Below are 68011 nucleotides of genomic sequence, written 5' to 3' on the forward strand. Positions count from 1 at the left end.
GTAGAAGAGGAAAGATTACGTCTCGAGGAGGAACTTGAATTAGGATTTTCTGCTTCACCTCCAAGCCGCAGCCCTCCACGTTTTGAACTGTCAGCACTTCAGCAAAAATTTCAAAAGACACAGTTTGCTACAGCAGAAGAGGAGGAAAAATATAGAAAATACCAAAGATATCATATCCCTTCCAAATATGAAGCTGGCCCAAGTTATATAGATCTCCGGCAACGCCACGAGAAAGCTATTTATAGACCACCAAAACAAAAGCAACGAATGATAGAAGACAGAGAAGATGAAGAGCTACTTCGACCAATTGCTACAGTCCAGAAATTGTCCAGCTACCAAACAGAGCTAGAGCGTATGGAATATGAAGAAAAATTAAGAATGCAAAGTCATCGAGAAAGAGCAATTTTAGTGAGAAAATCAGAAGAAGAAGAAGAACAAGCCATCGAAGTTAAGCAGTACACTCGCAGAGAATCTCCACCTGTCTCGAAGCTTCTCAGAAGAAGAAGATCGCTTTCCCCATCTTATATGGAATTGATGCGACCAGTATCTGAACTAATCAGAACCCGACCACGCCCTGCAGAATTCGAAAGCGAAGCCCCAGAAAGACGATCTCCTACCCCAGAGAGAACACGTCCACGTTCACCAAGTCCAGTGTCTCGAGAGAGCTCACTTTCACGCTTTGAAAGGAGTGCTAGATTTGACATCTTTTCACGCTATGAATCAATGAAAACTGCTTTAAAGACAAAGAAGACTTCAGAAGGGAAGTACGAAGTTCTTACTCAACAGCCTTTCAGCCTTGACCATTGTCCACGGATAACTTTGAGAATGCGTTCTCATCGCATCCCTTGTGGTCAAACTACCAGATTTACTCTAAATGTTCTGTCCAAGCCAAGAGCTGAAATTAGCTGGTACCACAATGGTAGAGAAATTCAAGAGAGCGACAAGTATCATTTTACTGATATGAATGGGGTACTAACACTGGAAATTCGGGATTGCCAACCTGAAGATAGTGGAACCTATCGCGTTGTTAGTTCTAATTACAAAGGAGAGGCTTCTGACTATGCAACACTAGATATTACAGGAGGTGACTATGTTACCTATCTATCTCGCCGTAAAGATGAAGAGCAACCAAAATTAATTGTGCCGGAACTAACAAAAACTGATTTTTACCAATTCTCTGCGTTCAGAAAATCAACCGAAATGGAGGAGGTCAGTGAGATGAGGGAAACTAAAATAAAAGAGTCAGAAATAAGAGAGTCAATCGGTTCTGAAATTTCTGCTGCAAAAGAAACATCGCTTTACGCATCCAAGCGAACTCACGCCGCCAGAATAATAACAAAACCACAGTCAGTCACAGTAACAGAGGGAGAGTCTGTTAGATTTTCTTGTGGCTTTGATGGTGAGCCAACACCCACTGTGACATGGATGCATGCCGGGAGAACAATTACATCCTCTCGACACTTATTTATCATGACAACACAGGATAAATCTACCTTTACAATTTCATCAGTTCAATCTTCTGATGAAGGAAGTTACAAAATAGTGGTGGAAAATTCTGAAGGAAGAGAAGAAGCACAGTTTACTCTGACTATCCGAAGAGCTGGAGCAAAAGAAGTAGGTAAAGTAAAGACCCCTGAACCTCGTACAAAGTCGGCAGAGGCAATGAAGGCTCCCAAGAGGGTCAAATCACCGGAACTAGTCACCTCTCTGCCAAGAGTTAAGTCACCTCCCACTCTCAGAACACCTTCCGCAGACCGAGTAGAGATCCCTGCAAGCACTCCACCTAAGATTTCTCGAGATTTGAAAGCTGAAGTTGCTGAAGATGGTACTGTAAAACTCACATGTGCTGTTGAAAGCACAGTTCTGAATGTGAAAGAATTAACTTGGTTCAAAGATGGGCGTAAAGTAAGGGAGAATAGTCACTACAAATTGGAATATGCTGCTAATGGAGTCTATAATCTCAGTATCCATGGAATTAATGCAAGTGACGAAGGTGAATACACTTGTGAAATCGCTGGTGAAGGTGGTGTATCCAAAACCACTTTTTCCTTCACTGGTCAAGTATTCAAAAACACAGTTGCCAAAGTGGCCAAGATAACTGAATCAAAAGCAGCTGCTCAGAAAAAAGCTGCTAAATCATACGGAAAAACAGAGGTAGTTCAGGAACAAATTGTGAAAAAGGAACTGAAGACAGCATACACAGAAATTACAGCTACGCGGGTACAAATGACAGCAGTTGAAGGCCAGAAGGCCGTACTTAAGGCCAACATACCAAATGTTTCTGATGTGAAATGGGTTTCAAATGGTATTGAGCTTTTCAATTCAGAAGATTATCGATATGGTGTATCTGGAAATGACCACACATTAACCATCAAAAAGATCAGTTTCAGAGATGAAGGCACAATCACCTGTGAAGCGAAAACGGAGCATGGAATAGTTAAATGTCAATTTGATTTAACAGTTAAGCATAAACAATCAAATGCTCCAGCATTCATTGCACAGCCCAAGTCCCAAAATGTTAATGAAGGTCAAAATGTGTCATTTACTTGTGAAATATCAGGAGATCCTTCTCCAGAGGTTGAATGGATGAAAGACAACCATCCTGTAAGTACCCAGGGTTTCTTCTCGTTTATCTGGTTATCTAATTCAAATTACTTTAGCATGTTCTTTGATATATAATGAGCTTGTTTCATATTTCAGATTGCAATTTCAAGAAATTTAAGAGTGAGCCGTTTGAAAAACAAGTACACCCTTGAAATTCTGAGTGCTGCAATTTCTGACAGTGGAAAATACACAGTAACAGCGAAGAACTTTCATGGGCAATGTTCTGCAACAGCATCTTTAGTTGTACTGGGTATGCTATTGCCTGAAATTTATTATTGCTCTTGTTATTAGCCTTTCTCCATTTCCTCACAGCTGAGTTATAGTGACATTTTATTGAATCTGAATTTAACTTGCTTCAATACAATGTATAAAAACAGTCTGGTGACTGAGTGAATTGTGTCCAGATAAATGTGTACTTTTGCAGCACAAGACAGATGCTTTAATGCCTTATTTGTCCAATTTGCAAATAATGTATGAAATGCTGAAGAGGATTGACATTTTGATCTTTGTTTGAGAATTTTACTATTCCAGTTATATCAAAAGTGAGACTATTTATACATCATATCGGTTTGCTCTGTTCCACAGCTCTAATTGAAGAACCGTCTAAAATGGTACTTCTGGGGACTGGTGCTTCTGCTAGCATGCAGGGACATTTTTCTTCCAAGACAATGCAAATGAGCAAAGAAGAGGCCAGCAGCAGCATGAGTGAACTTAAATTTGCCAGCATGTCCTCGAGTAGCATGTCATCTTTCAAAGAATCAAAGCTATCAATGAGCTCTAGCTCTAGCTCTTTCATGGAGCATTCCAGTATGGCTCAAATGGAAACAAGCTCTGGCAAAATGCTAACTGGTTTTATTAAAGGTGATATTAAGTCAATATTAAACATTTAAAAATATCTGTTTCTATTCTGACAGCATGCTAGAAAATAAATACTAACTTGTTTGTTGTTTTTCTTCTTACAGGAACTTCTCCTAAAATTGAAGCTTTACCATCGGATATCACCATTGAGAAAGGAAAGGTTCTAACAGTGGCCTGTGCTTTCTCTGGTGATCCTATGCCTGAAGTAAAATGGTCACGTGGGGGGAAACCTCTTTCTGATGATGAGGATGGTGGCAGATTTCACATTGAAACAACAGATGATCTAACAACACTCATTATTACAGATGTCAAAGAAAATGATGCAGGACGCTACACTCTAAGACTCACAAATGAATTTGGATCAGATTCTGCCACTGTAAATATTAAAATTAGATCAGTTTAAGGATTTGAATTCACTGACATGTCATTGATTAAACTTCAAAATAGATACCTTAACTGTTATGAACTTGAATTTCTGACTTGTATATATTATTTTAAATATTTTTTTACCTGACTTGACATTGTGCATTTATACCAAACTAGACAATATCTAAACAAATGGTAGATTGTGCATTATGGAATTATTGCACTTGGATTTAGGAATTTTTAACCATTTTCTGTGACATGTACATACTGTATATAGCCGAACTAAACGGTTATGCAAGTTTTGTACCTTGTGTTTTATGAGATTTTTAATGGAACTTTTGAAACAGATTGTTGGCAGGGGAAAGTTTGAATAGGACGACTACCTTGTTCAACTTGGAACTAAAATTTGTGCCTCAACAAAATGTTGATGTCTAAGAATACCTCAGCAGGTAGAGAGGCTCCCTGCTGAAGACAACCTGAACCCAAAAGATGATACTATGCACAGTACCTGGATACGTGCAATACAAATTTATGGAATTAGAAGGTTACGTCTGTGGTGCTATTTACATATACCCTCCTGCAAATAACATCACAAGACTTTAGCCAATGAACCGACTATGTCATATTACTGTTTATTAAAGACAAAGATGGTTAACTATGAATACAAAGTACTAGCGGCCATTAATTTGTATTACCATCTTTAATGTGCACTGTTTCCAACATAGTAACTATTTGGACAGTTTGAATGAAAAATAACATCAACCTGGCCATACCCTCACTTCACCAAACTGTTCCAATTACTCCTATGTGGAAATAGTGCTAACTCAAGGAGGTTCAGATTATCCATGGAGTGCACTGACTTTGTGTGATAATTGTAGAATTTTATTTCATGTTATCTGTGTTAAGGGCATAAGTAACAGAAAGTAACTACGATGACAAAAATGTCTTTGTGCTCCAACATTTTATTGCCCAATGCAGTAACTTTATTTAGAGAAATAAGTAGTGTTTATTCAATTTTATTGAGCCTCCTTGAGAATTAGTAAAGTAAAATTTAATTCTGATGTGAAATAAAGCATGCTTTCTGCACCTACAAATGTTTTCTTTCTTTTTGTGTGTGACTTCAATCAATTGAAGGTATAACAGACACAAAGCATACAAAATAGTTAATAAATTTAGTAACTTCACAAATTTATAGCAGATTAGAAAGAGAATTCACAGAATAATGTAGTTCACATGAACTTAACTTAAAAAAAGCATGGAAAAAAAAAAGCAAAATTTTTCAGTCCCCTACGAGCAGATTTGCAGGTGGGGGAAGGGAGTTTAAATTTTCCTGAACAATCTCCTACTGCTTACTTGCCTGTATCTGATTTTTCTATAGTTTGACAATGAGCAGATGTAGCCCAGGATGGTCTGCACATCCTTGCCCCAACTGAGCTTTTTGAGTCTCAATTTAGATGCTTTTCCTGTCTAACCTCAATGTTGCTCAACCTAGGTCTCCCTGCTCAGGCCTCAGGGGGAAAAAATAAATCAAAGATGACCATTCTTCATTGTCAATTGTTGGAAAAAACATCAGGTTCATTAATGTCCTTTAGGGAAGGTAGGACCATCCTTATCTGGTCTGGCCTACATGTGATGCCAGACCTATTACAATGTAGTTGATTCTTAACTGCCCTCTGGGCAATTAAGGATGAGTAATAAATGTTGGTCTAGGTAGCAACAGACACATCCCATAAATAATTTTTTTTCAAAAGGTGGGGACATCTTCTTCAAGGGCCCCATTCCACCTTGGGACCTCCGTCATCCAAGTGTTTGGTATCTCACAGTTGCTCCCTCCCCTCTGGTCTCTCTAGCAAACCCATCCCCTGCTGGGCTTGGCAATGGCTTCCAGAATGCATTTAATGGGTTCCAACAATCGACTCTCAACAAAAATGGAAACACATGGAATTGAAGGCAACCTGCTGATAAGAATAGAAATAATCCACTTGGCAGTATATGACTAAAGGATTCTCCAGAGATCCACAATGGGGCTTCACCATTTATGTAAAATTATTTTACTAACAATGCCTCCAACTCTGCTGTTGGCATTAAGTTAGGTGGCACAGTGAGTAACATAAATGGGAGCAAGGGGCTAGTGACATGTTACGGAGTGGATAAAACTGGCAGGTGGAATTTGACATGCAGAAGTGGGAAGTCACCCAGTTTGCATATAAAGAAAAAGACAAGATAGAGCATTGTCTGCCTGGTAAGAAGTGTGGAACAGCACAGAAATTTGGGGATAGGTATTCCGATATCCCTTAAAGGTTTTTGAAAATATAATTTATCAAGCGGATGGAATGATAGCCTTTACCACAGGGGTCTAAAATATAAAGACTTGTATGTTATGACACATGCCTAATTAGAACACAGGTTAGGAACAGCATAATGGTTTGGAGTGAATACATGTTCACTGAAATGATACACAGACCAAAGCAGTCAATTGAGGATAGATTTCATAGGATCCTTTTAATATATATGTTCACTAACAGGTTAAAAGGTAAAAGGTGATCTAATTGTCTAATTAAGGGGTTTCAGATAATTAAATGATTTGACAAGTTGGATAAAATTTCCCTCTGAGGTTGGTATGAGGGAGTACTATATCATTAAAGAAAGGTTGTAGAGATTTAAACCTCTCCCTCAAAAAGCTTTTGCAGGTCTTGCAGAGTCCCCATGGTAGCACATTCCTAAGGAATTGTCTGAGAAATTGGAAATTCCGTTGGCCAATCCCTCTACCCCTGGAACACTTCGAAACTGTCCATTTATATCAGAGAATTCAGAGGGATTCAAATGAAATTAAGTGAGACAGTTTCTCAGAGAATGTTTAGTCTATTAAATACAGGGTCTAACTCCTGAGTAACTATTCAACAGATCCTATTCTTAACACACCCTCAACTACACCACCACCCCAATACCCGTTAAACCCCTCAGCCCGATTTGAACTTCACTCCCCCCACCCCAAAATCATTCTGCTCTCAATCCTACCCCTTACCCTACCACCTGACACACACACCCCACTCACAACGACCAGACCCGACTACCCTAGCAACTCTTCCTATAGCAGGGAGATTCTCAGCAGTTCTGGAAGTGTTTGTAAAGAGAAAAAGTTACAAGTCCAACATGACTGTTCAGGACTTTTATACATCCCTTTGCTTCCCTACCCCATTCAGACAATTACTTTTTGAGATTATATGACCTCTTCCCACTAAAGTGTACCATCTCCAACCTATCTATATTGAAGTTAATTTGTCAATTACATAATAAACCAAAAGAACTGTGTATGCTTGAAATCAAACATTAACAGAAATTGCTGGAAAAGCTCAGCAGGTCTAGCACCATCTGTGGAGAGAAATCAGAGTTAACATTTCAGGTCCAGTGACCCTTCTTCAGAACCCAATTTGTCAATTACATACCCATTCTACAAGTTCATTAATATCTTCATATATTCTGTTAGAGCATACAGAAGTATTAATTATTTCCTTAGCTTGCTGCCAATAAAGGTATTAAGGGAATATGTAACTATTATTGCAATTGATTTTTTTTATCATCTTAAACAGCAATGATCTTATTGAGTAGCAAAACAAACTTATGGGGATGAATTGCCTGCAGCTGTTCCAGTGTTTTTATAAGTCACTACACTGCAATTTACTAGTTACTACAAAATAATCTCAGTGAACATAAATTACATGCAAGTTGAACATTTGCATCAGTATTTATGATTATCTCAAATTTAAAGCTACAGATGTATTGTGATGCTTTCAGGGACTTCCTACTTTGAGAAGTTACAGAAAGAATTGTGCTGCATATAATTTCATAGAAAACAATGAGCAGAATCACTGTTATTACCGATGGCTAAATATTCAACATTATCACAAACATTGTGTGGTTACTTTAGGCATTTCACCACCATCCCATTCAGAGATGTTCATAATTCACACTTTCCTGTATTGTGCAGAAGATGCTAGTCAATGTTCTTAAGTAAACTGTCTAATCCATATTCAGAACAAAACACAACTTGCATTGGTCTTACAGAGTTTACAGGACATTGACATAGGCAAGTAGATTCTTGCTCTCACTAGCGGTACCTCAAAATCATGTACTTTCATGAGAAAGCTGTGGACAGGTACAAATTAACTAATCCATTAAGCCTACACCACATTCCACCATCTGTAGGATTCCCTCCAAGTTATACACCATCTTGATTTGGAACCGAATTACCAGTCCTCCACTGTTACTGTGTCAAAATCCTGGTACTCTCTCTTCGACTATATTACAAATCAACCCATGGCCTGCAGCAGTTCAAGAAGATGGTTCAAAAATAAATTCCCAAGGGTATTTTGGGGGTAGGCAATAAATGGCGACTTTGTTAGTGATGCCTATTCTATTGGAAAATCTGGATACATCCAAGTTGTTACGAACATAGTGAATAGTTGTGGCTTCGACACGTCCTTGTAATATATCAAAGTGACATCCTACCATTATCCTTACTCATGGAATCCTGGTGCTTAGCTAATTTAATAACCAGGATAGTTATTTACCTTCAATTTCACAAGGTTCATTTTTTAAGCAATCTGTGAGGGACTTTACCAAAATTCTTTAAGTCTTTTAAACTTCAAAGAAATAATATGCATATGCAATCCTCAGGCCATTACATGAGGAACCTTCACTTTTCTCAATCTACATAAAAGTCAAAATCCCCATCTTCTTAAAAATTATTCTGCCATTGTTAAACGCTTGTCAAAGCTCAGCATTTATAGAGGCTCCTGTTTGCTAGATCATTTTTTGCATAGAGAAGATTGGTAGTTTTTCCTTGGATTTTAAAGTACTTTGCAGATTGAATCAGTACTTCTTTAGCTAAATAGACTTGGCTCTCTCCAAAATACTAACCAGTACACCAGCCTTCAGGAGAATTAGTCGTTTCAGTCTGTGTTACCACTGCCTTAAGTCTCTTTGCACCTTGATGTTGCTGGCTGAAATTGGATGATCTGTGACAGGTTAGCCAGTCAGCTCATGCGGTTAATTTTCTTCCAATAAAAAGTCATGCAGATACAGATCTATTGAAATCCATTATAACCAACAAATAATTGGCCAAAGCCAAAAGTTACTGCTTGCTCAGAGGAATCTGGTAGCGAGCTGCTGACTTTAACTACTGCAGTCTGTATAATGAAAAAAAAAATGTAATGTAATGGCTGTTCCAGGGTTTTGACCTAACAACAATTAAGGTATGTGACTTGAAAGACAATTTGCAGGCAGTGGCTTTCCCATATACCTGTTATCCTTGTCCTTCAAAACAGCTGAATCACTTAAATATCAACATACAGAAAGAACTTGTATTCCACTGAAGTACAACTACAGAATATCCACAGCACGTCACTGGGAAACAGTGACTCCATTCAATGTGATTATCAACCATTACAGCCCACATTACTTAAGGTTTTGCATCATATTAGTGAAGTGACTACCATGGCTGTCTCCTTCATTCAGATATTACACAAAAGGAGAAGTGAAACAGATATAATTAAGGCCCATGCAACCACAAGATCTGCACATTTTAGGCATCCTGATGCTTTGTTTAGGAACATTGATAATGCACTATGGTGACTCTGGCTGAACCTATGTTATTGTGAATAATTCATGAAATGTATTACAACGAAAGGCTTGCTGCTTCCTCAACTTGAAAGTGCCTGGAAAAAAAAGAGACTACACAAAGTGGAACAGGAGGCAGCTGCCAACAAAAGGACACCACAGCTGATAGTTCAGTGCTTTTATATCAACATTTGTATTTATTTGCACCTCCAACATTCTGAAATGACCCAAGGAGAGTTATTTAGCTTGATGTCAAATACTGTCATTTAAGACTGTTTGAGAGCAGAATGCCAAAAGCTTGGTCAAAGAGGTTGTGCTTTTTAAGACTTTTGTTAAAAGACTAAACAGTAGACAGGCAATGAGGTTTAAGGGAAGAATTCTTGTTCCAAGTGTCGAAGTAGTTGCAAGTATGACATCCATTAGTGGGGTAATTAAAATCATGGATCTCATAAGACCAGAATTAAAGCTTGTTAAGGTGGAGGAATTTACAGAAATAGAGAATTGCACAGGCAAGGAGGAATTAAAAGGCCAAGGAGAAAAATGTTACAATCAAATCATTGCTGAACTGATGATGTGTATGTGATCAGGCCTTGTTGTGAATAAGGCCATAGGCAGTAGAGCAACATTATAGAGAACAGTGTAGGCAGTTGCCCTGTACTGCATTGTAATAAGTGAGTGTAACGACAACAAAGGCATGCATAACAGGTTGAATAGCAGATGAGCTGAAGCAGAGTTGAAATCAGAAACTGTCAATGAACGACAAAGAGACAATCATACTCACTGTATAGACACTCACTTTTGTCAAATGTGATACCAAGGTTTTGAAAAATCTGGTTTGGGCTCAAAACAGTTACCAGGGAGAACTGCAGAATTAATAGCTACAGAACAGAGTTTGTAATGGAAACTTAGATCCAACAAACGGGCTCATGAATTAGTGACAGTGTAGTCACAGAAAGTTGCTGAAGAGGAACTGGAAGTCTTTCGGATTGATGTGAAAACTGATGCTATGTTTTCAGACAATATCACCATTACACAGCATGCAGATGAAGTAGAGGGGCAAAGGATAGATCCTTGGAAATGCACCAACGGTAATGATGCAGAAACCGAGAAGCATAACAAGTGTTACAACCATATGGGCTAGGAATTGAAGCAGTCTCTCCCAGCCAGATGAGATTTCTTTAGTAAAAAGAGGAAGAAAAATCAGCACACAAATAATTGCCCTGTTCACTTTCTCTCCCCTCACTATTGTACTTAGATTTCTACCAAAGCTCTACCTAAAAGTTTTTCCTTTTATACAGATATGCTTTCACAAGTATCTGCTAATTTGGCAAGCACCAGATCATAGTATCAGAATGTATTGAATAATAATTATTTCTTCATTACATGTTTGTTTTAGAATATTCTGGACGTACCTAAGTGATTGCCTTCAATTGGAGAACAACATAATACTATGATTTTAAATTAATCCTGAATTAGCCAATATTTTCTCAGTTCAAGAAAGGAGAATATAGTGGTAACACAAACAGGTACTTAGAACAAAAAAGCTTTGAGATGAACATATCACCAACTTCTTTCTGTTGTTCACAATATCAAGGCAGTAAAAAAGGATGCTGCACATGGATTCTGAATTGCCTTTGCCATACTATTCAACCTAGAGTTAACAAATTATCAGGCCACTAGTTATTAAATTCATATGCTTCAACTTTGAGAATAGCAATATGTTTGAAATTCATACACTGACACTTCCTTCCTCAGAAAATTAGGCATATCACTGCTTTGTTTCCATTATGCACAAGAATGTAAGAACTGGAATCCGAGCAATGTTGCCCTTTTATTTGATCAATTAGAATTCACATCGGGAACAAGGTAAGAAATCATAGACAAATGGCAAGAGCAAGTTTTTATTCTTACAATACAGATCATCTTTTCAGTACTGTGGACAATTAAACCTTCAATAAAAGTATACAAAGATACTTCAGTTAAGTATTCCCTCAGTGTATATATATACACACATATACACACCAAAAATATTTTCTTTCATTATTAAAAATTGTTAATACATTTGAATGTACTTTTTGGTCCACTTGGTTGAAACAACAGAACTTGCGGGAATTTTGTTTAGAAAGAAATAAATTCGAGCTACAAAAAAGTCTAAATTAGAATTTAACAATGCATCATACATCTAGACTTTAAAAAATAACTATTCTACCATAGATGCTTTATCTTTAACAACTACATTTGGTAGTATTCCAGTACTTGTGAAGTTAAAAATCATTGGCTAGTTGGCACAGATCTCAGTGGTCACTGAATTGAGCTGCAGCACTTAAAAGATATCCATCCAATATGATAATTTTTCAATTTGAAAGGTACTTTTAAGCCATGTTGCAATCTGTTGTAGGATATTTTGATGCCTTATAACAGAAGATGAATAGTCTATTATGTTGTAACATTGATTAATGTCCTGGTGTCAAAACAGGAATGCATTAAAGGGTAATACTTACATTTTATGGCAAGCTTAAACATTATTTTCTCAGAATTCAGAAGATATTTTAGAGAAAATCAAAAATTTTCTGCATTTTAAGCTTTCATTTTCTAGACATTATTGCTATCGTTGAAAATACTGAGTTCCTAAATTACAAAGTTCTAGTGTTGTGTTGAAGAACAGGATCATCTTACCTCGCGCAATATGTCCTCAGAATTCCAAATTTTACATTGGCATGGGAACTAAAGGAAATTAGATGCACTTAAGATGTGTTTCCTAAGGTAGTTAAATACCAGGCATGGTTTCATCATTTCATATATAATGTGAGTACAAACAGGCTGGAATCATATGCTGCAAAGAAAAAATGTAGAATCAAATCTGGCTTTGCAGAGTACCGAAACAAGTGGGATTTGGCACTGGTAAGAATTTGCTCAGGAGTTAATGGAAAATTTCAAAACTGTTCAAAAATAATTACGAGTCATATGTAGATGCAAAAGGCTGCAGATAAAATGTATGGCGTGAATGGAATTTATTCTATGTACAATCAACAGGTGTTAAGTTGTTTTGAAAAGTGTCCATTGATGGCTTGGACAGAAAATATATCAACACAAGTATTCTCATTATTAGATGCTCTTGGCTATACTGGAGAAATGCTTTCATTAAAGAATAACCAGCTATTTATATTTAATTTTTTAAAAAGTGCCACTGACAAAAAATATATTTTGAAGATTTTCATTTTGCATTCATCAAGCCAATTCACAAGAATATCAATGTAAAGGAGAACAACTTCTTTTTTAAACTGTGCGAGAAGAACATGCCGATTGGTTGGCAGATGGACTCTGAATGGAAGAAACATCACAGTTAGATGATGACTGGCATTACTAACTGCACCCAACCAGCCCATGTATTTAAAACTCTAACCCTATTGCCCAACATTAGATGTGATTCTGCAAATGAATAACACTTGCTAAATAATCCTGATTGTGCTAAACATTACACTGACAAACAATTTAAGATGGTCAGTCAGACTCAGTGTAGTATAGTTTTGTGTACTGAAGTTACTTATATTAATATACATGGTTCAGTTGCTTGCAAACAGAAAGAACAGGTACACAAAATATGCCCGCTTCAACTAAACAGAGTGGATGACAGCCATTCTTTGGTTAATTCTTCAGTGCAAAGCCTTGATCAGTGAGTCCATTCTGGTTTAAATTTAAACAAAGCTTGGTACATCTTCTCACAAAGTACATAAGTGTTGCTCCCCTTTACATTGGTGTTCTGGCAAATTGTCCTGATGAGTGCAAGATGAAAAGCAATTACAAAAACTGTCTTTTCTTTCCTGCAATAGTTAGGCTCTGTATTACCCAACAACTATGTTTTTTAGAAAAACAGATACTATCAAAGCTCACAAAGTATTTCATAAGGTTACACAAATTAGCTCTCAATTGTTAATGAGAATTGCAAATATTTATTCAGATTATATAAACCTAAAAACTATTCTTATCAATGTGACTGAAAATGATTAGCAAATCAGTATGCCAACATTTCACTCCCCCACATCACCCAGTTTTAAATAAATACTCAGAGTTCAAATATTATTCAAACTATTAGAATAGCAGTTAATATCACTATGCTTCCTATAAGCTCTCTTCAAGTTCTATTAAAGTGTAGAAGATCTAATTTGTTGGTTGATCATAAATTAGCATAGTTGATTGTCACAACAGCAGGTACATACAAATAACAGATCATCAGAATTCCGTAATAATCAGTCACCTCTACTTAGCAATGAAAAGCAGAACAACTACTTTGACTGGGTTTTCCTGTCTAAAGGGAATGCGGTTTCTCCCATTATTTTCTCAATGCAAATGAAATATCAAGCTTGATTGAAAGTATTTTCTGAAAAGTTTAATTTCTTTATATGAAGAGTTATTAGAAAACAGCAGATAGTCCCATGCTGAATTAGCATATCCTAATGGATACACTGACATGGCAAAATTATTCTCCATCTCCTGAAAGCTATTTTACATTCACTGAAAGCAAAATTAACATTCTCCGCATTAACTTTTCTAATCATTCGTGTTGAGATTTTAATGGCTCAGCGCTACCTAGTTATTAGCATTATAATACTTCAAAATGCCTACTCTACAGTGCATTATGCACATCTTTCCTTTCTGAGCTTTCTTCATCTTTAATTCTCCAAATCAAATGTACTGAATTTTAAACATAACTATCTTACTGTGAAGTACAAAGACTCAAAAAAAGTGTGGTAATTCTTTTCTTTCTTGAAAATCTCACTAATAAAACTTAGTGTTAGATCTTTACTTATCCACTTTCTTCCCTCCTTTTCTGAAAGTTAAATATTTTTGCTGATGTGTTTTGGGTCCAATCAAATCCACGTGGTGATATTTTCTTGTGAGCTGAAACAGTTAATGTTAACAGGCCATTTGACCATAAAGTATGGGGTTAAAAATCATGGTTGGGAAATGGCAGAGAGAGAAATCAGGAGTGAGTTTAATTACATCTTCATCCACATCTACGTATACATGTTAACAGGAGAGGCAAGGTCAATAGCAATTAGTAATGAAATATTGATTAAATTTTTCCCAGGATATCAAGCTCAATTGTACCATCCATCTCGTTGCTCCTGAAGCAGGCCAGTTAAAACAAACCAGGAAACTTAACACTAGACATGTTTTTCATTGGATATAGTCACTAAATTGTTGGTGAAGCCGCAAAATCAAGTATTTAAGCATAAATACCCAAATTGGTGCCTTTGCAAAGCTACTACTGATATAAAGTTGTGTTCATTTAACAATAGAATTTTGTATGAAAACTCTTAATATTCACAGCATTTAATATTCATGAAAAACATACATAGAATAAAATGATGGCATAGTTAACAGTTTACATTCATACCTAACAAATTGGTTCTATTAACTCCATCATTTATGGGTACTTAATAATGCTAACATTTTTACTTACTTAATACTTTCTGAACCTTTAAAAACTGGCATTGCTTAGTAGAGCAAAATCAGGTAATTTTTGGACTTTAATAGGGTTTGGAAGATTAAAGTGCTATACTGCACAACGAATTACAATGTCAAGGATATATTACTCTCAAATAGTGCTAACATGCTTGAAGTTGAATTCGCTTACATATTGCTCATAAGGCTATATTATCCAAATTGGTTCTCAATTATTAGATAAAATACGTACATCACAGCTTGAAATACTTTGATAATTTAAACCTATAGCAAAGAGGATTCTGTTATTTCAAAAGGCTTGGAGTGCTATGAATCTTAATTGTAGTTTAATATGTGGCAGAACAAAATTATGTACACTATTTTGCTTCCTTTTGTTTGCTGAAATAAGCAATTTCTCTCCCCTAGTCTCGCTTTTTTGAATGGCATTTTTCTCGGAAGAGACTGGTGTCCAGGTTAAACTACACTGTTAAACAAAACTGATCAGCGTATTCAAAGCAACAAAGTAATATACAGAAGAGGTTTCTTAAACCTCCAATTTTTTTGGCTAACTGGTTGATCAATGAACTGGCATCCCAATTTTTTTTTTTTTAAAAAAAAAACCATTCTTGGAGAAACTTAGTCAAAGCCCCCTCAAACTACCTTTTCTTCTAACTGAAAAGAACTTAGTCTAAACAACATCTTGCAGAGAGCTAGATTTTACACCTCTAAAATAGCTAAGTCCTTTCTGCTTGACACACACAGAAACCTAAGAACTTTGAAAGCTTTTAATCGCACATCCATTTAAATCTCTGCAAACAGACAGGAAACACTGGACATGGAAAGAAAAGTAGGAAGGAAAGCAGTTACAAATGACAACTCCTTTTCACCAGCAATCAGTAACACTTCATCTTCCTGCTCATAAATAAGCTATCATAGTTACATCAATTTGAAATAGAAGAAGTTCTACCATTTACCTCACTTGAAGATAAAGATTACATCTATGCTGTTGCTAGTTACATTTTGCCTCTGGGTTTCCACTGTCTTTCATTTATCTATTTTTAGTGAATATAAAATACACTATGTTCATCACCTCCGCTAAATTGCATACACTTTGAATTGGGAAGAATTTACTTGTGTCTCTTTTACAAAAGATTTTATAATAGTGCAGAACACATTAGTTATAACTTTATGTTCCAGAAACTGTTTCTACAAGAATTCAAGTTCTGGTATAACCAGTACTAATTGGCTGCTACTAGAAAAGATGAAGCACAATCCAAACCTCATCCTAAGACAGCGTACAGCACTGATGTATGTAACAAAGATTCTATTCAAAATGTACAAAACAACAAAATTAAATAAAGGGTCTAAACAAAAATCAACATTTAATAGCAATTCTTCCAGGAGGCATACTCCCTCTGGATAAACAGGTGCAAATAATGGACATGAACAGCCCCAAGGATTTAACTCCTGGCATCAGACCTGTCCTGGCAACAGTCACAAAAGCACTGCTGTGTTCAGCCCCATGCTACATCCTTATTTTTCCAATCAAGTGACACTGTTGCTACTAACTTTTAATTACACCATGCTCTGAATGGAGACATTCCAGACCAAGCCATCACTAAACAATTCATTACACAATATAGTGTAGAAAATACAGTTGTAATTTGCTGAAAATATATAATAAAAATAATGTTAGGTAAGCTTGTCAAGTTTCTGATTTTATGCATTATAAAGTGCAGAGAAAGTCTGGGAAATTTTAGAACCACTTCACCTTATTGGAATATATAAATGCCAGCAGTAACTGCACAGCAATATTAGCGGAGTGACCATCTTTTCAATCCATTTTAATTCACATGTTTTCAACTTGAAAGTGCAACAAAAGGACTCTCTGTCTCAGATAATTTATTCCTTGAGTTCCCAACATTTTCTTCTGGAATGACCACTGATGGGAATTCACCATTTGCAGTAGGTAAGGAATTGCAAGAAATCTGAGCAGTCTCTGTAAAAAGGTTGAAAAATAAATTTTATAATCTTGGTTCAGTGTAAACACTCCATCTCCATGTTTCAGTTTTCCTTCCACAAAGCTGAAAAGACACAGTTATTAAAAGCATGGACAGGCTAATGCAGCAAAATAAAACAAAAAACTGTGAATGTTGGAAATCTGAAACAAAAACAGATTTCTGGAGAAACATAGCACATCTGGCAGCATCTGTGAAGATAAAGCAGAGTTAACGTATCGAGTCCAGTCAGTGACCCTCCTTCAGAACTAACAGTAGCTATGAAAAGGTGCTCTTTATGCTGAAGACTGGGCAGGGGCGTAAAGAAATGGAAGAAGGTGTTCAGCTTCTAAAATTATTGAACTCAAAATTCAGTCCTGCAGTCTGCAGAATTTGCCAAGTAGAAAATTAGATGCTATTCTTCCAGCTTCTTGCCGGAGCACGGTAGCGCACCTGAGATGGCAATGTTGGTCAGGGAACCCAGCGGTGTGTTGAAATGGCAGGCATTTGGAAGTTCAGGGCCATTTCAGAATGGCTGACAGAATGAAGTTGTTCCACAAAGCAGTCTCCTAATCTGTGTTTCATTTCCCCAATGTAGAAGAGACCACACTGTGAGCACAAATACAGTGGACAAGATTGAGTAGAAGTGCAGGTAAATTGCTGCTTTACTTGGAAGGTGTGTCTGGAGCCTTAGATAGTAAGGATGGAGAACATAACCCATTTTCACCTACGTTCCCAATTATTAGTTATCTTCTTCCCCGAGCAAAGGACCATCCATTCTATTGTCTCCCTATCGCTCTGTCTCTGGGCTCCATCTCCATTAATCTGCTCACTCCTTTCCCATGCCACATACACCACCGTCTTCAGCACAAATACCAAATTTTCTAAGCCCTCTTCTGAAGGAGGGTCACAGGACTCAAAGTATTAACTCTGCTTTCTCTCCACAGATGCTGTCAGACCTCCATCAATTTCTGTTTTTGTTTCAATTTACTCAATGTTTAAATGAAAGTTCCACCTTTATAGCTGGTAGGTCACAGTATTGATCATTGGTGTAACTTAAGCACCCAGCAGAATGCTCTGAAGAACAGTCTGGCTAATGCCTTCTGTACTGTTGCTTCTATTTTATGTTCATTTAGTGTCACAAAGCGGCAGTTGGATCTTAAAAGGCTCATATCTAACAATGGAAATTGCTGGAGAAACTCAGCAGGTCTGGGAGTAGCTGTGGAGAGAAGACACAGTTAACGTTTCAAGGTCAGTGACCCTTCTTTACTACTAGAAGCAGGTAGGAAAAGGTGGTATTTACGCTGGCAATTGGGAAGGTAGGGGGGTTGGGAAGGAACGTGGGAGGCATGAGCAAATTGGTAGAGAAATCTACTTAGAGAAAGAGTGAGAAAAAGAAGGGTAGGCAGACAAAGGGATTGTTGACAGTCAGCCAGGAAAGAAGAGAAACTACATTGGTGAGCAGAACCTCTACATAGTTGCATACCTGAATGAGATGTGGTAGTAAATTAAACACTAAATTAAAACAAGAAACTGTTGATATTGGACATCTATAACAAACAAAAATAGACATTCTTGGAGAAACACAGCAGGTCTGACCCCTTTGTCCCCCTACCCGGTTTTTCTTTTTCAAACTCTGAACAAAGTTATAATTGCTTAAGTAAGTCCATATTCAATGGTACCTTAAAATTGTGAAAGGACATCTGCTTTGTCCAAATTTGAGATTTTGTTCATGATTTATTCAGTTACATGGAATACATAGCTCAAAAACAGGTCAATTTGGTCAAACCTGTCCATGATGGCATTCATGCTTTATTTGAGTCTCCTCCCAAATTTCTTCATCTAAGTCTAGCATTGCAACGCTCTATTCTATTAATTCTGTTAAATAAAATGAAAATTAAATAAATTCCCTTTAAATACATCTAAACTATTCGCTTCAACCACTCCTTCTGTGACAGTGAGTTTCACATTCTCTTCACTGTTTGGTTTAAGATACTCTTGGATGTCTTGGAGACCACCTTACAGCATTGGCCTCTAGTTTCGCTCCTTTGCCTGAATGAAAACATTCTCTTTGTATTTGCTCTATCAAAATATTTCATAATTTTAACATTTTAGCTAATCTCTCAACTTTCTTTTTCTCTCAAAAGGAAGCCCCAGCCTGTCAATCCTTTCCTGATATGTATACCCATGCATTTCTGGTTATCTTCTCTGCACTTTCTCCACTACCTCTACTTGCTTTCAATAATATAATAACCAGGACTGCATGCAGTACGTTCAAGTGTAGTGTAAGCATGGTTCAATACACACGTAGCATAACTCTCATGTTTTCAATTCTCCCTCTCTCTCACCATCTCTTGTCTAGAAATAACAGAAAACTTTGCTTTACTAACCTGTGGCATCTATTAGAGATTGATGTATTCCAAGGTCCTTTTGACCCTGTACACAATTAGACTTGCACCTTGTAAGTAACCTCCCTATTCTTTCTGCCAAAACGTACTACCTCATACTTATGTTGAGCTTCATTTGCCTGAATGACTGAAAATGTGTAATATGCCCTTCTGTAATATGTTGCAGTCTTCTTCAGTATTGATGATGCTCATCTCCTTATTTTGCATCATATAGAACATTAAACATTGTTTTTTTGATTCTAAAGTCCAAATCAATAATGTATATTGTTTTTTGCAATGATCCCAAAACTGATCCTTGTAGAAGATCACTTCCCACCTCCTGCCATTCATGCTGTATGATTTCTGTCTTGATGCCAGCTAGCAATCCATTTTTCCACCGTGACTCCAGACTTTACTCATTAGTTTATTACGAGACACTGGTTCAAAAGGTGTTTTGAAAATCCAGATAAATTACATCTACACCTTCACCATTGTCTACTCTCTCTCTCACACAAAAATTCAATACAATCACTCAAACAAGATTTTTTCTTATGAATTCAATCATTATAGTCTTTTTTTGTTTCTGAAGTTTATTCTTTTCTCACCTTTAGTAACAATTCCATTACTTTTCTTGCCACTAATGACTGGTCAAAAAGCCCGTGGGCTCCTTACACAGCCGTAGTCCCCACACTCTGATATTTCAGAAGCAAAAGGGTCCTCCTCTGTCACTCTTAAGTAGTGGCAACCATCTCCAGGTTCCCTCCTACCCCCTAATTTGGTTGTCTCCCTGCCCCCAAAAACATAGTCCCCACTCTCCTTTCTCTCTTCCTCCAATCACAGACAGACAGTCAATGAGATTGCTGGCAAGTTCAACAGAGAGTAGCTAAGTGACTGTTAATCCCCTAGGCCAAGCAGAGGACAGAATTCGGAGATGGAAAGGTTGGAATTCAACCAATTAGCAGAAATTACTCATCCCTAATTTTGACAGGTGAATTGTACTTCGTGGAACCTAGTTACAAGTAAAAATTTACCCAATATTAAACAGATATTTGTGACTGAGTGCTCCTCTTCCATAATGTTCTGCTTCATGTAATCACCATAGAATTCTTCCACATTGAAAACAATGAATAAAATAACCAAGCTTTGAGATTCATAGTTTAAATGATTAGAATAAAAATGTTTCAGAGTTAATTTGGCAAGTGAAACTAATTTTATTCTAGGAATAGAATTAAGTCGTGCTTACTTTCTGCGTAGTCCAGAGCGCTATCACTGTTTGATTCAACACCTGAATATTCCGACATTGTCCTGGGTACTTCCTCATGTGGTGTCACAATAACTGCTTCTTTTTGGTAAATTGTGTTCAGTTTCCTGCTAAAGACAAAATTTAATTTCAACAAAAGAGAGAGAAAGAAAATTATAAAGCAATAAATTGATAATTTAAATGATAATTGATAATTAATAGAAATGACCGTCAAAACCTTTCAAAGCAGCAAAGCTGAATAATAATATCAATTATTGCCTTTTTGGGTAATAAGCAGAGCTAGACAGAGGAAAGGAATCAGCCACAATTCATGACCATCAGAAAAAGCTAAGGAATTAGGTTTAACTAACACTGTCCTTCCGTGGCTTCTGGTTGGTCACACTCCAAAAGTTGGCCTTGCCAGATTTCACATGAAAATGGGGGTCAGAAGGAAGCAGTTTTTTAGCCTTGGTTTCTACCTCTTACAGCTTATTTTTCATTTCTCCCACAGTCTTACCTCTTTCCTACTTTCACGCCCATTCTCCTATCTCTAAACCACTAATCTCTTTCTCTTACTCTGTCAGGTTTATTCTGTCCCCTTTGACTTCCAGAAAACAATCCAAAACAAAAACTTACCAGGAAAATGAACAACACGAGAGCAAACCTGCCTCAGAAAGCTATTGAAAATGCATCCAGCTGTTTCAAGACAGCACCACAGGTCTCTGAGATGGCAGCCTACTGCGAGAACTTTTAAATGTACCACCAGGTCAGCTGCCCACTGGGGAGTCACCAACCTGTTCCAGCGGCTCAACAGGGCCTGCGTCTGCAGCTCCACGGCATCCTACCTGAACAGCCAGAGCCCTTTTCTTCTGCAGTAGCCAGCAGTTCTTACCCACCACCTCCTTGGCTTTTGACAGCAGTGGTGAGCTGTGCTAGCTGGCCCTGACCAGCTAAGTGGAACTGCTAAAGCTGCTCCGGCCCCCACACTCCTACTCAGCCCCGATTGCCATGGCCATCCAGAACAGTAAGAAACTAACTCTCAGCATATTCTACCATATTGCCAAGAACTCCCCTTTCTACAAGAGGAAGGTGGGCTGGCAGAACTTCATCCGCCACAATTTGCTTCAAGGTGGTGGCCAGGAACAGGGATGATCCAGGTGAGGGGCCCCATCCCCAATGCCAGTTCCCACTCCTTTCCATCTGTGAAATACTGCAGATCTGAAATCAAAGTAGAAAGCCTCCTATTTCCAGAGCTGGCCCATAGACTCACCACCATGGCTAAAGGACTCAGGCTGCTTGTGGCTTCTCCAGTCACAGTCTTGTCCTCTCCCGCATTTGCTGGTGATAAGCTCACCTGCAGGACTGCAGCAGCTCATACAGGACAGAAAGAGTATCTAACTGAAGGAGCAATTCCTTGTAAAAAGTACGCATGAGCTGTAAATGCTTTAGTAGGCCATATGTGGCCAACGGGCCATAGATTTGACATCCCTAATGTTCAGGAATTAAGAATGTAGCATTACTGCAAATGTCAATTACAAGCAAATTCTACAACAACCATACTCATATTGAACAAGTGATAATTCTGGTAAAAATACTGGGCTAGAAAATATTATAGTTGTAAAGGTCTCATTATTATTAATTATCACAAATACCAGTGGCCAAATACAATTTGCATCAACCAAATAGCAAAATTCCTTTCCCTTACCCATCATAAAGAATGGTACCTGGATGACTAATGGATCGTTTTATCTGTAATATCAAAAAGAAAGTTACCAATTTGAGTATCATCTAAATTAGTTGATACTATAGCTCAATTTATATTAACAGCCAGTCACGAACAAGACAATATTTTACAAGAAAAAGCAGTAGACAAAATGCAAAAGCATTACTATATGTAATTTTTTGTTTTTTTCATATAGTTTCCTACCCGAACCATCTGAACAGGTGAAGGTGATACAGGAGAGACAAGTGGATCAGCGAGAGAAAACTGGAACATTTCCGGTTTAAACTTGGCATTAGCTATCTTCATACACTCATCAAGAGTTGAAATGAATGTATTGCAAGTGGCACTGAGCAAGGAGGAAGCTTCATTCATAGTCTATGAAACAAAAACAAAACATTACTTAAATATACATATTTCACAACATGCTTTAAATTCAGACCACATTTTATCAATGACCATTGTATATCCATAATTGTCCAAATACTAAAAGTCATCGTAGTTCTACTGTACGAGAGAGCTGCCCTCTCATTAGAAAGGGATGATTGGTGGTTTAACCCAAGGATCACTTTGCCTTAGGAGAGGGAAAAGATTGAGAAGGAAAGTTTTTCATGGTAAGCTCAGCCAGTGCAGGAAGTGACACTCTATTATTGCAAACCAGCTGTCCAACCAACTGAGCTAATTACTTTAGCGATGGAAAGGGATCGGTATATACCGCAGGGCAAGAGTTATAGCTGGGGGAAAGGCAATTATGAGGCGATGAGGCAAGATTTAGGATGCATAGGATGGAGAAGGAAACTGCAGGGGCTGGGCACAATTGAAATGTGGAGCTTGTTCAAGGAACAGCTACTGCGTGTCCTTGAGAAGTATGTACCTGTCAGGCAGGGAGGAAGTGGTCGAGAGAGGGAACCGTGATTTACTAAAGAAGTTGAATCTCTTGTCAAGGGGAAGAAGGAGGCTTATGTAGAGATGAGGCGCGAAGGCTCAGTTAGGGCACTTGAGAGTTACAAGTTAGCCAGGAAGGACCTAAAGAGAGAGCTAAGAAGAGCCAGGAGGGGACATGAGAAGTCTTTAGCAGGTAGGATCAAGGAAAACCCTAAAGCTTTCTATAGGTATGTCAGGAATAAGAGAATGACTAGAGTAAGATTGGGGCCGGTCAAGGACAGTAGTGGGAAGTTGTGCGTGGAGTCCGAAGAGATAGGAGAGGTGCTAAATGAATATTTTTCGTCAGTATTCACACAGGAAAAAGACAATGTAGTCGAGGAGAATACTGAGATACAGTCTATTAGACTAGACGGGATTGAGGTTCATAAGGAGGAGGTGTTAGCAATTCTGGAAGGTGTGAAAATAGATAAGTCCCCTGGGCCAGATGGGATTTATCCTAGGATTCTCTGGGAAGCTAGAGAGGAGATTGCAGAGCCTTTAGCTTTGATCTTTATGTCGTCATTGTCTTCAGGAATAGTGCCAGAAGACTGGAGACTAGCAAATGTTGTCCTCATGTTCAAGAAGGGGAGTAGAGACAACCCTGGTAATTATAGACGAGTGAGCCTTACTTCGGTTGTGGGTAAAGTGTTGGAAAGGATTATAAGAGATAGGATTTATAATCATCTAGAAAGGAATAATTTGATTAGGGATAGTCAACATGGTTTTGTGAAGGATAGGTCGTGCCTCACAAACCTTATTGAGCTCTTCGAGAAGGTGACCAAACAGGTGGATGAGGGTAAAGCGGTTGATGTGGTGTATTTGGATTTCAGTAAAGCGTTTGATAAGGTTCCCCACGGTAGGCTATTGCAGAAAATACGGAGGCATGGGATTGAGGGTGATTTAGCGGTTTGGATCAGAAATTGGCTCGCTGTAAGAAGACAGAGGGTGGTGGTTGATGGGAAATGTTCATCCTGGAGTTCAGTTACTAGTGGTGTACCTCAAGGATCTGTTTTGGGGCCACTGCTGTTTGTCATTTTTATAAATGACCTGGATGAGGGCGTAGAAGGATGGGTTAGTAAATTTGCGGATGACACCAAAGTTGGTGGAGTTGTGGATAGTGCGGAAGGATGTTGCAGGTTACAGAGGGACATAGATAAGCTGCAGAGCTGGGCTGAGAGGTGGCAAATGGAGTTTAATGCGGAAAAGTGTGAGGTGATTCACTTTGGAAGGAGTAACAGGAATACAGAGTACTGGGCTAATGGTAAGATTCTTGGTAGTGTGGATGAGCAGAAAGATCTCGGTGTCCATGTGCATAGATCACTGAAAGTTGCCACCCAGGTTGATAGCGTTGTTAAGAAGGCGTACAGTATGTTAGGTTTTATTGGTAGAGGGATTGAGTTTCGGAGCCATGAGGTCATGTTGCAGCTGTACAAAACTCTGGTGCGGCCGCACTTGGAGTATTGCGTACAGTTCTGGTCACCGCATTACAGGAAGGATGTGGAAGCATTGGAAAGGGTGCAGAGGAGATTTACCAGGATGTTGCCTGGTATGGAGGGAAGGTCTTATGAGGAAAGGCTGAGGGTCTTGAGGCTGTTTTCGTTAGAGAGAAGAAGGTTAAGAGGTGACTTGATAGAGACATACAAGATGATCAGACGATTAATAGGGTGGACAGTGGGAGCCTTTTTCCTCGGATGGTGATGGCTAGCACGAGGGGACATAGCTTTAAATTGAGGGGTGATAGATATAGGACAGATGTCAGAGGTAGGTTCTTTACTCAGAGAGTAGTAAGGGTGTGGAATGCCCTGCCTGCAAAAATAGTAGACTCGCCCACTTTAAGGGCAGTTAAATGGTCATTGGATAAATATATGGATGATAATGGAATAGTTTAGGTTAGATGGGCTTCAGATTGGTTTCACAGGTCGGCTCAACATCGAGGGCCGAAGGGCCTGTACTGCGCTGTAATGTTCTATGTTCTATGTTCTAACTGACCCCCTGTCCAAATCCTAAACTGCATAAGAACCTAAAAGCACCATTGCTTTACACAATTCATAGACTCCACACAAACTTTAATTAAGTTCCAAAATATGGGGCAACACTTTACCCTATTCATACTATTTTATTAAAAACGTGACTTTTCTTCATTCTGGAGGCTTAAGTTGGGCAACTGCTCATTATTCCCCAAAGCTGTATTAGAAACTTAGCAATGTAAACAGAAAAGAGTGCTATTTACTCTTCTGTATAATGATCAGACAGGTTGTGAGGCTATAGAATATACTCCCAGACAGAAGTTAAGGCACATACTATCAACATTTATATTTGATAGTTGGATGTAGGGATATGGGTACAGGATGCATAAACACAAATCCCCCACCATCAACATCCTGAGGTTTAAAACAGAGGCTAGGAACACTGCGGTGAGTAACTCACCTCCTGACTCCCCGAAGCCTGTCTGCCATCTACAAGGCACAAGTCAGGAATGTGATGAAATACTCCACATTTGTCTGGATGGGTGCAGCTCCAACAACACTCAAGAGGCTTGACACTATCCGGGACAAAGTAGCCCACTTGATTGGCACGACATCCATTAGTATCCACTCCCTCTACCACTGATGCTCAGTAGCAGTAGTGTTTACTATCTATACGATGCACTACAGAAATTCACGAAAGATGCTCAGACAGCACCTTCCAAACCTACGTCCACTTCCATCTGGAAGGACAAAGACAGCAGATACATGGGAACGCCACCACCATCAAGTTCCCCTCCAAGCCACTCACCATTCTGACATGGAAATGTATCGTCGTTCCTTCACTGTCATTGGGTCAAAATCCTGGAATTCCCTTCGTAATGGTATTGTGTGTCAACCCACAGCAGGTGGACTGCAGCAGTTCAAGAAGGCAGCTCACCAACAGCTTCTGATGGCCACTAGGGACGGGCAATAAATGCTGGCCAGCCAGCAATGCCCACATCCCACAAATGAATATATTTTTAAAAAGGAATGGAAGTTTTTGGGTGAAGGATGAGAACCAATGTCAACTTCTTGGGATGTATGGCCCATTTCCATGATGTATGCATTTCTGTGACCTGCTAGGATCACCTAGATATAGCAAATAAAAATCTTGCTCAACTAGAGAAAGATAGATCACCTGACCATAAGACATAGAAATTGCCTTTGAGGCCTTCTAGTTAGTGTCCAACATTTTGCTGGTTACCTACTAGAGTAGCAAATGCGATTATACACCTTCAAAATCAAAACTATTTGCCAGTATACCTATGGGGTATCATACCTCAGGAGGAGATAAACTCGGCTGGTCTTGTTTGACAGACTCTTGTATCGTATGAACTTGCTGCATCAACAAGTCACAGTACAACCGAAGTTCTGACATCTTTGTTTTGAGAGACTCATTGGTTTCACTGATTTCTAGGTAATTCAGAAGAAAGTACACAATTTACAGATAAACCAAAAAGATTAACTTAACTCATTTACATGAGCAAGCTCAATGTCAATTTGTCCAGCAAGAGCAAATGGAATAGACTTACAAGGAATGTTAGTGCAATGTCAAGGTCAGTATCTCCATTTAGTTTTTTTTCAACTTAATGTAATTCACAAAACGTGCTTATACAACTTAGAGGGCAATTAATTTTTCAACAAAGTTATAATCATTACATTCGTTGACATTTTCATAATAGTTTTACTCAACAATGTGTTACTTCAGGCAGGTTTTAAGATCTAGCTATGCTTTTCTTTTGGAACAATACACTGGACACAAGAAATAATGCAAGCAGAACAGAAAAACAAACTATTTGCACAATATTTTATCACGAAAACAATCAACAATTAGAAAGCCTTCAGTGTCATTTATTTGCATTACAAATCCTGTTTGCAGTTAATGTTACCTTTTTCCTTTTTAGTCCTGGTATCTGTGAGACAAGCTTTTGAACTTCCTAGTGCCACCAACCATCTCTGTCTTTCAGCAGCGTTGACTGATTTCACATAGAAATGCTGCTCTCCAGGAATAATTAATTCCATTCGTGTGCTGTCTGTTGAATGAACTGATTTAAAAAGAAACATGTAAAATGCTCCAGTGGTGTATGAAGTACAAAATACATAAACATTTTCTATAGATATCTAAATCAAAAATTCTAGCAATGTAATTTTGATAAAAAGGTTCACAGTTTACAGCAAACTCCATGCAAAGTATCTATTAAATGATCAGTTTCCAAGAGCCAATCTTCAGCAAGTATGTTGAAATCAATGATTAGAACATCACACACTTAATTTTCAGTTGCAGAACTGAAGCAGCGATTCTGCACTAGTATTATGTGACAGAGATTATGAAAAAGAATATGAAAATCTTTCATTTATGATTTTTGACTTGGGAAATAGCTTTTTCCCTACCTTTAATTTCACATACAGCCATTTTGATACTTCCTTTGCTGCCTTTGTTAACGTCATCCTGAGAATCATAATAGGAAAGTATGCCATTATCCAGGACGAACCAACGAGGTTGCCAACCTAGGAGAGAGAATTTGCAATCTTGATTAGGATTAATTTTTTGAAGCACCAAACTTCACATGACAGGAATTATTTAACTTTTTAATGCTTTTGGAACTAAATATTTCTGGCTCGTATGCAATAGGTGGGAAGAGGCTACTTTTATTTGTACTATGCAGAATTGTGATCAAAGAAAATCTTAAATATTAAATATCATTGATGCATACATGGCCTACATTCTAGAGTAGCGGAGCATGAATTAATAAAGGACTAGGTGCTGCTCAGGGACCAGGCTCAAATCTAGAGAAAGATTAATTACATCTATACTTCTGCCAGTTGTAAACCCTTATGTAAACTGTGTAGGTTGACCAAACATAGTTCCTCCACAACTAAACTCCAAAATGGAAACGCTACACATACACATTTCAAATTGAGGTAAATACTGATGTGTAAAATTTAAAAAAATTACTTCAGAACAAGCTGTGTTATGGTCCTAACCTAGGAGTATTTAATACTAGCACTGGAATCTAAAATAGAACAGTGATCTGTATAAAACCAAAAGAACTGCGGATGCTGTAAATCAGGAACAAAAACAGAAGTTGCTGGAAAAGCTCAGCAGGTGTGCCAGCATCTGTAAAGAAAAAGTCAGAGTTAACGTTTCAAGTCCGGTGACCCTTCCTCAGTTCTGAAAGGTCATCGGACCTGAAATGTTAACTCTGAATTTTTCTTCACAGATGCTGTCAGACCTGCTGAGCTTTTCCAGTGATCTGTGTACATTACTTCATTTTGTACATTTGAAAAGTAGGTTCATTATAACAGTTAAGTTCGGAGGTCATACTGGATGAAGCCACTGTAATCGATTTTGGGGCAAAAAAAAGGAGAAAAACTCATCTGATGATACCAATAGAGTACTATTGTCAGAGGCTTGGTAGCACCACTCTGGACCATTGGTTTGTTCAAGACTGGAACTGAATATGCAGTCAATGAGAAAGTAATTCTTTAAAATTCCTCTGTCAGTTGATAAAATTAAAAATAAACTCCAAAAATACTGCCACAGTCTTAGAATCATGCAACACAGGAAAGGCCCTTCAGCCCATCACGTCTGCACTGACAATAACTACCACTAAAGGCACAACAATCCCAATTTCCTGCACTTGTTCCATAACCTTGAATGTTTTGATATTTCAAGTGGTCATACTTTTTTTTTAAGAAGTCGTAAAGGTTTCTCACTTCCATTACTTTCCCAGGCAGTGCATTCCAGATTCCCACTACCTTCAGTGATTTTTTTTTTTCTCAAATCCTCTGAATTTCCTGCCCCTTGCCCAAAAACCATGACCCCTTATGACAGATCCCACACCTAAGGGGAACAGCTACTCTCTACTTACCCTATCCATACCCCTCATAATCTCATAAACTGGTTCATGACCGCACCCCCCCTCACCCCGCCAACCCCAGTCTTCTCTGCTCTGAAGAAGACAATCCAAGCCTATGTAGACTCTCCTTATAGTTCATTATTTCCATCCCAGGCAACATCTAGTGAACCTCCTCTGTACTCTCTCCAGTGCTATCACATCCTTTCTGAAGAAGGGTCCAGGCCCGAAACGTCAGCCTTCCTGCTCCTCTGATGCTGTTTGGCCTGCTGTGTTCATCCAGCTCTACACCTTGTTATCTCCCTTATAGTGAGGCGACTACGATTCTACTCTGCATCAACGCAGTTCCCAAGGGGACTCTGCAATGCCCATTTCTGCGACAGCCGGGATCAGAAGATCCCAGAAGAAACGAGTAGCGGTGTCGGGTTTGGTGAAACTTGGCGATGTGCGTAGAAGTGCCGCAGGAGAGCTCTGTGCCCCTGAACAGCCGCTTCTACCGAACTATTACGGTGTAAAAGGTAGCCGTTCGGCCCATCGTCTCTGAGCCCACTCCTTCTCAAGATTCACCAACAGGACTGCCCCTGGTAAAGCCATGACTGTTTTCAGCCAGGCCCAGTGCAAGCGAACTGATTTCTTTCCACTGACACAGCGGCGAGCCCCCGGGGGCCTGGCTGCGCTCACCCGTCAGGTAATTGGTCCACTTGTACAGGATCCCTTCCATCTTCACATCTTCCGATTCGCTGTCACTTCTGCACCAGCTCGTCCGGAACGTCTACACATTCAGGCCGCGCCCGCACGAAAGCCCGAGTGGCCCAACTCGGCCCGCGCTCTCGCTTTCATTACTGCGCGGGCCTCGATTCGCCCAGAGCCCTGGCTCCAGACACAGAAACCTCGCTCGACACCATCCCGACAAGCAGGTAACCCTCCACTCCTCTAACCTCCGACCTCCGACCTCCAACCTCCCACCTCTGCGTCGGAAGCGCCCTCCCCAACAACACGGAAGTGTTGGGGACGATGGGGCGGACCTCGGAAAATGCGCAGCCGCAGAACCACCTGCAGAGCCGACACCGCCTCACCGTCCTGGGAGGGTGGGACGGTATTACATCGCGAGTGGGAACGGGCGAAGAAGCTGATTGACAGCTGGGTTGACCAATGGGAAACGGGTCTGCAGCGCGCTGGTAGTTGTCCGGGTTACGAGGGAAGACGGAGACGTGGCAGCCAAGCTCGAGCTGACGGTTCTAGGTTTGATTGTGGCCGTTGGCCTACCACTTGTTTCTGGTCGATATGTGCCGTTACGGTACTTTGTTCGTTTACTTGCTGGTTTGCACTGTTGTCTTCAATTATATTTCCGCGAAAGTAGCTGAAGAAGTAAAGATAGAGATTATATATAGGCCAGAAAATTGCCCGGTGAAGAGCAAACGTGGAGATGCTCTTAATGCGCATTATGATGGTTACCTAGAAGACGGGTCGCAGATTTATTGCAGGTGAGCTGTCCTTCGGGGCAGTTTTTTTTTGTCAGCGCTTCTATTATGTTTAGCAGAGTGTTTGCAAATGCCAACAAGTTTGTCATACGTATTTAATTTTATTTTGTAAGCTTTCTACTAAATTAGGTTCTGGACGTTTTCTTAAATCCAGTTGCTATTTCATATTCCAAACTATTTAGCTCGGTTTTGTCGTGCTCTTGCAGAGCGTTTCTACAAAAGTTTGTGAACTTGTGAGTTTTTCTCTCTCTCTCTCTTAAGCACCGGCAGAATAGGTGTGTTAGGTTCCACTAGATTGGGTAGCAAAGTGGAGTTGAAGCTGAGATAAGATCAGCTATGAGCATGTTGAGTGGCAGAGTAGACTTAAAGAGCTGAATTGCCTCCGCCTGCTTCTACTTTTGTTCTTATGCTAGAATCCAAACCTCAAAGAATTGTAATCAATTTGTGAGGTGTGACATTCCGTTTGTGAAGCCATGTTGACTCTGCTTGATCATGTTATCTTTTTCTAAATACTTTGCTACTACATCCATAATAGATTCCAACATGTTCCAAACAGCAGATAGTTATTTGTTCTTTTTGTCTCCTTTCCTTTTGACATAAAAGTATTACATTGACAGTTTTCCAAACCCCCAGAATTACTCCAGAATCTAAGGATTCCTGTAAGATTATTAATAGTGTATCCGTTAACTCTGTAGCTACATTGTTTACTTTCCTTCAAGTTTCCCATGGAATATTAAGCCAGTTGCATCTTACTCAACAAGACATAATAGGTTGTGTTTTTCTAATGAGATCATTAGAGTACAAATTGAAATGCATGTGATTTCAAAAGACCTCCATCTGCAGGACTTCAGGGAAACACCTCTCTGGAGGAGCTGGAACCTCCAGATTTCTACATTTAAATGCGGATCACATAAGTTGCTGTCAGTTTCAGGTGTAATGACAGTGAAAGGTAACCACGTGTGCCATCATCACTGATATAAAGTCAGGCAATATTCATGGTTTAACAAGTACTTCCATTTGTGGTCTTTCACTACATTAACTTTCTAGCTGCAGAATACGTTGTTTGCCTTCCCTCTGTTTCTTTCTGATTATGCTAATGAAGATTATTTATTTGTCACTCCACGGTTTTGAAGAAAAGTGAATGTATCTCAAATGTTAACCATTTGTTCCTGGATTTGTGGTGAATTACCAGCATTTTGTTTTGTTTTCCTTTTAATTGCCAGATATCCTAAGGAGTGGCAATGACAGTCAGGTTGTTATAGAGTCATAGAGATCATTCACTTATGTTTTTCTGTTAGGATTGAGCAGAATTTTATTTTCATCCTGAAAGTAACTAGTATACTCTATGTTCCAGGGATTCCTTTTGAAAGACAGAATTTGCATAATATGTATATACTGAGCAACTGAAACATTCTGTGAACAGTTTAGAACTTCGTTCTGTTAAGCAACTAACTCAATAGAAAATCCTTAGGTTGGATTGAAATGTGGCAAGTCACAAATCTTATTAATCAAAGGGAATATAAATACCTGTACACTCTGACATGCTATTTTTTCAGTTGAAAAAGGTTTGTGATGGGAAATGTTCGGCATGAGAGTCAGTAAGTGAGAACTTAAAATAAAATTGCTAATCCACAAAATGTTATACATTTTTGTTTTTAAATATTTTATTTTTAAATTCTGTATGAAATAAAATCAAACCATTCAAATTTAGTAAATATGAGCTCTTCCAGTTAGTTGTAGCCTAATATATATCATTATTCACCTACAAAGGAATTAAAATTAAATTCCATTGTATTGTCACCTGACCATTTAACATTTTGAATAGATTGGCATGTTGTTGAGTTACCATTTTTCAGAATAATTCATATCATAGTAATGGCAGTCATTACTCTTTAACTTGACGAGCTGTGCGTTTCAGCTTGCATTTTGATGCTGAACATAAGTTTGTATTTATTTACAAAATTAAACATCAATAGCTTTCTTAATCATTATCACCTAAAGTAAAGTGAAGATAAATGTGATTATCTCTCCCTTTCCCTTTTTACTTCCAGTTCTTGCACCATGCTGCTCTTATCATCTTTTAAAGTTGTTTTCTTTAATAATATGGCTTCTTTAAAATCAGTCAAGTGCTTGAATTTTGCGGTCAGTGAAAACCCAGATTCCGTTGCTGGATGTGATCATAGATGAGACTAGGTCATACTCTACTGTGAGTTATGCATTGTGTTGAATATGTTTCTTTGTATTATATTGTTCAACTAGAAAGGAATTAAAATCAGTTTCCATTTGTATAGTCACCTGATAGACAATTTAACATTTTAATTATATTGGCTTGAGTTGTTCAGTTACCATTTTTCACAGAAGGAGCTTTCATCATTGTGAAAAATGGATAAACTAGATTTTCTTGTTTGGCAATATTGAAACAAATCAATATAATATCACCTCCAAACCTCATCCCCTTCCCACAGAATCCTGCCATACAATCGCAGAAGGTTTTTTTTAAACTTCTGTCTGCTCACTGTCCAAGGTCCCAAACTCTGCTTCCAGGTAAAAGAGTGATTTCCTTGTATTATAATTTGGTGTACTGTATTCGCCGCTTACCATGCAGTACTCTTATCACTGTAAGACACTGAACAAATTAGTTGACCTCTGCTTAGTGAGCAAACATGACCTCGATCTTCCTTTTGCTTGCCATTTTAATTCACCACTTGCTCTCAATCTCATATTTCTGTTCTCGACCTGCTGTAAAATCCCTTGGAACCCAACACAGCTTGAGATCGGCACTTCGTCCTTTGATTAGGCTCTCTAAAGCTTTCTGGACTGAACTTCAAACTATGAACTGTCCTCCTAATTTGATTATTTTTGCTAGTGTCAGTCTGTTCTTGCTTTCAGTCAGACCTGTCCTGCTTTCCACCATAAAGCATACTCTAGACAAACGCTGCATCCATAACTGTTCCCTTTGCCTTTTGTATTCCTTAGTTATTTTATCCGTTCAATTTTTAAACTGTCTGTGATCTTCCCTTTGATTCTACCTGACATGCTGTACTCTTTTTCAACAGCAAAGTAAAACTACCATATTTCTACATCTCTGTTCCAAAGGAGTCATATTGGATTTGAAATGTTAACTCATTTTCTTTCTAGAAATGCTGCCAAGCCTGCTAATTTTTACCAACTTTTTGTTTTTATTTGAGATATACTTACAGGTGATTTCTACATTTTATGTAGTAATTTAGAATGGTTTCTGAATTCATTTCATAGAGATACTTGTATTCAGATAAAGTTTTATTGACCTTTAATGAAGACGTCTCTCAAAGTATCAGTTAGCAGAACTTAGAAAACTGATGCACTCTCAATTTGGTGCGCTTACAAGACACAACATCAACATAGATGATAAATAGCTGTCTATGTTTTACTAGTAGTTCTGTTTTGCTTGAAGTATGCTTTAAGTATTGAGTATCAAACTTGGCTTGTGTTTTATAGTTTTATTCATTGACTGGATGTGGGCATCACTGGCTGAGAGTGCATTTGTTGACCTTGAGAAGGTGTTGGTGAGCTGCCTTCTAGAACAACTATGCTCCAAGTGATGTAGGTAGAGTCACAATGCAGTTAGGAAGAGAGTTCCAGGAAATCGACCCAGCAACATTAAATAAACACCCTGAATACATTTCCAGCCTGCTTTATGGCCCAAAGATGTTATTACTTTTATTCTATGTAAGAAAAAAAGCCTAATTTTGCTTTATAATTTGCTTTGGGATCTAGTTTATCTGTGGAACAGTTTTCATAAAAATTGTAACTTTTTACTTTGGTTTTATTGAAAGATTTAGAACCTGAACCTAACTGAGAAAACATTTCATTTTATTTCTGCAGTCGTACAAACAATGACGGCCATCCTAAGTGGTTTATACTTGGTGTTGGGCAAGTAATAAAAGGATTAGACATTGGTATGGATGGTATGTGTGAAGGGGAGAAAAGAAAATTAACTATACCACCTTCCCTGGCATTTGGAGCAATTGCTAGAGGTAATATCTAAATGCAATTTCACAAATTGTCCTGTTTACTCTCTCAATTTGTATTAATGAAGACTGGATTAATTTAATATAAATGGTATAATTCCGCCCATTTTGCCTTGTAGACCAACACTGAACATGTAACACACAGTAACAGCATGTACATTACTGCTATGAATTTCATTTGTGAAGCAGCAATGACTTAATGAATGCTACTTAACAATCTGGAATATTTTCGCCAAAGTTCTTAACATTATCTTTGAATAAATGAGAAACTAAAACTGTTGAAACTTTTGCAATGTGCAATACTACTTCCTACACTTTTGTCCTAAGGCATGTCAGAATGTTCTGGGCATGGATTTGCTGTATAATCAATTCTAACAATTATATTTACTACCTTTCACATATAGTACTTAGTTGTACTTCTAAGTTGCCTTGACTAATTGGTGATGCTTCACTATTGACTGTTTAAAATTTTGTGCAGTTCCTAAGAAGATGCTTTTCCATCCGCATAATCCATTGATATCTTTTGAGCAATTATGCATGCCAAAGAAGGTGAGCCTCTAGTGTTGTTGGAATAGAATGCGTGTATCTATTTCTACATGGTGCATACTTTAAACATTGGTAAAGGATTACTAACTTTACTAATACCAATGAAAATAATTGACTATTGACCAAGTGATTAATAAAGGATTACAATAAGGATTGTACGGTTCAAATGAAAATCACATCACCATTTCAGTTATGAAAGGTTGGCAGTGAATGAAACCTTGCTAGCATAGCCATCGTACTAAACACCAGTAATAAAAACTACAAGGTGGTGGATATAACAGTAGAATTGGTTTCAATGTAAGCGTAATAGCACAGTGAGTTAAAAGGCTGAATCCAGAATAGGCAGAGCAAGTTTCAAAAAATGAGTGGTGCACAAAGAAGTGATATTAAAATAGATTATGTAAGGAGACCGATGACAAAAGGCTGGAAAGAAAGAGTTAGTTTTGCTTTTTTTTTTCTTTGGTGGATTAAGCCACAACCTATACTTCTGTAGGCATTCCTTTTTCATTTGGAAATAAGACTGCACTTTTGTTGTACATGTTGTGATCTTGAAAGACTGGCATATCAAAAATTCCATTAAGGTTGGGTAAGTGGGAAATCTTACTGTAAGGAGAGCTTTTCCATGTGTCCTTCTACACCATTTACTTAATTGGTACCTGAAGATCAAGATTTGATCTGTCTTTAAACTGAGATTCCTTTTTTTTCTATTTAACTTATTTTTCTAATCAATCTGTCCAGAGATGATGATGTACACATCTGGAGCAGGTGGGACTCGAACCTGGGCCTCCTGACCCAGGGATAGGAACGCCACTGCTGCACCACAAGTGAGCCCCCTTAAATTGAGATTTTTTTATTTACCTTTTTTCTTGTTCAGAGATATTGTTACGAACCTCTGGAGCAGATGGGACTTCAACCCAGGCCTCCTAGTCCAGGGGTAGGGACATTATCACTGCCACAAATGGGCCCAAAGAACACATCCTTACTTGTGCGCTGCCCACCTCGGATATAGCATTCAAAAACTGACATTCTTAATGGTGATCCAGAATCAGTCCCAGTTGAGCATTGACCCCAAACTCGTGCCAATCCTAATTAGTGTTTTTTTTTCCTCAATGAGTCACAAGTAGCTGTTTGTTGAGTTATTGCACTAAGCAGCATCTCTGAGAAGGTAATCTCTGCAGGTGTACAGTCTTTACAAGGTCCTGTAAGATCTTCAACATATTAATGTGCAGTCCTTCTGGCACTGTCCTGCTGTAATATTTAGGGGTGTGCACAGGGTTGGTTTATTAACCTGATGATATTGTAGTGTTAATGGTAAATGGAAGGAGATTCATTACAATACCATAGTGTTGTAGGAAAGTAAACCAAAAGCAGACAAGTGTTTTATGCATAATTACATCATCAGTAGGATGGAAACGTGGATTGACTGAATTTCTGGAAGTTGGCTGAGGTGAGGGATCGAAAGGTACAGTTACTTGGGTTAGGAAACATTATACAAGTCTTCTTAGATTAAAGGATGTAGCTAAAACTTTAAGTCAATGAATCCCTACAGTTTGGAAGCAGGCCATTTGTCCCATCAAGTCCACACCAACCCTCCGAAGAGCTTCCCACCCAGACAACCCCCTCCCCTATCCTTGTAACCCTGCATTTCCCATGGCTAATCCACCTAGCCTCCACATCCCTGGACACTATGGGCAATTTAGCATGGCCAGTGCATCTAACCTCCACATCTCTGGACTGTGGGAAGAAACAGGAGCAAACCTGTGCAGACATGGGTAGAACATTCAAACTCCACACAGACAGTCACCCAAGGGTGGAATCAAACCCTGGTCCCTGGTGCTGTGAGGCAGCAGTGCTAACGACTGAGCCACCATGTCACCCACTTTGGTATTGCGACAAATTTCCCTCCTTTTAGTTCTACCAGTGCACTGTCGCCAGGTCAATAATCCAACCTAAATACCACAAGTGGACAGTGCCAGAAGGACTGCATGTTAATATGTTGAAGATCCTACAGGACTTGAAATTCAAGATTTGAATTATTCTGGATTTCCGTCCTCATTTAGTTATAGCTAAGCACCGGGTGCTAAATTCTTTTGCCATTCCTGAGCACTGTACGATTTTCCTCAAATGGTGTGGATTGCTTGTTGTCTGTTGGGTTCAGGTATTCGATGATATCTGAGAATGAAAATCTGAAACATCAGGCCTTTGGCACTTGTTGGTGAATTAGATCGTACCATTTCACCTTGGAAAATTTAGGTTATAAACTGCCCTGCCGATTTGAATGAAGGAAGAAACAATAGAAATCTTAATCTTTGTGGGGAAATGAAGTTTGGATGTAAATCAAGCATACCTTTGCATCAAAGAGAAATAACATTTGGTTTTCTACTCAGATAAGATACCCCCGAATTCAACCCTGATTTTTGAAACCGAACTTTATGCAGTGAGACGAGGGCCACGAAGTGTGGAATCTTTTCAGCTCATTGATTTGGATGGTGATAAAAAACTTTCCCGTGATGAGGTATGCAAGGATGATTACTTTGAAAAAGTTGATTACCCCAAACCTGAAATGATCTTGAAGTTTGAGTGTTTTTCATTACCACCTTTGAACTAATACGCATAGGAAACTACATTGGTCATAATGTGTGGTCTAACTGCAGGTAAATGCTTCGTACTGTTTCAGCATAACAAAATTTGATAATGTCCCATTTGTGGTATTGGTAAACATGTGCAATTCTAATTAAAATCATTCAACCTGTTGTGCCTGTTTCAGCTCCTTAGAGTTCATCTGACTTCCATCCTTTTTCCCATGTTTCGGTAAATATATTTCTTTCCAGCATTTATTCATTTCTCTTTTGAATGTTATTATTGAATCTATTTCCACCAACATTTCAGTTTTTAGTTTTGTCTTTTTCTGGAAAAGTCTGTCTTTTTTTTTTGAGTAGCCTCTGGTTCTTCTGCCAATCATTCTTTAAAATTTGTATCCTGCTGCCAGTTCAGTAAAATTCTCAAAGGCTTTGACATCCGTCTTAAAGTGTGTTGCCAAGAATTGAATACAGTATTCGAACTGAGGTCTAAACAGTGTATTTTACACCACAACTTCCTTTTCTTAATTATCTTTCCTTTAATAATGTTGATCCCATGTGATTTTTATTAAGATTTCCAACCTTCGAAGATTGGTATGAATACAATCGCAGGTCCCTATGTTTCTGCTCTCCCTTTTAAAATTATACTATTAAGTTACATTCTTCCTCCCAAAATACTATCACTTCACATTTCTGTGTTAAATTTCATCTGCCCATTTTACCAGCCTATGTCTTTTTGATATCTGTTACTAACCATCTCAGTTCTAAATTTCATTTCCATGAACAAAGTTTGAAATTATATCCTGTAAACTCAAGTCATTAATTTTATATCAAAAATAGCAATGTTCAAAACTGGAGTCTTGGGAATACCACTTAATATTTTCTTCTCATCTGAAAAACAGCCATTCACCACTATTGTCTGTTTTCTATTCCTTAGTCAACTCTTGTCCACACTGCTGTGTGTGAACCAAATCTCTGAGTCAGAATTGCTGTGACAATGAGCGCGAATGTTGTTGTTTGGACGATGAACTGTCTCCGGCTCTTGCCACCTGTCATTGTGTGGGAAGGATTTGCAGTTTGGTACTCAGTCTGTTTAGTTAGTTATTTGGTCCTAAATTGGGATTCAAACCCAGAACTTCTGACTCGGAGGCACAAACCATACTCACTGTAAGATCTCCCTATTCACAATAATGCCGTCTTTTTAATCCCATTGGCATCTTTTTTTAACCAACCTGCTGTGTGGTACATAACCATATACATAGCAACTGCATCAATCCTCTGGTACTGCTTTGAAACATCTGATTAACTCAAGTAATTTTTTTTAAATGAAAACTGTAATTGCCTTGCTTCTAAGCTGATTTAAGATTCCTTCTTGTTTTGTTTATTTCAGCTAAATGTATATTTGCAGGAGGAGTTTAAGAGAGATAATAGGATTCAAGATTCTCTCCACAAAGATCGTGTCCTCACTGATATTCTCCTAAAGAATGATCAAGATGGAGATGGCTACATTTCTGCCAGAGAGTATAATATTTTTCAGCATGATGAGCTGTAGCATTTCTGCGCCAAGATAATTTTACATTTACCTAACTAAAATGCAGTAATTCCACTATTTTTTAAAACGACTTGTTTTGCTACTTCAGAACACAGTGTTTATTAGAATCTCTACCTTTTGATGTATTGAAATTACTTTTAAGCCCAAAGTAGAGACTGTGGAATTGAATCACTCCAGTTCATATTCAGGAAATTTTGGACTGTATTACAGCCATTCAAATAAATATTTTTAAATGATCAGCTGCAATCTCTTTTATGCCTCATTATTTGGTATTGACAATTGATTAACTGATTCTTGAAACTACTGAAGTTGTACACCAAATTGGAACAGGCAAGGCAATATGTAAATGATGCAAGAGTTCAGGAAACTTGAATTTTGAAAATAAAATCATTACTTCTCACTGTTCAGCCAGCCCTTTTTCAAGGGATACTGTAAATCAACTAACTAGAAAAACTATATTCTCTGTTTTCACTGTAATTAGAAATACAGTTGATCTGTTAGAATTGATTCTGAAGTCCAATACTGCCTTCAACTTTGCCTGTTGAAGAGGACAATGTTTAAAGGAAGTAGTGTATACCCTTCTTCTAAATTTAAAAAACTCCCTTGTAAGAATAATCACATCTGGAGTGAGAGGAGACTTCCCCAGCCAGGTGATCGTTACAGGCAGTTCAGGTGAAGATAATGAGAAGTGCTTTCATTGATGAGGAAACCACTAGAGGGCACTAACACCAATATATAAAGATGGTTCATAGAGCATCAGTGTATACACAAGTTCAGGACATGGTAAATCAGTTGGAATTGGAAAGGATTTGGACAAAAGTTAGTCTCTCTTACAGTGAGATAGCAGAGATCAATCTTTTACGCTGTCAGAGTCCAAGACGTCTACTGTTCTCATTACATGGCAATCTCTCATTATAACAAACTCGCCAGCTGAGACAGCACCTTGGTAAATCTCTGCACCCTTTCCAGTGCAGTCACATCCCTCATAATGTGGATTCCAGAACTGCACACAGTACACTACCTGGGTTAGCTATTCACCCTATCCATGCCCCTCATGGTTTTATAAACCTGTCTAAGGTCACCCCTCAAACCTCTGACACTCCAGGGAAAATAGCCTCTCCCTGTTGCTCAAACCCTCCAATCCTGGCAACATTCTGCATTCTTCCAAGTATAAAAACATCTTTCCTATCACAGGGAGACCAGAACTGAATGCAGTATTCCGAAAATGTCCTGTACAGCCGCAACATAACATCCCAACACCTATACTCAATGCACTGACCAATAAAGGCAAGTGCACCAAATTACCTCTTCACTACCCTGTCTACCTGTGACTCTATCTTCAAGGAGTTATGAACCTACAACCCAAGGTGTCCTTGTTCGGCAACACTCCCCAGGACCTTACCATTAAGTGTATAAGTCCTGCCCTGATTTGCCTTGACGAAATGCAACACCTCACATTGATCTAAAACTCCATCTGCCACTCCTTGGCCTGTCTGATAAAGATCCTGTTGTACGCTGAGAATAACCTTCTTCACTGTCCACTACGCCTCAAATCATTTATATATGACAAAAAACAGTGGATCCAGCACCGATCCTTATGGCACACTGCTGGTCACAGGCCTCCAGTCTGAAAAACAACACTTCACCATCACCCTCTGTCTCCTACATTCAAGCCAATTTTTTATCTAAATGGCTAGCTCTCCCTGGATTCCACATGATCTGACCTTGCTAACCAGTCTACTGTGTGGAGCCTTGTCATACGCCTTACTGAAATATTTTTTCCAAAAATAGGTAAGAGTTTATTGCAACACACAATGTTTGAAATTTCAAAATGGTGAAAGCAAGAGAATCATGGCTTTAAGGGCTGTTTTTTTTTTTTTTTGACGTATTTTTTCCAGTGCTGGAGCTGATTTCCTTGATTTTCTTGGAGCAGTAATTACTGTTGCTAGAAGTTTTTACTCTGTTTTTGGAGCTTTCAAAAAGATCAAAAACAACAATATTTTAAATGGGAAGAAAGACAGAGTGCAGTTTTGAGGGAAGGTACATGGGAGGTCTAAGAGGCTCTCGACTTCATCAAAAAACATAGTAGCAATGAACCTTCACAGCTGACTGACCAGGCAGTGAACCTTCACGGCTGACTGTGAAGTTATGAGCATTTCTGGAAATTGGAGTTTGGTCCAAGAGAAACAGTGAAATTCACAGCTGACTTTGGGGAGACTTCATTATTGGAACTACTCACAGCTGCGAGTGTCAGGATTTCATTGGTCAGCTAAGTGTTTTTAAGATTTTTAAAACTTAGCCATCTTGATTTTTTTTTTGTAAATCTATAATAATGAGTAGGGGGAGGGTTTTGTTTTTATGTTTTACTGAGATCTGTCTCAATTGTTTAAAATCTTTTAACGTGTGATGCTCCCACATTGAACAATGACAGGATGTTTTGTTACTGGGCGTTATAGGAAGAGTAGCACTCCTTAAGATTTCTAACATTGCATGACTGCTAAGGATGAGAAACCCGTGTAGTTTTATTCTTTTAGCTGCAATTATAATTACAGTTGATCAGCCATGTAATGAAGTAAGGTAGTAAAACATTTACAAATGTGATCTTCTGTTTCCAATGAAGAATCATCCATGCCATCTATGTGCCCTCAAAAGTTGTTCTCTTTTGTTTCCCTCCCACGACATGTACTGTGAATGACAGTCCCTGGTTGGCAGTGATTGACCTACTACATAGCTGAGATTTAAGTATGACACTGGCAGCAGAAATCCTGGAAGATCTGGAAAGTTTCAATTACTTCTGCCACTGATCAACACGCAATAACACAAAAACTGCCTTTGATGTGTAGTGCACACATAATGAGGTGAGTTATGGAGAATTGTAGAAATAGCTTTCTAGAGTTCAGACAGAAATCCTACATGAAACTGCCTGAAATTGACCCTTAGCAAATTTTTGGTTAAATTTAACTCCTAAATTTCTGTGAGAACAATGTTTTGGAGGCAACTGGAATTGGTCACCAGCCTGCTGAAGGAAAAATACTTCTCAGCTCAGCTCTCCTGATTCTAAAACAAAAACCCGAGTGTATCCAGAGTGTACCCGGAAGACTTTGAGGGAGTTTGTCGTAATATTTCCTAAATGACTGTGTCTGCAAAGGTCTCTCAGCTAGGTATACATTTCTAGCGAACTGTCTATAAATGTCAGAATGCCAGACTGAACATTCTATACTTTATCCTATTTGCCTTCAAGATCTAACTTTTATTGGTCAAAAATGTTTTCTTTTCAATGTGATTTTCTGCATAGAAATGTAGTTTTCTTGTTCCCCTTATGTAGTGTGTATGTGTTTTCTGGAGCACTTAGAAGTGTAAATATGTATACTTCCATATTTCGAAATGTTAATTAGCTTTATATCTTTACTGAATAAGTCTTGTTTTTCACAATAAATCAATCATTTTGTTTTTATTAAGGAAACTTGTGAATTTTTTCTTTTATTCTAAACCCAATATAGATAAATTGCCCATATCAGTACAAACCAAAAGAACTGCAGATGCTGTAAATCAGGAACAAAAACAAAGTTGCTGGAAAAGCTCAGCAGGTCTGGCAGCATCTGTGAAGGAGAAAACAGAGTTAATGTTTCGGGTCCGGTGACCCTTCCTCAGAAGGTTCTTGTTTTTGTCCATATCAGTAATTGGTTAAAACCACTTAATTTTATGTAATACAGAGTAGTGAGACGAAAGAGACACAGTGCACTCAGCTGAAAGCAAACTTGATGTCACTTAAAGTGTGTACCATGTCATGACTCACCATGTTTCCTAAACCAGGGAAAACAACTCCACACACTTTCAATTTGGTCCTCCCAAAGTGGGTTTGCTCAGCTTCAGGAGGGAAAATCAACCCCTTCAAATGTTAGGTACTTAACACTTCAACTCAGAAAACCTTCGTGTGTTTGCAATCTGATACTTTAATGAATTATTAACCTTTTAAGCATCAAGTCTGTTGCTTATACTAATTGCAATTAATTACGTCCAAACAAATGTGAAGATGAAACTGTTTGCATTATGTAGTCCCTACAAAGATGCAGGATGCTTGTAAAATAAGCAAAGAGAACTTTAGAACATGATCCAAAGAAACTAAAGGCAAAGTAGAAGAACTTTTAAAATTTACATAATATAAAACCAATTCTAACAAGTATATTGTCACTGGTTAAATTGCTAACATTTGATGTTAAAACAATTGATATAATTTTACAGGAATGTTCATTCATGAACAGAGGCACTCAAAAATTAGTGCTTCACAACATTTCATTACAAGTTTAAAACTTAAAACATTGGAAAGGGAAGAATATTTTTACCCAAACACAAATTGTCTTGAAAAAGGTAGTCAAAGATACTACACAATTACTAATGTAGTCTTGCATTTGTGAGATCATTTCTTAGGCCTCTAATCCATACCAAAATGCGTTTTATCTTATTCTTTTGTGCCACAGATCAAAACATGGTACCACATGCAGTCTCACATATTTCTGCCCATTGAATGAACACTCAAGGCATCCATATACTGTCTCTCTTCGGGAGCTTCCCATGCCACAAAGGGTACAGGGTCCTTTAGAGATATTATGATTGAGGAGATTGACTCGTGTGTGTACGTTATCTCTGAGGTAGTTCGTGGAAATGTCAGTCATGCTGGTAGCCTTTTCATAATAGTCAGCAATCAAATCTTCCAAATAAAGAGTGGAATTTCTGACATCATCTAGCACCTTTTCATCTGTTCAAATATAGAATAACACATAAAGTTTGCACTCACTGCAAACATAAATTTGTCACAAGAAGCCTGTGGTCAAATGTTACTTCTGATAGAACTGGAAAACAGCAGCTGGTAACAGCAAAGCAACAAAGCAAACTAATGTTTCATTTGTAATTTTTTCTATGAAGGAACAACCTTAGGTTTGTGGAGAGAGCTGTACCAGCAATTTTTATCGATCAGCTCAACAAATTTCTACTCCATTTGCTGATTGTAGTCTAATGGAAGATGAAGCAATTAACAGGTAGGTTCACCTCCAGCAAGGTAGACAAACAGGAGGCTGGAAGAGCACAGCAAGTAAGGCAGCATCTGGAGGAGGTGAAGTCACATTCGGGTTTCTGAAGAAGGGTAATACGTGAAATGTTGATTTCTCTTCCTGTAGATGCTGCCTGGCTTGCTGTGCTCTTCCAGCCTCCTATTTGTCTTCCTTGGATTCCAACATCTATAGTTTTTTTTGTCTGTAACCTTCAGCAACACAGCTTCTTCCTTACATCTGGGCACCTCTCTATATCATACCATGAATGCTGACAGTTTTTGTTAATATTATTGCAGAGACAAAAATGTGCAATTTTAAAAAAAACTATCAGGAAAAATGATATGTAAGGAGTTAAGTATTCCTGGTAAGCACAAGTGTATATTAAAATGTGCGCTTCTAAGCGATGAAAATGTGATTAGTACACACATAAGGCTTACCGTTAAAATAGCAAGAAAGGTCTGCTGCAGAGCACATGTAAATCACATGCTTACAAATATTTTAAAAAATTAAAACATTAATTGTATGCTAAGGAATTGTTAACATCAATTATGCATTTATATTAAAACAATATGACCTGTTACGAGCTCATAAAAGTTTGATTTAAACTCCAAGGAAGGATGGGGTAAAAACGGGCTAAGAAGACTGTTGAGCTGTAAATACCTACTGCTTGTTCTGACAGCTCAGTGACAAAGCGTAGATAAATGTAGAGCTCTTCCAAGCCTGGCAGTAGCCCTCATGTGAGCTCTGGGTTAGAGATTGGGATGATGGCCAAGCTTTGTTAAGTTAAGTTAGTTTTATTTTAATTGTACCTTATTATTAAATCATAGAATCCCTACTGTGCAGAAGTCCATCCAGTCTGCACCAACTTTCCAAAGGTCATTCACACCTCCCTAACAATCCCTGTAATCCTGCATTTTCCATGGCTAATCTACCTAGCCTGCGCATCCCTGGAATTGTGGGGCAATTTAGCACAGCCAGTCTGCCTAACCTTCACATCTTTGGATTGTGGGAGGAAATCCACACAGACACAGAGAGAACGCGCAAACTTCACATAGACAGTTGCCTGAGGATGGGATTGAACCTAGGTCCCTGGCACTGTGAGGCAACACTGCTAACCACTGAGCCACCAGAAATGTCTCTAATGATTCCTTTAAGCCCAATGATTAGGCTGCACATAGACCTAGAAATCCTGAACAAAACAATCCAATTCTTTAATCTGGGCAAATCAATTTCTAAATTGAGCCCTATTTTTGCTGTTAGGCTCCTTATAACATGTTGCAGGACGTGGTAGCATATGCTAGGAAAGCATCAATAGTGCCTATGCCAATGTAAATTTAGTTGAGTTTTTGAAACTGTTTGGTCCTGGGAGAATTTGTTTTGCCTCATGTTTTGCCTGGAAAATGACACCAAACGTCCCTCTCACCCCCAATATTCTTTAGAACAATTTAGTGGCATAATTTCACAAAGATCAAATACATACAATAAATTACTTATGAATTAGCGTATAATTTGGCATTCTTTTGATAAATGTAAAGTTCATGAAGGATTTAAAATGGCTATCATTAGCCAAATCAAAACAAGACACTGAGTTTTACAGACATACAGTTTCATTAGGTATATAACAAGTTCTGGGGCTCTTGTGGTGCAGCAGTAGGGTCCCTACCACTGTGCTGGCCAGTATAGATACAAGTCCCACCTGGCTCAGAGCAATGTTCTTTCTAAGCTGCACTAGCAGCTGCTTCAAGGTTCTACACACAGCAATTGATATTAGCATGTTGATTGCATCATTGATTTCTAGTTCTGGAAATTACTGCTGGGTACAGATCGCGGAGGTTCAGACAGCCGGAAAGAAAAGTATTGGGAACGTTGGCCCAGAGCTGTGTCATAATATCTCAGAACAGCTTGATTAAAACTATCACTAAGAAACACTGCCCAAAATAGTTATCAGCATTCACCAGTGGAATGTACTCTATGTTGTTGGTCAGACTGGAGAGGTCTGAAGCATATATGCACAGATAGTTAAAGGTGCAGTTGGAAGATAGTGAGTTAACCTTGTTGATAAATATGAACATTGCAAATGTACATTTACTTCAATTGTAATATAATCACTAGGATTTCATTGGCGGGAAATGCTTTTCAGTTGAAAGTGAATGATGTAGAATTCTTTATTATAAAACCCCAATTAACAGTTGGTGGCCACATTAACAGCTACTGCTATACATTTTCATCATGGGAGTTGTGAGTAGAACCAATACATAATATAATAAGGATAAAACATTGTATATGATGGCCTCGTCAGTGACACCCACAACCCATTGATAAAAGTATCCTAGCACCTGTGAGCATCTTATAAACCCACATAGCCGGCATGAATGCTACTTTACTAATAACACCAGTAATTATACAAAATTATAGTTCTGTGCAAATAACCAGGCTAAGGTGCTGCCTAAAGATGCTTTTGCTTCCCACAAGCTTAGATGCAACACAAAGTGAAAAACGTTAATCCTCATGTTAGGTTAGACTAGATTGAGGCTGCAAACCTAATTTGATAAAAGACATCAACCTGCAATGTTAACTCCATTCTTTTCTCCATAGACACTGCTAGACTTGCTAATTTTTTTTTTGAAATTTCTGTTCTGATTTTAGATTTCCAGCATCTGTAATATTTTGAATTTTCATTTCTAATTACCTTATTGCTTGTATTTCTTCATGACAGCTCACTTGTCAATTATAAACATCCGTGAACTTTAAATTAAAAGTACATAATTACATGATAATACTCGGCATCAACAAGATATATTGTGCATATTCTGCATCAATTGGTGCAAGATATATTTGGGACTTCAGTGTATTGTCTTCTTTATTTTACAATCTGTGTTATACCTTGTATGTCATACCACAATTACTCTGTAGCACATGAGGAAAGACTTACCTGATCTGAATGGACTGCCGTAAAAAAAATCAGACAGACATCGTCGCAATTTCCACACTGAGAATCGGCTCATTAAACCGCCCAATTGCTCAGTTATTTGTTCTTTTTCAAACCCACCTTCTGATTCAGATGTAACACAGAATTCTAGAAGAATGGGAACACAGATTTTCTTTTGTTAAGAGTGTTGCTTCAGCTGCACAACAATAACTACAACTATCTTACTGCTGATCAGCCTGCAAAATTTCCAAGTTCCAAATTTTCAATCCGCACTTTGAGACTTTATAATTTCAAAAACGACCCCACAAATGATTGGTAAATTTCTTGATGACACAAAGTTAGATAATACAGCAAGTCAGAAGAAGACACAACATGGGTACAAAGGAATATAGGTACTTAACTGAGTGGGCAAAGATCTGAAAGATGGAGTTTGTGGGAAAAAGTGAAGTTCATTTTCGCAAGAAGAATATGAAAGAAAAATGAGCTCTGAGATGCAAAAGGATCTAGCTGTCCTCAGCTTGACCCCCAAAAGGTTAGTATGCAAGTCCAGAAAGTAGTTAGGAAAGTGAACAGAACATTATCACTTCTTGTGAAGGGAATCGAATACAAAGGTAGGGACGGTATGCTTCACTTATTTAGTGCATTTGGTAAGACCACGTCTGGAGGACTGTGTACAATATTGCTGTCCTGATTTAGGGAAGACTGTAAATGTGTTGGAAACAGTTAACAGAGGTTTCCTAGACTAGTAACTAGAATGGATAGATTATCTTTTTGGGAAAAATTGGATAGGCTAAGCTTGTATCCACTCCAGGTTAGAAGAATAACAGGCAAAAACTTGTTCAAAACATATAAGGTCCTGATAGGTCATAATAACATGGATGTGGAAAGGATGGTTTCACTTGTTGGGGAATCTAGAACTAGATTTGACTCTTTAAAAAGAAGTCACCCATTTAAGACATTGATGAGGAGAAATGTTTTTTTCACAGAGGGTCGTGAATCTTTGGAATTTTCTTCTTCAAAAGGCAATGGAGGCAGAGTCCTTGAATATTTTTCCTCACAATTAAACAGATTCCTGATAAGCAAAGAGATGAAGTGTTATTGAGGATATGCAGAAACATGGAGTATTGAGGTCTGCTGGGATCTTGATGAATGTTGCAATATGTTAAGAGGTCAGTAACCTACTCCTACTCTTAAATCATATGACCATATGTAAAAGATAATCATTTTGACTAGGAAATCACTTTTTTAAAGCTCTTAAAATTATGTTCGTGATTCATATTTTATGGGTGCAAATGTCAGTAATTAACATTTTTCTACATTTAAACTAAGTAAATGAAAGCTAATAATTAATGACCACAGAAATTATCTGATAGTATATTCAAGAATTATTCAGCATTCACAAAATGCAATTTTAGGAGAATATGCAATATGTTACTTACCAAAATGCCCATCCAAATGGATATAGAGTTCAAATACATTAAATGCAATTGTTGTATGAGCTGGAATAACAATGGCTTTGTCACATCCTTTGTGATTTCGTCCATCATCAATCTGAAACTAGAGTGGGTGCCATATCAAAATTGGTTTTCTACTTTTACAAGCCAATATTAAATAAGATCTAATAGAAGTTTGACTGAAATATCTGGATTTTATTTTAATAAGATCTGAAACTAAAGTTGACACTGTAAAATTATCCTATCATTTGTTATTCTTTCATGGGATGTGGGCAAGACTGGCTAGGTCAGCGTTTGTTGCTTATCCTTAATTGTCCTGGAGAAGATGGCAGTGAACCACTTTCTCGGACCGCTACAGCTACACTTCTGTTCCGAAGGATTTCCAAGGATAATGACCCAGCAACGATGAAATGATAGCAATATAGTTCTAAGTCAGAATGGTGTGTGACTTGAAGGAGAACTTGTAGGCAGTGATGTTCTTCTGTATCTGCTTCCCAGTTCCTTCTAGATGGTAGAGCTCTTAAGTTTAGAAGGTTCTGTTGAAGGTGCCTTGATGAGTTATTGTAATGTATCATGCTACTACTGTGCATCATTGGTGGAGGGAATAAATGTTGAAGATGGTGCATGGGGTGCAAATAAGCAGGTTCTCTTGTCTCAGATGGTGTCAAACTTGTTGAGTGTTGCCGGTGCTCATCCAGATAAGTAAGGAGTATTCTATGACAGTTCTAACTTGCACCTTAGATATGGTAGACGAGCTTTGGAGCCAGGGGCCGAGTTACTCTAACCGCTGACCTGCTCTTATAACCTCAGTATTTATATAGCTGGTCTAGTTCAATTTCTGGTCGATGGTAACACCCTGGGGAATTCAGCAATGGAAATGTCATTAAATCTCAAGCGGTGATGGTTAGATCATCTACTGTTGGAAATGGTCACTACTTGGCACTTGTGTGAACTGAATATTATTTGCTATCGATCAACCTAAGCTTTGATGTTATCCAGGTCTTGCAGCTTAGGGGTACAGACTGCTTCAGAGTTATGAATAGTTCTGAATATTATGCAATCATCAGTGAACATCCCACTTCTGACTTTATGATAGAATGAAAGTCATCGATGAATCGACTGAAGATGGTTGGGTTGAGGACAATGCCCACAGAAACTCTTGCAGATTCCTGAGACTGAAATGATAGATCTCCAACAACCACGACCATCCTACTTTGTGCCAGGTAGTGGAGAGACTTCCCTCTGATTCCCATTGACTCCAGTTTTGCATGAGCACCTTGATGCCACACCGTCAAATGCAGCCACCCTAATATTACCTCTTGAATTCAGGTCTTTTGTCCATATTTGGAGCAAGGCTGCAATGAAATCTGAAGCTGAAAGGCCCTGGCAGAATGCAAACTGAGTACTAAGAGCAGCCTCTGCTTGTTAGTACTACTGATGATGCTCCCTATCACTGCTAATGATTGAAAACAGACTGACAGGATGGTTTGGTTAGATTTGTTCTGGCTTTTGAATCAAGATATCCTGGTGCAATTTTCCACAATGTAGGATCAATGCCAGTGTTGTGCATGTCCTGGAACAATTTAGCTAGAGGCACAACTAATTCAGAACTCTTCAGTAATATTGCTGTAATGTTATCAATTCTAATAACCTTTGCAATATTCAGTGCTTTCAGCTATTTCTTGATACCATTTGGAGTGAATCAAACTGGCTAAAATGTGGTACTTGTGATGCTAGGGACCACTGGAGGAGGCCAAGATGATTTGCCCACTCAGTACTTCAGGTTTAAGGTGTTTGCAAATGCTTTGTCCTTGTCTTTTGCACTGATGTGTTGGGCTCCCCCTCATTGAGGATGGGGATATTTGTATAGTCTCCTCCAGCTCTTAGTTGTTTCATTGCTCACCATTCTCAGCTGAATGTAGCTGAACTGCAGAGTTTAGATCCGATCCTTTGGTTGTGAGATCACTTAGCTCTGTCTATCACATGCTACTTTCACTGTTTGACGCACAAGTGGTCTATGTTGTAGTTTCAGCATGTTGACACCTTTTTGGTATGCCTGGTGCTGTTCCTGGCATGTCCTCCCGTTCTCTTCATTGAACTAAGCTTTATCCCCTGCTTGATGGTAATGGTAGAGTGGGGATTTGCTGGGCCATGAGGTTACAGATTGAGGCTAAACACAATTCTGTTGCTGCTTAGTCCACATGGTCTCACGGATGCCCAGTTTTAAGTTGGTAGTTATGTCCATGTAGCACAGTAGTAGTGTCACACAATATGTTGGAAGGTTTGCTGAAATGTGAAGACAGGACTCAGTTTCCACAAAGGCTGTATGAAGGATTCCGACCAATCTTGTTATGGATTGATGCATTTTGAAAGGTAGAATTGGGGAGGACAGGGTCAAATAAATTTCTCCATCACCTTCTGCTGGCACAGTCTTGCAGCCTTATCCTTCAGACTTTGGCCAGCTCACTCGTTAGTGGTATTAGCCACTATCCCCCAAAGTGCCCATCCAAATGGATATAGAGTTCAAATACATGAAAGGACAACACCATTTATCTGTGAAGTTTTTATTTTGTTTTTGGTTTTGTAAAAAGTAAAAGAAGGAATTTGTTTTAAAAATCAAATTAGACAAGGGAGAACCAGTAGACTTGATCTATTTGGATTTCCAGAAGGCCCTTGACAAGGTCCCGCACAGGAGGCTAAATAAGAAAAGAGCCCATGGCGTTAGAGGAAGGTACTGGCATGAGTAAAGGCTGACTGGAAGAAGGTAGAGAGTGAGGTTAAAGGGGTCTTTTTTCAGGATGTTATACATTGATGATCTTCACAAAGGAACTGAGGGCATTGTTGTTTCCGTCCTCTCTGGACTGACTTATCTCCTCCCTAACTCCCCACCTACACTCACCTTTACTGGCTCCATATACGCCTCTTTGACCTGTCTTTCTCCTCTCCGCCTATCTTCTCCTGTATCCATCTTCTATCCGCCTCCCCCTCTCTCCCTATTTATTTCAGAAGGCCCTTCCCCTCCCCCATTTCTGAAGAAGGGTCTAGGCCTGAAACGTCAGCCTTCCTGCTCCTCTGATGCTGCTTGGCCTGCTGTGTTCATCCAGCTCTACACCTTGTTATCTGAGGGCATTGTTGCTAAGTTTGCAGATGACACAAAGATAGATGAGGACAGATAGTGTTGAGGATACAGAGAGGCTGCAGAAGGACTTGGACAGGCTCGGAGAGTGGGCAAAGAAATGGCAGATGGGATCCAGTGCATGAAAGTATGCGGTTATGCACTTTGGTAGGAAGAATAGAAGCATAGATAATTTTCCAAATGAGGAAAGGCTTTGGAAATCTGAAACATAAAGGGACTTGGAAATCCTAGTTCAGGAGTTAAGGTTAACATGCAGGTTAAGTTGACATTTATGAAGGCAAATGCAATGTGAGCATTCAGTTCAATAGGGCTAGAATACAAGAGCAGAGATGTACTGATGAGGCTGTATAAGGCTCTTGTCAGATTATATTTGGAATATTGTAAGCAGTTTTGGGTCACGTATCTAAGGAAGGATGTGCTGGCATTGGAAGTGGATCCAGGGGATGTTTACAAGAATGATCCTGTAGATGAAGGGCTTGTCACATAAAGAATAGTTGAGGACTCTGGGTTTACACTCGATTAAGTTTAAAAGGATGAGGGCGGATCTCATTGAAACTTACAGAATACTGAGTGGCTGCATAGAGTGGATGTGGAAATGTTTCCTTTAATAGGATAGACTAGGACGTGAGGGCACAGCCTCAGAGTGAAGGGATGAAACTTTAGAACAGAGATGGGGTGAGTTTCTTCAGCCACAGGTTGGTTGATCTGTAGAACTCATTGCTGCAGAGGGCTGTGAAGGCCACGTCAGTGAGAGTATTTAGGACTGAGATAGATAGGTTCTTGATTGGTAAGGGGATCAACAGTTAGAGAGAGAAAGCAGGAAAATGGGCTTAAGAAACATATCAGCCATAATTGAATGGCGGAGCAAACTTGATGGGCTGAGTGGTCTAATTCTGCTCCTATGTCTTATGGTCTTATGATCTTCTGAAGCTTAATATAAGGTTCTTACAAAATTGGTGTTTAGTCATTGATACTTTTAGTTTGTTTGTTACAAAATAAGTCTTAAAGTGTGAAATCTTGTCATGTAAACTTTCACCTCACCAAGCAAAGTTAAAATTTCTTTTTAAAAATCAATAGCGCTATAAAGATATAATATATTGAATACTTTGCCTCATATAACGAAATACTTAAATACACTCTCATTATTACACATTTCATCAGCCAACTAAAAGCAGCTTGAAAAATCAAAATGAAATTTAAATTATTAGATAAAACAGTAATTATTTAAAATGAAGTAATACCAATTAATTGAAATATGTACCAGCTATATCATTGAATACAATAGCATATAAATATTATGAGTCTTACCCTCATTGTTTTACCTCTCATGCCTGCATGCACAGTAAGTGAGCATTGCCGTGTTGTACGGATACTTTCCATGACAACACACAATACAGCACGCCGACCTTCTTTCATCTGACGAACAAGACAATGTTCCATATCAATTTTTCTAAAGAGATATTAAAATGTTAATTTACTCCCAACTCATGAAAGAACTAGAAATCCAGAATTATTGAATTTACAGCACAGATGAAGCCATACTGCTCACAACGCCTGTGTTGCCTCTGACTTTATTCCATTCCGTCAACTTTACCGCATACCCTTGATTTTATGTAAGAAATACAGTATGATTCATAAAAGATAAGTGTTACTGTGCAATTAATTTATTAATAAACCTCTATAGAGAAACCTTTTTTTCAAATATTTATCCACTTCCCTTTCTTCCAAAATTCTGTAGATTCTGGTATAGTCCCAGAAGCTTTGGAGCTTGGCAAATGTAATCACATTATTTAAAAATGGAGGGAGGGGACAAAATTAAGGAATTAATCCAATTAAGGAAGGAAAGGAATTAAGTCGAAAGAAAAGCAGTCAGGAGGTCTAAAAGGGGTCATGAAAAGTAATTTGCCCACAGGATGAAGGAAAATCCTAAGGCTTTTTATACATATATAAAGAGCAAGAGGGTAGCCAGGCAGAGGGTTGGCCCACTCAAGGACAGGGAAGGGAATTTATGTGTGGAGTCAGAGGAAATGGGCGAGGTATTAAATGAGTACTTTGCATCAGTATTCACCATAGAGAAGGACTTGGTGAATGATAAATCTGGGGAAGGGTGTGTAGATAGTTTGGGTCATGTTGAGATCAAAAGGGAGGAGGTATTAGGGGTCTTGAAAAACATTAAGGTAGACAAGTCCTCAGGGTCTGATGAGATATACCCCAGAATACTGAGAGAGGCAAGGGAGGAAATTATTGGTGCCTTGAGGGAAATCTTTGTTTCCTCACTGGCTACAGGAGAGGTCCCAGAGGATTGGAGAATAGTCAATGTTGTTCCTTCGTTTAAGAAGGGTGGCAAGGATAATCCAGCGAATTACAGGCTGGTGAGCCTTACGTCAGTGGTAGGGAAATTATTGGAGAGGATTCTTCGAGACAGGATTTACTCCCACTTGGAAATCAGTGGGCATATTAGCGAGAGGCAACATGGTTTTGTGAAGGGGAGGTCGTGTCTCACTAACTTGGTTTAGTTTTTTGAGGAAGTAACAAAGATGATCGATGAGGCCAGGGCAGTAGATGTTGACTACATGGACTTCAGTAAGGCCTTTGACAAGGTCCCTCACGGCAGGCTGATACAGAAGGTAAAGTCGCATGGGGTCAGAGGTGAGCTTGCAAGATGGATTAAAAAACTGGCTCTGTCATAGAAGACAGAGGGTAGCAGTGGAAGGGTGCATTTCTGAATGGAGGGCTGTGACTAGTGGCTTTCCTCAGGGATCAGTGTTGGGACCTTTGCTGTTTGTAATATATATAAATGATTTGGAGGATATGTAACTGGTCTGATTAGTAAGTTTGCCGATGACACAAAGGTTGGTGGAATTGCAGATAGCGATGAGGGCCGTCAAAGGACACAGCTGAATATAGATCGGTTGGTGACTTGGGCAGAGAGATGGCAGATGGAGTTTAATCTGGAAAAATGTGAGGTAATGCATTTTGGAAGATCTAATCCAGATGGAAAATATACAGTAAATGACAGAACCCTTAAGAGTACTGATATGCAGAGGGATCTGAGTGTACAAATACACAGGTCACTGAAAGTGGCAACGCAGGTGGAGAAGGTCATCAACAAGGCAAATGGCATGCTTGCCTTCATTGGCCAGGGCATTGAGTTTAAAAATTGGCAGGTAAAGTTGCAGCTTTATAGAACCTTAGTTAGGCTGCATTTGGAATATTGTGTTCAATTCTGGTCACCACAGTACCAGAAGGATGTGGTGGCTTTGGAGAGGATACAAAAAAGATTTAACAGGATGTTGCCTGTATGGAGGGCATTAGCTATGAGGAGAGGTTGGAGAAACTTGGGTTGTTCTCACTGGAATGACAGAGGTTGAGGGGCGACCTGATAGATGTTCAAAGATTATGAACAGCGTGGACAGAGTGGACGGTCAGAAGCTTTTTCCCAGGGTGGAAGAGTCAGTTACCGGGGCCAAAAGTTTAAGGTGTGAGGGGAAAGGTTTAAAGATGATGTATGAGGCAAGTTTTTTAGACAGAGGGTGGTGGGTGCCTGGAACTCAATGTCGGGGGAGGTAGTGGAAGCAGATACTATAGTGACTTTTAAAGGGCATCTTGACAAATACATGAATAGGATGGGAATCGAGGCATACGGTCTCCAGAAGGGTAGGGGGTTTTAGTTGTGATGGGCAGCATGTCGGTGCAGGCTTGGAGGGCCAAAGGGTCTGTACCTGTGCTGTAATTTTCTTTGTTCTTTGTTAACTAATTTATTCTATCATCAGTGGCAGGGTAAATTGGGCTCACAAATGGCAAGTAATATTTGCACCACACAAGTGCTAGGCAATGACCATCTCTAGTGAGAGACAATCTAAGCACGTCCATTGACATTCAATGGTGTTACCATTACTGAATTCCCCACTATCAATACCTGGGGTTTAATATTGACCCAAGACTCAACTGGACTCGCCACATAAATGCAGTGACTACTAGAGCAGGTCAAAGGCGAGGAATACTGCTTTGGGTAACTCACCTCCTGACTCCCCAAATCTTGTCCACCATCTACAAGGCACAAGTCAGGAGTGTGATGGAATACTCCCCACTTGCCTGGGTGCAGTTCCAACAACACTCAAGAGGCTTGATACCATCAAGTCATAGCAGCTCGCTTGATTGGCACCACATCCACAAACATACACTTCCTCCACTACCGATGCTCAGTAGCAGCAGTGTGTACTGTCTACAAGATGCACTACAGAAATTCACCAAAGATCCTTAGGCAACACCTTCCAAACCAAAGACCACTTCCATCTAGAAGGACAAGGGCAGCAGGTACACAGGAACACCACCATCTGCAAGTTATCCTCTAAGCCACTCACCATCCTGACTCAGTCAGAAGTCACATGACACCAGGTTATAGTCTAACAGATTCATTTAAAATCACAAACTTTCAGAGTGCTGTTCCTTCGTCAGGTGAAGTGCCTGCATACACAGAAAGTGAGTACCTGATGAAGGAGCAGCACTCCGAAGGCTAGAGATTTTAAATAAACCTGTTGAACTATAATCTGGTGTCGTGTGACTTCTGACTTTGTCCATCCCAGTCCAACACTGGAATCTCCACATCATCATGACTTGGAAATGTATCACTGTTCCTTCACGGTCACTGGGTCAAAATCCTGAAATTCTGCCCTCCTAACGATGTTGTGGGTCAACCTACAGCACATGGACTGCTGCAGTTTATGAAGGCAGCTCACCACCACCTTCTCAAGGGGAGCTAGGGATGAGCAATATATGCTGGTCAGCCAGGGACACCATGTCCAACAAGTGAATAAAATAAAGGAAAAAATGTCAGAGTATATTATAAAATATGTGACAACTGAACAGTTAGATAATACCACTGGGATTACACTGGGATTTATGAAAAGGAAAATTCATCTAAGGACAGATATATTGGCATGGGAGACACTCCAGAGAAGGTTCACTAGGTTGATCCCAAGCATAGAGGGATTTTCTTATGAGGAGAGGTTGGGCCTGTACACATTGGAGTGTAGAAGAATGGGAGTTGACATTATTGAAAGATCAAAGATTCTTACGGGACTTTACAGGGTAGATGCTGAGAGGCTGTTTTGCTCAGTGGGAGCATCTAAGGCTAAAGGGCAAGCTTTCATTAAGAGGTCACCATTTAAGACACAGATGAAGAGATTTTTTTTAAAGGACAATGAATATGTGGAATTCTTTACCACAGTGGGCTTTTGAGGCTGGATCATTAAGTATCTTAGAAATGAAGGAGAGATAGATTTTCAATCAGTAGGTTATCGAAGGTTATGCAGAAAAGGCAGGAAAGTGGAGTTGCAGATTCTCAAATGAGCCATAACCCCATTGAATAGCAGAGCTGACTGAATGGGCTGAATGGCCTACTTCTGCTCCTACATCTTATGGTAAGCCCGAACTATGTTTATAATTGTTGTCTTAATTATTTGTGTTCAGTTAGGCTTTCTTAATGATGCTTTGGCAACTAATTACCTTCCATATAGTATCACTAAAATATAATAGGAACTGGCTGAATTACCTGTTAATGATCTCCCTAAGAAGTACTGGAACCTCTACCTCATGTTTTGTTACAATTCCAAAGGAAGCTTTCACTGCCACAGAATCAGATCCATCAACGTTAAATCCAACATCATGAATTATATGATTTCCAAGTTTCCCACTTAGGGAAACATCTGACTTATCTTCATAATTAAGAAGCTGATATGAAGATACACCTGTTAAATAGGAAACAATGCCTGATTACTTTTGTTATCTTTATTGGTTTTACACATATATTTATGTTCACATTTAGTTTAGCACTTCTAAGTTTTAATTTACTGATACAACTCTGTATGTGAAACTCAGAAGTCAATTACTTATAATTCCTGTTAAATTAACAATTCTGGAACGTGCTAATCCATTTTATAGCAATTTAGAAGGATCACTGGACCTGAAACATTGACTCTGTATTCTCTCCACAGATGCTGCCTGACCTGCAGAAGTTTCTGTTTTTTTAAAATTCAAGATATTGTGCAGTATACCTAAAATAGTAATTTTAACACAGAATTGTGCATCATGTAAGACTAGATACACAGTTTGGATGATGGTTTGGTGGAGGGCTCATTTAATCAAGTGGGAAGGTGGATAGATTGGCGGTAGGTGTATCCTTGTCCACTCTAATTAACTACATGATGGGGTCTTCTTGTTCCTCCACAATTGAGGTTCTTAGCTAATGAATGCCCACTTAAGGGCCTCCACCCACTGCTGCTCATACTAAGCCAATTGCAAGCAGCACACTTGCCATCTGGGATTGAGGACAGCCATATCTGTATGGGATGCTTGTGGACTCTTTGAGTGAGGACCCCTCATTCAAAGGTGCTTAGAGCCAGCTGAAGGGACCAGGCATCAGCAAGGGAGGTTAAAGGGGACTGACTGAAAGACAACTCTTTTGCTGCCAACTTCCTTCCCTGCATCATTCACCTGTGACCTAGGATCCAGCTATGATCCCAAGCCTCTGTTGGGTGTCATGCTGGCAGCAGCCATTAACCTCCCAGTGGTGCTGCCATTCAATAGGGCAGCCAGTCTCTGATTGGCTGATAGCTTTTAGTGGGTTCCATTTCCATCTCTGGGGTCTTTGATCTCAGTGAAAGCCCACCATCAGTCAGTCGAGTGCCTGAGTGGCTTCTGTTAGGGGCCACTTAGGGCTCCTGCAGCCAGCAGTTGAGACCCCTGTCACCTCACTATGCATCTAGCCATAGATTCCAGGCTTAATGAATGGAAATTAGTTGAAGATGATTCGGTTGTCTCGTTAGAGATGGTTATTGTCTGATACTTAAATGCCAAGTGTATCAGCCCAAACTGAATGTTGTTCAATTCTTCCTACACGTGAGCATAGACTAGTTGGGTACCTGAAGAAGTGTGAATGGTACTGATATTATGTAATCATCGATGCACGTTCTCATTTCCTACTTATGTTGGAAGGAAAATCATTGATGAAGCAGCAGGAGATAAACACCGCCATGTAGAACTCCTGTCGTCTTCCCAAGATAATTGACCTCCAACAATACAACTTCATTTTCCCTTTGAGTAATATCCTTAGAATTCACCATAGAGAAAATAAGATGGCCAAATGGCTTTTCCTCATATCTTATGTGTTCAGTAATCAACCAAGCTTGTAAGTATAGTACAAAATCACAAATTTAGTTAGGATTGTGAATAGAGTTTGAGCAGTTCAATTGATCATCAGATCATTTTGTTGTGATGATATAGTTTCCTAAAAAGCATTAAAACATTGCATGTGTAAAGTAAGTACATTACCTGCGGAAACCTCCTTTTCTCCAACAAGGATGTCCTTCAGAGTGAACGGTGTAGGGCTGTATTTCTTTTTATTCCAAAAGAACGATTTCTTCCTTTTTGTCACTAGACTGAGTGGTTGATATCTGTCAGCCTCACTCAGACCAGGAACAGGTTTCAGTCTGCCTGTATCTCCAACCTGCTTCACAAAGTTCTTTGTGGCAGCAGCAAACATTTCTTACCAGCAAAAACCTTATCTGCTTTGCTACAGTTGTTTCAACTGAAGATTAAATTCTGGAATTTTGAAATCAGTTATTGCCAGGAATCAAAAGTATTTGAAACTATAGTAACTTTGAAATTGTTGTCAGCCGTTTCTGGACTGTATCTTTTACACTCTTCTCTTGTGCTCAGGTTAATGAATAATGAACAGGCAGTTAACATGATACGGGTGTTTGTGACAATATCTCTTGCAGTCACAAGTTTATTCCAATTATCTAATGAGGATTTCAACCGAAATAGCAAACGAAAAACTGTGACTTTTAATTATACATAGGTTTAAGTGTACAATTTGATTATTGCTAATATATCAGGATATCTTTAATTCACAAGCAATAAAATCTTATTCCAAGAATTTATGAAGTGTGCGAACACATACTAGAATTCAGAACAAAATTTTTTTTGCTTCAGCTTCTGATATTATTGCTGCAATAAAGTAATAAATTCCTGGATTTGAATTAGAAACTTTGACCTAAAAAGAATTTGGCAACCTTTATTTGGAAATTAACAGAGAGAAAAAAATACATAGCTTGAACACGTATAAGGACCCAAACAAAAGTAGAACTGGTGAATTTCGACTATGATTGAGGTTTGAACTGCTGCCAGAATAATAACTTCCAAGGATTTGAGATTCTGAAGTTTCATCATAACCTTCCAAAATTTAAAAAAAATTAATTGCAATAAGGTTAAGTGATTTTGAAACATCGTATTGGGACCATATTGCTGGGTCCCTTCCTCAAGACTGATCCAAATAGCAGAACTGCATCTTCAGGAGCCCCATCTCCTGCTCCACCTTGGCCTGGATTGAATCATGGGCTGTATTGTATCTGGGCTCTGCATCAATCAGGGGATTTGACTAAGGTGTCATGGACCATGGTTGCAGTGGATATCTCTTGACCCATAAAAAGCTTTGTAATGCTTCTGGACCCTCAAATGTAGCAGGTACATGAGAGTGCTCCAGGCTATAGGAGTTGTGGCAGCTGAGCCTAGGGCTCGTTCACTCCTCTTGGCTTTCTTTTTCTTTTTTTTCTTCTCTTTACTTTTGCTCTTTTTCTTTTTGTTTCCTTTTCTTTAAAGTCTGGAGTGTGGTGGGTGAATGAGGAGGCCTCCAGCGGTAGCTGCAGCAACACCAGGGCAAGTCAAAGACAGCTCCACCCCAGTTCAGGGTCTCCTCTTCAGCAAGGAGCAGGTCCCTGGGCTTAGTTATCTGGCCCAGACTCACAGGCCAAGCTAAGGATCCAGGTCTGCAGCTAGGCCGGGGCGCCTGAAGGAGCGGAAGCATCGGTGAAAGGGACAGATGGCAAATTGGTGGCAACGTGTGGAGGAGCATCGGATGGGGAACAGGAGGCGATGAGTTGGCTTCCAGCGGTCCAGCGTGGCTGTCACGTCCTGGTGTGGCAGTCTTATCCTGGTTGTGTCTTCATGGTATCCCATTGTTCCTTAATCAGCTTTCCCTGACCCCAGGAACTGTTAACTGAACTGTGATGAGCTTTGTCCTAATTTTACTTTTTCAAAATTATTATGTATGACTTCTGTCATTAATATACGTGCCATGGTGTCACGACCTACAACATTTTTTTACTGTATTTTTCATGTAAAAGTACACATGACAATAAATTTCTATTCTATTCTTTTCTATCTGCAGGGTAGTGGGCACACATCTCCAGGAAGTGGTAACAGTGGTCACATTAATGGAATGGAATCCTGTCCTATTGATGTACTCTGCTGTATTGATGTACTATGGCTCTTTCAGTGTGACGTATGTGCAGTTGATAGTGCCCTGTGCCTGGGGGAAGCCAGCCATGCTGCTGAAGCCCATTGCCCAGGTTGCAGCACTGATTTTGTCACAGGGAAATGAAATGAACCAGTGTGGTGAGGGACAGATGGCACCAATCACTGGAAAACTGAGAGATCCAACACAGGTCCCCAGTGGTTCCTTGGAAGGATCCAGGCACATAGAAGTTAATCGTAGCTGCCACCATCACAGCCACCAAGAGAACACTGTCCCCACTCCTTCAGGTCCTGACTCAGCAGCTGGCACAGTTCAACCTCAGTGTTCAAGGAAAATACAGAGTCTGCACTGACACTGTGCCTCATTCATCCTGAGAAATTGGCTCTGAGGACAAAAGTCTCTGGCTCTCCTGTGTCCCTGCAGGGCTCTGCAGCTGTGACCTCTTCCTCTGCTGAAGGTTCTTTGCCGCCATAGTTGCTTGCTGTTGCCCCTAGGCTTGCTGTGACTTTGGCTTATCCTCTATCTGCCTTTGCCTTCTTAGCACTGTGATGAGTATGTTTCCTGTGGCCATACCCATCACTCTTGCAGGTAATGACCTGTGTTGCAAACATAAGGAACACAACAGATTCTTAGTTTGGAGAAGGCTCAGTGCTAGCAAGCACTGCATGATGGTTGCAAACATTCTTCCACCCAGAAAGGGAGGGTCACATATCGAGTGCTCATAGCTCTTTGAGATAGGCACTTACTTGGTAAAGGAGCTCCACTGGCTAAGTGACAAACTCTTTTATTGATCATCTGAAATGTATGTCCCTGATTCGTCTGTGGTTCTACCATAGAAAACCTATTTCTCTCTGTTTATTCTATCTAAATTGGTTGTAACTTTGAACAATATCCCAGGTCCAGTCTTTGCAAATAAAGGAATTCATTAATTGGGATAACATCAGTAAATCTCGTCTGAATTCTCTCTCCAGCCAATGGCATCCTCCTAAAGCGTGGAGCCCAGAATTAAAATCAACACACCCAGAAAGGCACATGTATCCTTAATGGAATTGTCCAGTGACCAGTGCCTCCTTTGCATCCAGAATTTGCTGGTTATCATATTGTTTCACATCATCGTCCTCCATAAAGCCAAGATTTGTTTGTTCATCTGCCAATGCCTGGTATGTCTTCATGTCCTCATCCTCAATGGTCTTTCCATTCAACAGAGTCACACTGTATAGAGAACAGCACATGGCAACAATAAATGACAGTGATCTCTTGCATGTTACAAAAGTCCTGTAGATTGGTTAAGGCAACAAAATCTCACCTTCAGAGGCCTATTGGCCTCAAAGTGTACTTGCGGATCCATGCTGTGTATTGAAACTCTCTTATCTGCGGGAACATATGGATGCCTGATGGGGATTATTAGACCTTATCTGGAACCAACCATCTTTTTTCTGTGTTGCAGGGGGTGTAAACAGCTGTGGTACTTGGGAATGCTTCAGGATGTTGACAAGAAGACAATTCCCCAGGATACTGCGCACACAGGATGCACTTACAGTAATCATGTACCAGTTGAGAAAGTGAAACCCTTTTAAAATTACAGCCATCCCTGACAGGCCTGTGGATGCTTCGATATTGACATGCGTGCAGGCAGTGGCCCCTTTGTGTTATTGAGAAGCCCAAGAAAACCTCAAAGTCTCTGTCAACCTGGTTATCTCCTGACTCTCCTGAACAAAGCATCTGTCACCGCTTTGATGCAGTGGTAGACTGAGGATTAAGATCTGCTGAGGATCTGATGCACAGAGGTTAAGGATAACTGTCACTTTAAGCACTACAATGACACAGTCTGAATGTAGTTAGAACTGCATCCACCAGCAATCATGTCACATGTGAAAGTGATACTTCCTTTGAAAGGCGTAGCCTTCTATGACAATAGTGCTCACTGATTTCCAAGTAATTTGAACACTGCCTATACAATCTGTCGACTGTATCTTCTTATTTTTCTGTATTTTTGATTGTAAATGGGACAGGACTGTTTTAAAGCCAAGGATTGCGAAAGGCATTTCTGCACTTTTAAAAAGCAAGTTACTCATTGTAAGTCATGTTTACACTACTCCTTTGGTTGAGCAGGATGTGGTGAGGCACGGTTTGCAGGCCGGCTGGCTTCAGGGGATTCGCTGCCAAGAGATTGCTGATTGGCTTGTGGAGTTGTGACCACTTGTGGATGACAAAGGCCAACAGCCTGACCACTATCTGATTGGCTCTTGAGTAGCTGGTCAGCTTGTGGATGTGAATGATACCTGCAGAAGGCTTTGGACTGTTGTAAAGATAGATGTTGTACCTAAAGCCCAAAGAAAGCCAGTTTATTTTCCATCACCAGTTACTTTAAGCTCTGGTCTTTAATCAGTAACTAAGAGATTTTGCAGTTAGTATACTAATTGCCTGTGTTTCTTGCAAAGCAGAGAATCTGAAGAAGATAGAATGAAGAACAGAAAATCCCAGTAAACAATAGAATCAGTTAGCAAATCCTGTGGACTGAGGCCATTGATCTGCTTCCCCAAGTATTTTAATCCCTGCACCCACACCTCAATTGTTTGTTTATCTGTGTCTCTCTGTCTATGTGTTTAGGAGGGAGAAGAGGTCATCCATCAGGGGGTTAGAGTTTTACTAGTAGAATTATAAGTCGCTAGTTTATGGTTGTTTACTTGTGGCTAAAATCTATTTACAGAAATCTGGTGTGTGTTTTCTATTAGCCTTTGTCTAGCTGACAGATAAATTGCAGATTTGCATACTTTGACAAAATTTTTAACTTCTGTGATGACTCCAGGAGCAGTGAGACTTGATTTCCAGCTCTTCCCCTATAAGGTGTGACAAATCTGTCATCTCCATTGTGTCTTTGCCCATGCTGTCATTCAGAGTCTCCATGATGCACTTGTTGATAGCAGCTTTCTGCTGTTTTTCATTTACCTTGGCCCTTGACACTCATGCTAACTCCATTCTACTACTCTGTCCCCAAATTCCTTCAACATGTTCCTTAACCTAAGTCTCTTGAAACAGCTTTCTGTTGTCTAGTGACAGAACATCATTTTCTTTGTGATGGTTTGCTGTCCCATTCTTTCTGTTGACTCCTCACTGTGGGTCCATGGCACTGTTTTCCCTCAGGGTTTGCCCTTGACAGATGTGGTTCATTCCCTTCACAGAAAAGTATTAATGAATTAGAGCAGTACAATGAGAAGATATTTGCTAAGCTCACAAAAGCACATATCCAGTTTTAGAATGATTTTGCCTGCAGGACTGTTGATCAAAACAATTTTCCCTGAGAAATCTGATGCATTCACTGTACTGCATACCAGAAATGTTAGACTGTGACACCTGTCTGTTGAGGAAGAATGCAAACTTGCTAATTGGAAGAATTTGAATTATTTTCTACATTTTCAGATACAGTTTTTATAGAGTTCTGACTTATTCAAGATTAAATAGACTATCAACGCTCATAACACCAACTGCACAATTATACTGGTTTACATTTAAGGGCGAAGAAGCAAGTCATTTTTACACCAAAGTTTGTGTTTTGTGTCATGAGATTGAGCCTGCCATATCTGCAGGCTAGGTGGATTAGTCATGGGAAATGCAGGGTTACAGAGATAGGGTGGGAGGTAGGGGGGTTGGGGGTGTAGGTGGTTGGGTCTGTGTGGGATGCTCTTCGGACGGTTGGTGTGGACTCATTTGGCCAAATGGCCTGTTTCCACACTACAGTGATTCTGTATTGTTTAATGCATAACCTGGTAAGAGGATATGCAATAAACGTGTGAAACCTATATATAACAGTCCAATGTAACTCCCCCATGCCTGGCAGAGAACAGGTGGAGGAAGAGGCAGCAATATACCTCTTATTGCATCCCTCCATGTCCAAAGATGAGCAGGCAATTTGCACAAAGGTCACTGGTTGATCTTCAATATACAGTTTGGGTCTCAGAGAACTAATGAGGAAGTACTCATTGTTTCCCCCACTTAGAAAGGTTTCACCTTTGGGGCAAACCTGCTAGGAGGTGGATCATCAGATCAAAAAAGACCCAAGAACTCTGTTTAAATGTTTTATTTAAAGTTTCCTTGGAAACTAGGAAAAACAGCAGTCCGTGATTTAAAAACATGCAACAATATGCTCACTATACAAAATAATGGCAACAGTCTTCAAACTGAAACGATTTTAGCATCACAAGTTCCACGACAGAAAGACTGAAAAATGAAAATGAAAGCAAGAGGCCCCTGTCAATAAACTGTCATTCTCTGAGCAGGAAACGTACCCAGGCTGCACCGGTGCAAACGTCGAATTGGAACCACTGGACCACAAAGGAAGCTGCAAACATTTCTAAGGTTGCTAAAAATAACCTAAGAAGAAATGGCCATCTGAACTTGCTATCAATATGGTCGTGGCTGATTCCCTGTCTTAACTCCACCTTCCTGCACTACCCCAACATAAAATCAGCAATAGGTTTTTCGCTGCCAAAGCATGCTCCACCACTCAATGTTATCTGCTTCTAACGTCAGGGCGGATAAATGAAAATGAAGCGCAATTAATGATTTTCCAGGGATTTTCTCTGGTTGGTGCTGTCGACATGTCTCACAGAGGTTTCTGGACAGTCTTACAGTCACAAATGGCTAATGCTGAGGAAACCTGGCGATCCTGCACCACGTGCTGGCTGAGCTGTCTGAGACATTGTTACGCCACGGGGACTTCCCGGGGATGACGATCGATATCGCGCTCGATGACGTCTTTAGAAACGCCAGGTGTGCGGAGTCGAAGACTACAATTCCCAGCGTGCGCCGCGGCTGAACAGCCGCCTTCCGCCGGAAGTGGTTTGAGCGGGGACCAGGAGCGGGTTTGAGTCCAAACTCGGGGAACAGAGCGCCTTTTCCGCGCGGCTACAATCCTACTCCGCCGGGACCGACATGTCCGAGGAAAGGTTTACAGCCGCGTCCAAAAGGAGCTCTGGATGCGCCAGGTGAGCGAGCGAGCGAGGGGTGGCAGAGGCGGTGGCGGGATGTGCACGGCCTCTGACTGCGTGAGTCGGGGAGCGCAGGGAGCAGTGTGTGTGTACACACTCACTACCCGTCTTCCTGCCTACAAGCTGCAAATCTCAAAACCCACAATCAGGGGCACCCACCCACCCTGTCTGATATCGATGGAGGACGAAGCTTTTGCTTTGGTTGCTTCCAAATATAATCCAGACACCAGGGAGCGTGGAGAGTCAGGATGGCATTCATTTTAATGCATGGCATCTTGCGCTTAAGGGAGATGAGTTGAGGGTGTGCAGATTGACACATGGGGATGTAATATCATTGCTCTCAAAGAGACACGGTTGAGGGAGGGACAGGACTTTCGCCTCGATATTCTCGAGTGCAGAAACTTAAGGTGTGCCAGGGAGGTTGTGGGGTTCACTGTTGGTCAAGGAGTGAATTACTGCAGTAAGAAGGGATGCTATCTTAGAAAGTTCCTCAATCAAAACCGTATGGGTAGAATTTAAAAGCCAAAATGGTGGTATACTATAGCCCCTTCCCCCCCCCCCCCCCACAAAAAAAGTGTCAGGAGGGTATAGAAAGACATACACGGAGGCAAATCTCAGCTGTGTAATGAATGCTAGAGTAAATATAGTAGGGGATTTCAGCTTCTCCAAGGTTAGCTGGGATAGACAAGTGTGAAAGGCTTGAAGGGGTGAAATTCTTAAAATGTGTTCTTGAGAGCTTTTTAAGCTAGCACACAGAAAGTGCTGCAAGTGCTACCCCTGACTTAATTTTAGGGAATGAAGCAAGAAAGTGATGGATGTGTCAGTGGGAACATTCCAGTCATGGTTACCATAATTTGGTAAGACTTAAGGTAATAATGAATAGGGTTAAGGATGGTTTGGAAATAAAGGTTCTGATTTGTGGGAAGGCTAATTTTAATAAAGGTAGGATCTGTACAAAGTAGACTGAGAGCAGCCACTTGCGGGAAAATGCACATCAGAGTGGTAGGAGCCATTCAAAAGAGTAGCAGTGAGAGTGCATGACCACCTCTTGCCTGTAAAAGTAAAAGGTGGGATCAATAAGCCCAGAGAATCCTGGATACTGACAGGCAATCTGTGTGCGGAGCTGGTAGATATAGCTGAAGTTTTAAATGATATAACATGGTATAGAGCTGGATGAACACAGCAGGCCAAGCAGCATCAGAGGAGCAGGAAAGCTGATGTTTCGGGTCTAGACCCTTCTTCAGAAATGGGGGAGGGGAAGAGGATTCTGAAATAAATAGGGAGAGAGGGGGAGGCAGATAGAAGATGGATAGAGGAAAAGATAGGTGGAGAGGAGACGGACAGGTCAAAGAGGCGGGGTTGGAGCCAGTAAAGATGAGTGTAGGGAGTTAGGAAGGGCATAGGTCAGTCCAGGGAGGACGGACAGGTCAAGGAGTGGGATGAGGCTGGTAGGTAGGTAGGTAGGGCTTGAAGTGGGAAGAGTGGATAGGTGGGAGGAAGGACAGGTTAGGGAGGTGGGGACGAGCTGGGCTGGTTTTGGGATGCGGTAGGGGGAGGGGAGATTTTGAAGCTTGTGAAGTCCACTTGATACCATTGGGCTGCAGGGTTCCCAAGCAGAATATGAGGTGCTGTTCCTGCAACTTTTGGGTGGCATCGTTATGGCACTGCAGGAGGCCCAGGATGGACATGTCGTCCAAGGAGGGGGAGTTGAAATGGTTCGCGACTGGGAGGTGCAGACGTTTGACGCGAACCAAGCATAGGTGTTCCACAAAGCAGTACCCAAGCTTCCGCTTGGTTTCCCTGATGTAGAGGAGGCCACGTCGGGAACAGTGGATACAGTATACCACGTTAGCAGATGTGCATGTGAATATCTGTTTGATGTGGAAGGTCTTCTTGGGGCCTGGGATGGAGGTGAGGGGGGAGGTGTAGGGGCAGGTGTAGCACCTCCT

The 68011-nt window shown here is 39.6% G+C and overlaps 5 protein-coding genes across 10 annotated transcripts in view; 3 read left to right on the forward strand and 2 right to left on the reverse strand.

Annotated features, from left to right (window-relative positions):
* Window positions 1-3865, forward strand: part of ttn.2 (titin, tandem duplicate 2) — a 308270-nt gene extending 304405 nt beyond the window's left edge. The window contains exons 263-266 of the mRNA XM_048599205.1: window positions 1-2604; window positions 2701-2854; window positions 3190-3465; window positions 3567-3865. The exon at window positions 1-2604 is cut by the window's left edge and continues 3263 nt beyond it. Coding sequence (XP_048455162.1) covers window positions 1-2604; window positions 2701-2854; window positions 3190-3465; window positions 3567-3865 — 3333 coding nt within the window. The remainder of the gene's footprint in view (window positions 2605-2700; window positions 2855-3189; window positions 3466-3566) is intronic.
* A 7410-nt stretch (window positions 3866-11275) lies between these two features.
* plekha3 (pleckstrin homology domain containing, family A (phosphoinositide binding specific) member 3) lies at window positions 11276-30029 on the reverse strand. Of its 4 annotated transcripts, none has more exons than XR_002260214.2 (9): window positions 29705-30002; window positions 27558-27674; window positions 27056-27211; window positions 26446-26579; window positions 22444-22614; window positions 22222-22265; window positions 20520-20647; window positions 16664-16891; window positions 11276-13220 (listed from the first exon to the last, which is right to left on the reverse strand). XR_002260214.2 is itself a non-coding variant. In XM_020526484.2 (8 exons), exons 1-8 carry the CDS (start codon window positions 29742-29744, stop codon window positions 16752-16754), a joined length of 930 nt encoding a protein of 309 aa, XP_020382073.1. In that variant the 5' UTR covers window positions 29745-30029; the 3' UTR covers window positions 14766-16751. The 4 variants fall into 4 exon arrangements, 2 of the variants coding, with proteins under 2 accessions (XP_020382073.1, XP_020382074.1); XR_007262498.1 differs by having other exon boundaries at window positions 20520-20644; window positions 29705-29759; XM_020526484.2 differs by lacking the exon at window positions 11276-13220 and having other exon boundaries at window positions 14766-16891; window positions 29705-30029.
* A 7-nt stretch (window positions 30030-30036) lies between these two features.
* Window positions 30037-39430, forward strand: fkbp7 (FKBP prolyl isomerase 7). 2 transcript variants are annotated; one of them, XM_020526482.2, is made up of 4 exons: window positions 30037-30507; window positions 34369-34520; window positions 37448-37575; window positions 39030-39430. In XM_020526482.2, the coding sequence occupies exons 1-4, from the start codon at window positions 30308-30310 to the stop codon at window positions 39189-39191; spliced, it is 642 nt and encodes a 213-aa protein (XP_020382071.2). In that variant the 5' UTR covers window positions 30037-30307; the 3' UTR covers window positions 39192-39430. The 2 variants fall into 2 exon arrangements, with proteins under 2 accessions (XP_020382071.2, XP_048455325.1); XM_048599368.1 differs by lacking the exon at window positions 39030-39430 and adding an exon at window positions 37828-37871 and having other exon boundaries at window positions 37448-37714.
* Window positions 39431-42619: 3189 nt separating this feature from the next.
* Window positions 42620-59301, reverse strand: pjvk (pejvakin). 2 transcript variants are annotated; one of them, XM_048598994.1, is made up of 6 exons: window positions 59091-59301; window positions 57313-57508; window positions 53067-53208; window positions 48608-48725; window positions 47172-47315; window positions 42620-43947 (listed from the first exon to the last, which is right to left on the reverse strand). In XM_048598994.1, exons 1-6 carry the CDS (start codon window positions 59299-59301, stop codon window positions 43646-43648), a joined length of 1113 nt encoding a protein of 370 aa, XP_048454951.1. In that variant the 3' UTR covers window positions 42620-43645. The 2 variants fall into 2 exon arrangements, with proteins under 2 accessions (XP_048454951.1, XP_048454952.1); XM_048598995.1 differs by lacking the exon at window positions 59091-59301 and having other exon boundaries at window positions 42775-43947; window positions 53067-53174; window positions 57313-57422.
* Window positions 59302-65890: 6589 nt separating this feature from the next.
* Window positions 65891-68011, forward strand: part of prkra (protein kinase, interferon-inducible double stranded RNA dependent activator) — a 24848-nt gene continuing 22727 nt past the window's right edge. The window contains exon 1 of the mRNA XM_048598996.1: window positions 65891-66059. Coding sequence (XP_048454953.1) covers window positions 66007-66059 — 53 coding nt within the window. The 5' untranslated portion in view covers window positions 65891-66006. The remainder of the gene's footprint in view (window positions 66060-68011) is intronic.

The sequence above is a fragment of the Rhincodon typus genome, chromosome 7, assembly GCF_021869965.1.
Source record: "Rhincodon typus isolate 14 chromosome 7, sRhiTyp1.1, whole genome shotgun sequence".
Classification (NCBI taxonomy): domain Eukaryota; kingdom Metazoa; phylum Chordata; class Chondrichthyes; order Orectolobiformes; family Rhincodontidae; genus Rhincodon; species Rhincodon typus.

What these genes read in the sequence shown, in the direction of transcription:
- pjvk (XM_048598994.1), bottom strand. Translation starts at nt 59,301, where the DNA reads ATGTTTGCTGCTGCCACAAAGAACTTTGTGAAGCAGGTTGGAGATACA. An exon ending in TGAGAGGTAAAACAATGAGG is followed by an intron (nt 48,726 to 53,066) that starts GTAAGACTCATA and finishes CACCCACTCTAG; the next exon opens with TTTCAGATTGATGATGGACG. An exon ending in CCATTTGGATGGGCATTTTG is followed by an intron (nt 47,316 to 48,607) that starts GTAAGTAACATA and finishes CCATTCTTCTAG; the next exon opens with AATTCTGTGTTACATCTGAA.
- plekha3 (XM_020526484.2), bottom strand. Translation starts at nt 29,744, where the DNA reads ATGGAAGGGATCCTGTACAAGTGGACCAATTACCTGACGG. An exon ending in CACCTGTTCAGATGGTTCGG is followed by an intron (nt 22,266 to 22,443) that starts GTAGGAAACTAT and finishes TTGATATTACAG; the next exon opens with ATAAAACGATCCATTAGTCA. An exon ending in GGTACCATTCTTTATGATGG is followed by an intron (nt 20,648 to 22,221) that starts GTAAGGGAAAGG and finishes TTTTGTCTTTAG; the next exon opens with CAGGAAACTGAACACAATTT.
- fkbp7 (XM_020526482.2), top strand. Translation starts at nt 30,308, where the DNA reads ATGTGCCGTTACGGTACTTTGTTCGTTTACTTGCTGGTTTGCACTGTT. An exon ending in ATTTGGAGCAATTGCTAGAG is followed by an intron (nt 34,521 to 37,447) that starts GTAATATCTAAA and finishes TTTTCTACTCAG; the next exon opens with ATAAGATACCCCCGAATTCA. An exon ending in AAAAACTTTCCCGTGATGAG is followed by an intron (nt 37,576 to 39,029) that starts GTATGCAAGGAT and finishes TGTTTATTTCAG; the next exon opens with CTAAATGTATATTTGCAGGA.